The following is a 55128-nucleotide window of genomic DNA, read 5'->3' on the forward strand; positions in this document are numbered from 1 at the left end:
TAATGCCCCCAAAGTTATCCCCAAGACAAAAGTCCAACGAAGCCCCAAGAAGAAAAAGAAAAAGACCAGGTCCCCAAGAAGAATAACTTCTCCAGTGGCAGGACCCTCCTCTTACCAGACACCACCCCGAAAAAAGAAAAGAAGCCCCCAGAAAAAGAAACAGAGAAAAAGTCCCCAGAAAAAGAAAAGTCCACAGAAGAAAACTAGTCGCAAGAGAGGCACTTCGGCCAGGACGCAACCTTACACTCGCAAACCACGACCTGCCACCACGGCAGTGACTGCGTCTCCGGCATCCTCACGTTCATCCACTTCTCCGTTGATGACACCCAGAACTGAAGAGTACTTGGAGACGTTGATCACACCAAGAACATCTCCGTTGATGACCCCCAAAAGAACTTCCCCAGTGGCAGGACCCTCCAATTTAGTGGCAGTGGCTGCTGCTCACAAAGTACCTTCTCCCAAAATCAAAGTCCAAGAAAGATCGGGCATGTTACAAAGTTTACTGGATTTGTCCAAGCAAGAACTGGCTCGATTTAGTCCGTTGCGTACCCCTGCACGACGTGTCATGCCTGTCCTCAAACTGATAAAACGTAAAGACAATCAGTGGCGACGCGTTCCAGTATAAAAAGAGCCTGTGACCAAGTCGGGGTATCAGTGAACTTGTAAAAAAGATGTCACCTCCAAGAAGCCACAAAAGAAAGAGACAAAGGCAGACGCGTCATCCGACAAAGCGCTTAGCCAAGCATCGACATTACCCTAAGAAAAGACACAGTCGTTCCAAGAAAAAGAGGCGTCAACAAAGGGGAGGATTCCTTGGCGATTTTGGGAAAAACATTGTCACCTTTATGACAAAGCGATAGTCCCAAAAAAAAGATAAAAGGGTGTGCGTTAAGTCATCGACGTTAGTGTCTGTTCGGTGAATGTCCCGGAACCCACAAGCAAAAATGTCACCCTCCAGAAAACCCCAAGGAAAGAAAAGGAAAGGACTGCCACCACGTTTAGCTAAACATGGGGACATGTTATCTGTCCTGTCCAAAGCTTCTTCGCCCCTACGAAAAAAACTCATTCAAACGGCCTCCAAAGAGGTCATCGATACCGTGTGCGAATGTTGTTTGAACGTTTTGAAAGGCACGATCCCTTTGTCCAAACACCAGAAACAATGCTTAGGCAAACATCGTCACGTTCTTCGCCAAATGGTTCAAAAGAAAATTCCCATTCGTCAAAAAAAGAAGATGTTGGTTCAACGTGGAGGCATTTTGCCTCTCTTGCTAGGCCCCATACTGAAAGGAGTCTTGGGAACCATGTTGGGAGGACTGATGGGAGCAAGATAAAAAGGCCTTCGGAAGTCCCAAGATCTCAGAATTCACCCCTGACAACCCCATGGAAGGACGAAAACTAGCTTTAGTGCCTTACAAACGATGGATGGAATACCATCGGTGGCAAGAACAACACACCCCGCATTTACCTCCCAATCCCAATTTGAGCGAGATGTCCCAGTTACAACACGAATTGCAGTCCTTGATGGATCGCCAAGATTTGTCCGAAACAGAAAAATCGCAAAAGTACGGTCAACTCTTGCAAAGACTGCAACTCTTTCACCAGAAAGCTTTAGACGAAACAGCTTTACCCACTCTAAAAGATTTTAAGACCTTGATGAAAAGTCCAGCACCATCATCATCATTACCACCACTACCATCCCCAAGGGTCACCAGAGATGCTACCCCACAAAGACCTGAGGAAGAAGAGATGCGCGAAGTGTTTCAAACACCGTCAGCAGCTCCCATTTCGAGTAAGATTGCAGCATCCTTATTGACCCCGTCCCCTACACCCCAACGAGAAGAAATGAAAGCTTGGGTTAAAAAGATGATGTCCACGCCTCCTTCGACAGAAGTGAAAAAGAAAGAAGGGAAACCAGAAGCGAAAAAAGAAAAGAAGACCAAAGCCATTCCATTGCCACCACCACCACCACTACCTTCGACTTCTACTCCCGTAGCCCATCGGACACGTAAATCCGTTTCCAAACCACCCTTTCGACCCACCCAAAGTAGCATCACCGAAGAGTGGGTGACTTATTAACACGCCAACACAAAAATGGAAAAAGTCTTAGCCAGCATTTACTACGATCCCTCACATCCTGCAGGTTACGCAGGAGTTCAAAAATTGTATCGTGCTGCCAAAACTCGACTGAAAAGTCTCCGTTTACCTCAAGTGCAACGATGGTTACAAGAACAAGCTACCTACACTTTACACAAACCCATTCGACGCAAGTTTGCCAGAAGTCGCACCCGAGTGGAAGGCATCGATCATCAATGGCAAGCCGATTTAGCCGATGTCTCTCATTTGGCCAGCTACAATCGTGGTTACAAATATTTGTTTTGTGTCATCGACGTCTTTTCCAAATTTGCCTGGGTCGTACCCTTGACTTCCAAATCCAGCAGCGAGTTAGTGCGAGCCCTGCAACGGGTGTTGAAAGAAAGTGGTCGTCGCCCTCTTCGATGGCAAACGGACAAAGGCACCGAATTTCTGAACCAAGCTTTCCAAAAAGAATTAAAGAAACGTGACATTCATTTTTTTACCACCGAGAATCCCGAAACCAAAGCCAGCATCGTGGAACGTTTTCAACGCACTTTGAAAGAACGCATGTGGAAATATTTTACGCATCACCACACTCTGAAGTACATCGACATCTTACCGCACCTGGTGCAAGCGTACAACCAATCTTACCATCGAAGCATCGGACGTGCCCCGCAAGACGTGACTCCCGACAACGAAGTGCTGGTGTTCGAGCGCCTGTTCGGTACGTCCCCGACGAGGGCTGTCCCCAAGAAAAGTGGAGAGTTGACCGTAGGAGATTGGGTGCGCATTGGCAAAACCAAACGCACTTTCGACAAAGGTTACTTACCTAACTGGACGACCGAATTGTTTCGCGTCACTGGACGAGTGCATGGCCGTCATCCTGCCGTCTATAAATTGGAAGACATGAACGGAGAAGTACTCAAAGGAACGTTTTATTTGCCCGAGTTACAACGTGTCACCAAAAAAGAAGACGACGTGTACGACATCGAAAGCATTCTCGAACGCAGAACCCGTAAAGTGGGCAAACGACGTGTCAAAGAAGTCAAAGTACGTTGGAAAGGATATCCACCCAGTTTCGATTCTTGGATCGACGCTTCGCAAGTCATCGACTATAAAAAGAAGAAGTGACCATCATGCCCTTTCACACATCAGACGCAGCTACGTCGACCAGTCCTTCTTCCCCTAGTTCTTCTGTGCAAGATTTACAAAAACAACCTTTGTGGGTGTGGTGTGGAGAACGTGTGCCTAAAACGCAAATCGTCTTTTTCTGCCAAATCTTCGTGGTGTATTGTGTCATCGGGGCAGCCATCGCCAATTTGAGTTTGCAACAAGGAGACAAACAATTGTGGACCATTTTATTGAGCAGTTGCATCGGTTACCTACTTCCCAATCCCTCCCTGAAATTCTCCTCGAACGGGAACGTTGTGTCCAGTGCCAGTGCCAGTCACCACTCCAACAACCACAACCAGAACCCCATTTTGGGCGGAGACACGCCTCTGACATCCACTAACCCCTTGGACAGCCACAGAACTCTGGAATTATGAGTCACCAAAACCAATTTTACTTAACTTTACCCAGTGACAGTTCCATGGAGGTGTTTCCCAACAACACGTTGTGCTGTTACACGGCCAAATTACCTCAGGCCATCCCCTTAGATCACGAAGCCCATTGGGAAGTGGCTTTAGTAGAAATGATTCACCCGACCCAAGTCCTCAATGTCGTTGCCAATCAAAATACTTTTACGGTGGAAGTTCATGACGAGCAATTGCAACAGGAGTTGGATAAGAGAACCATATCTGACATTAAAACCTATGATGAGAAAACTAAAACGTGGACCTACCACTTGTCCATTCTCCCAGGCTATTATTTCAGTGGTCATCATTTGGTCAGCGCCATAGCCTCCAGGTTTAATGGCGTGTTTGGGAAAGCTTTTGAGATTGTCAAGAACAAAAGTGTCACCATGGAGTACCACAAAGTAGCTCGTCGCTTCTTGATGAAATTTGAGCGAAGTAAAATCGTCTCCATTATATTTTGTCCTGAATTGTTTGACATGTTGGGCGGGGACATGGAACTGAGGAAGAAATTAGAACAAAAAACACCACCCGAATTACCAGTCATTTACGACAACGTGACTTTTGGCCAGTATTTTCGTACCCCGGTAGAACTGAACCAAGGACTGAATTTGATCTTTGTGTACTCCGATGTGGTGGAATACAACGTGGTGGGACACACCTCCGTACCGTTACTGCGTGTCATTCCTTTCAAAGTGGATTCTGCCACGAACGCTGACGAGGAAGGTGGAAACACTTACCACGTCCACCGCGAATTTGTCCATCCTCACTATTTGCCGGTCAGCAAGTCGTATTTGGACACGGTCAACATTACTATAAAAGGAGATTTGGGACAAAATATTCCATTCACCAAAGGAAAAGTCACGGTGAAACTCCATTTTCGAAAACGGTTCTCTCACGACTCGTAAGTCATGTATCCAGTGTACCAAGGGGTGGCTCGACAGCGAGGACACGGTTTAGGAGACATGTTAAAATCGGCCTTTCGTTCGGTGGCCCCGGTGTTGAAACCGATGGTGACACGCGGATTGCACGCCTTGAAAGATGCGGCACTGACACAAGGCAAAGAATTTCTCCAAAATGTCATCATCGACAAACAAAACCCTAAAGAAGCCTTCATGAGGGCAGGTAAAAATGTCTTGCTGCAAACGGGCAAAGACATTTTGGGCCGACGAGACACACCTATAAATGCCCTGCACGCTACCGAGTCAAGCATTCAGCAAGGACAAGGCAGAAAGAGACGACGAAGAAGAAAACACCCTTTCACCAGACTTCAAGCGAGAAAGGCCAAGAAAAGAAGAACCGTTCGAGACTTAGACGTTTTCGATTATTGAAACACAGCAACAACAAAAATGATGCACCGAGAGTCTTGCGCCTGTTCCAAGACGGAACTGGATCTGTTTGCCATGCCCCCCACCATGATGACCATGCAAGAATCCCAATGGGTGGAATTTAATCCCATCTCCTCATTGACCGATTCCGCTCCCATCGAGTTTGAAATCAAGGGGCAGCCCGAAGATTACATCGATCTGAATAGCAGTTACTTGTACTTGAAAGTCCAAGTTCTAGAAAAAGATGATAGTGGAGTAGATGACGCTGACGAAATAGCTCCCGTCAACAATTTCATGCATTCCTTGTTCAGCTCAGTGGATTTGTACTTGAATAACAAACTAGTCAGCAGCAGCATGGATACTTACCCTTACCGTGCCTACTTGGAAAATCTCTTGACGTACGGAATAGATGCCAAGGATAGTCATCTCAATGCCTGCGTGCTGTGGGTAGCTGACGAAGCGAAGAAGTTCGAAAAAACAGATGGAAGCAATCCCGGCTTTGAGGCAAGAGAAGAGAAAATCTTAAACAAGAGGAGTTTAGAACTGATGGATCGTTTGCATTTGGACATGTGGTTGCAAGAGAAATATTTGCTGAACGGGGTGAATGTCCGCTTGAGACTGAATCGCAGCAGTGCCGCTTTCCATTTGATGGCTGCTGATTCTGCTAAGGCTCCTAAAAGCATAATCCAAGAAGCCAAACTCTACGTACGACGCGTAGAAGTGTTACCTAAAGTGGCAAACGAAATCAGTCAGACGTTGAGCAGAACAACCGCCAAGTATCCCATACGACGTGTGGAAGTGAAAACGTTCACCATTCCCGCTAACCTGCAATCCATAACCGAAGATCATCTGTTCCAAGGACAGCTACCCAAGCGTTTAATCCTTGGTATGGTCTGGAATTCAGCCTTCAACGGAGCCTTCCATCAAAATCCTTTCAACTTTCAACACTTTTTAGTGAAGAAAATCGAAGTCAGTCGTGATGGCAAGACCTTGTGTACCAGACCTTTCGAACCCGACTTTGCCAACAAAAATTACTTGAGATCGTACTTGTCCCTGTACGAAGCCACCGGTCAGTTAGGAACCAACACCAGTCACGGCATTGAGTATGACGATTATGCAGAAGGCTATGCTTTGTGGGCTTTCGATTTCACTCCAGACCAAGGCAGCGACGAAGGACATTTCCACCCTATAAAATCTGGCCAGATTCGTGTGGAACTTCAGTTTGCAGAAACACTGAAACAGACAGTGAACGTCATCCTGTATGCAGAATTCGATAATACCATAGAAATCAACAGTTTGAGAGAAGTCATTCTAGATTATTAGAAAGCCATGGAAGACTGTTATCCCTCTTTACCTAGTGGAGAAACTTTGGAGATAGAATGTAAGGAGACCGTGGAAGGAGAAGAATCTCAAGACAAAGACGAAGAAGATATCATGATGAAGTCGAGATGGCCAGAACAAGAAGCCCATTTAGTCTCCTGTTTTGCCAAACACTTGGTTGACAAAATGACAGAATTGATCAAGAAAAATTGCTATGGATGTCAAAACGATCATCCCAGTCAAATTCAACACGATAAATGCCTGATGTTAAGTCAAGAAGAAAAATTGGACGAGTATCTGGACGAAGCTTGGAGTCTCATCTCGAACAAAGACGTGTTGCACCAGTGGTATAAAGACTTGCGTGAACATTCTTGTCCACCATTAACCACTCAAGAGATCCATCGTATCGAAGCTCTCCTGAATCAGAGTGAGGAAACAGAACGAATAACCGTTTATTCGTCAGACATTTTCAAGCAAAAAGTCAGGATCGAATTGACGACTTATTATTACCTGTGAAGAAGAAAACAAACACAAAAAACAATGGATACCTGGGAACTTTATTACCTTTTGAACCACAGTTCGTATACGTCTTCTTGGAATCCCGTCGTCTGTGCTAAAGATGAACTCCCTCATCGCAAACCTAAAGACCATCAAGCTTACGTGATCAACACGGACGACAGTCATCTCCCAGGAACCCACTGGGTAGCCGTCTACTTTCCTCAAGAAGGCTGTGTGGAATATTTCGATTCGTACGGATTGCCCCCTTTGGAAGACGATATCATCGACTTTATGAGAAGAAATGCTCAAACCACCCGATTCAATAACGTGAAATTACAAGGCACAGATTCCTTGGTGTGTGGACAATATTGTGTGTATTTTCTGCATCATCGCAGCCTGGGCTATTCCTTAGAACATTTAGTGACTCATTTCGATCCTCGTTCTTCTGCTAGAAACGATGTGAAAGTAGATCGATGGTTTTGTGACCATTATGCTTATCTTTTGTCTCAAGCTAGGAAACGTAGTGTCCATCAATGGCCTAATGATTTCCAACAGTGGAAATCACAATTTCATTCACAACGTTGTCAGCCTTGTTTGAAGTAGATTGTATTTGAAGAAAAAAATGTTTGTGATTTGAAAAAAAATTGTTTGATGTTATAGTGTTGGATTATTGTTAAAAATGTTGTTGTTTAGTGTTAAGTGATTTTTGAATAAAAAATGTTGTGTTTAGAAAAAATGACTTTGTCTTTTGTTTAGCTAGAAAAATGTTGGATTGATGCTCTTTCATTTCTTACTATCCCTCTCATGAACGTTGCGGCTCGAAAACCATGTGGGGATGTTTTCCTTCACGTCCGCGCTTTAACTTTAAGAACCGGGTTGTTCCCAGTCTAGCCATCCATTGTCGACTCATCCTCCTAAGAAGATGTGCTCCAAACTAGCTAAGCTCAACGAAGCCTACGTGAATCTGCATAGGGTCAGACACAGTCTGATACCGAAACCAGAAGAAATAGAGAATGTGAGAATGTTAAAAATCACTGAAGACCTGATAGAAGAGCTCTTCAGAGAAGAAATGAACAGGGAGAAAGAAGAATGGACAGAGAAGTACAGACTTCAGAGACAGCAGCAACAGCAGCAACAACAGCAGCAGCAGCAGCAACCTGAAGCTGACAGAGGCTTTGTCGATTGTCGTATCGACACCAAAGAATTCTTCTTCTCTTTCCGAAGAAGCAGACCTATCGCCAGAAAGTCTATCCTCAGAGGACATCGCATTCTTAGAAACTAAAAAAGAATGCCATAGCAAAACAAAAAAACAGCCCTTTTCAGGGCTACCCAATACTCTAGAAAAGAAATAACTATTAATTTGCCAATGTGTGAAGGTAGAGTAGTGTGAAAATAAACACTAACTCTTTCTTAAAAATTTTGAGGGTATGTGTTTGTGTGATTGTGTTTGTAAGTGATAAAGTAGGTTGGTGTGGATAGTAGATTAAAATGATGTTTGTTTTTTGGGCTGTTTGAGGTGTATATTTGGGGTTAGATTGGATTGCTTTGCGTATGTGGATAGTCTATTGAAGTGATGGGTAGCATAAAAAAGTGAGCGAGTGTTTCTTTTAGGTCCGCGCGTTGTTGTTTTTTTTGGTCATGATCTAGGTAAGATGAATTTTATGTTTTTAGGGGGATGTTTTCCTTCACGTCCGCGCTTTCAGTATAAATTGAAACTCGTTCGGCAGTCCAGCTACCCTTGTTGATTGATCAACACAGCCAGAAGAATGACTAGCAGAATAGTGAAACTGTTAGAACTCCAGATGCACCTGGAATATGCCAGGCGGATAGTAAACGAACTATCAGCGGAGGCTATAGTAGAAGAAGCAAGAATAAAGAAGGAAGAAGAGGAGAGAAGACAGAGGGAAGAGGAGGAAAAGAAAAGAGAAGAGATGATGTCGTTTAATATTCCTGAAACAGAGGATTGGGGTGCTGAAGCGAATCATCCTCCCTCTGCGCTCCCCAGAAGAAAGGTGAAAGAAGACTGGGGAAGAAGATGCGTGTGCGGCGCCAGGCCAGGAAGGTGCAACCATTAGATAGGTGCATCTGGAGTTTAAAAAAAACAGCCTTTTTCAGGGCTACCCAATAGTCTAGAAAAGAAATAACGATCGATTTGCCAATGTGTGTAGGTAGAGTAGTGTGAAAATAAACACTAACTCTTTATTAAGATATTGTGAGGGTATGTGTTAGTGTGTTTGGGTGTTTGTAAGAGCTAAGGTATGTTTGTGTGAATAGTAGATTATGGGTTTATTAGCAAATATGGAGAGTATAGTTAGGGTTATATTATATGAAATAAGAAAGTAGGGGGATGTTTTCCTTCATGGCCGCGCGATGTTGGGTCATCATCTAGGTAAGATCCATTTTATGTTTTAGGGGGATGTTTTCCTTCACGTTCGCGCTTTTCGTATAAGAACCCACAGTGTTAGTTGTTCAAACCATTCTGCAAAGAATACAAAGAAGATGGCGTCAAACCAAATGGACAAATTACAAACCTTGCAAGACGTTTTAGACAACTTAGGAATAATGGAACAGATGCTATTAAGACTGGTTGAAGACCATTATTCCTATAGTCCCCATCGTGTGAAGATGGAAATTAATAACTTAAGGAAAGCAAAGGACAAGATTAGTGGTGTTATGAAAGAGATCAAGGAGGAGAAGGAGGATGAAGAGGAAAGAATAAGAATACGCAATTGGAACGAAAAAATTGAAAAAGAAGAAGAAAATGAAAAGAAGAAGAAAGAAGAGGAGGAAGAGAAGAAAGAAGAGGAGAAGAAAAAAAAGAAAGAGAAGAAGAGTGTAGGAGATAAAATAAGAACTTGGTGGAGGAAAAGAAGAAATTAGAAGCAGAAGAAAACCCAAAGGCCCTTTTCAGGGCCAGCCATATTTCTCGAAAAGAGATAGTCTTTGAATTGCCTACCCCTTTTTTAAAAAAAATTTTTTAAAATTTAAAAAAAAAAAATCCCATGTTAAATTCCCCTTGTCCGTAGAGTGTCCCACGATTTATTCCCATGTTAAATTCCCCTTGTCCGTAAAGTGTCCCACGATTTATTCCCATGTTAATTCCCCTTGTCCGTATATGTTCCCACGATTTTTCGCCATGTTAAATTTCCATTGTCCGTAAAGTGTCCCAGGGGTGTTTTGACTGGAATTTCCATTGTCCGTAAAGTATCCCACCTTACTACTTATATACAGGAAAGATGTACGCCTACCAGATATGGTGTAACTGTCTTGGGTGACTGTAAGATAAAAACAATAAATACCATCGACCATATACAACTGAAGCTCTTTTCTTCCTATGATCAACTCTAAATGGAGGTTGGACATATAAGGGAGATTACGATTTACATTCCTAAAATCATAACAAATTCAAATTTATGTAACCAAACGAAATCTATGACAGCAGTTGGCATCGTTCTCACTACTGGACTGTATCCCATAGCCTTCAAGACACTTTCAAATCTCTCAAATCTCGAATGAAATCGTTTCCTTTCTCTTGTGGATGCGTGTTTCAACGCCAAGCTTTATATGTGACAGTTCAAGCATTCCCTCATGACAGGATGTGGGACATTAGTTCCAACTGTCTTGTGGAACCAAGTCAAATATTTCTTCAGCATTCCTATATGATCTGTTGCAGCAATGCAAAGAGAGCAGGTGTCATGGCTATAATTGTTATCATGTAATTTGACAAAATGCGGTACCTCTCAGGATTTACCATCAATGCATCTTCAGGTCAATGAACATGAATGATATTTGACGTGAAACGTGTTCACCCTGTCAAGATGAAATTGTGTTGGGTTGTTTATATTTGTGGATTATTTGATCACAGTTTCAAACTATACATACATACATAACGCATAAAGCGTTTTCATCTGAAAATATAACTGAATACAAAAATATAAAAATACGTTAATCTCAACATTTGCAATAAATCATGACTTAATCGGTGTAACATACTATCAGCATTATAACACTTTGAAGAAATGACTTCATTGTCTGCTAACGATCAAAAGTTTCGCCTGGATATTACAGGAGCGCGTGGAATTAAACATCAAAGTTCTTCTCGGGTAGTTCTGGAGTGTACGACAATAATGTCACATCCATTTACTTTCATTTAAACATAGCAGTCGTAAACGTCCCGGAGGAGGGGGATTTCTTGCTACACTACCTAGGTAACATACTCTCCATTATAATTTATCTGCATGGTTCAGTCTTTACAAATGTGAGTTTTTCTTTAAATTAAAAATAATAGCAATTATCAGATTTATGATAATTGGCAAAATTTACAAGATAGCGTTGCACATTCTGTGGGAGAACTCGTTGTTTTTGGTTGTGTACCATTTAATAAGGGAGGCAACTCAGTCATATTGTATAGTGTGGTCCGTTGAAGTTGTAGCCTGTTCCGTCGTGGCTTCCAACAACTTCGACCAATTTCATGGATGGCTTCTGTGAAAGCACGTACGAATTTCTCGCTCTCCCAATAACACAATAAGCTGTCCGTTGCTTGTTTCTATTTACTATTTCTGCCAACTCTCATACTAAGCTTCTAGTTATAGAAAGCTATTGTGCTGTCTGGGCTAATTTCACATCGTCTAATCCATGCAAATATGGTGAATGTACATAAACATACAGTCCCAAATCAACTCTTGCGCGTTTTCTAAAAGCTCAAAACAAACAATAAATATCTGTCAGCAGAAATGATTTGTCTGATGTTAATCGTATACAGCTCGAAGCATTTAGACTTTATATTAAAATGTTGACATACTGACTTTTATAACTTTAGTCAGAAAGGTTAGCATCTTGAACACGCATCGTTTTAATTTTGACATTTTTTTAAAAATTACTTATGATAATGAATAATTTGCTGCTGCTCTGGGGACCTTGATGTGAAAGGTGTAAACTATTAGATTAGTCTGAGCCAGGGAGACGACATTAAATTATGGAACTAAAATGAATCGTGCCTGCATATTACATTTCCTGGTGTACATTATCACTTAGACCATCATTTTTCGTTTAGAAATGATAGAAAAAGAATCCGTCATTATGTTTTCAGTATAGGCTAGGAAAATATACATGAACACACAGTTCTGTGTTTTTACGCGTCAAAAAAGAAAACAAAAGTTTCTTTAGAATTGCTTTTACTGGTGATAAAGACATGCAGCTCAAAGCATTTAGACTTTGTATTATACGTTGGCCTTGACTTCTAGAATTTTAGAGTCTGAAAAGTCAGCAGTTTTAACACACATAGTTTTAATTCCAAAGTTTACGTTAACACCGATGTTAATAAACAATTTGCTGCAGTTTTGGGGACCCGGATGGTGATGGGTGCAAACCTACTGGATTGGTTTGATCCGGGAGACGACTTTAGATTATGGAACTCAACTGACTTGTGCCTGCATACAACCCTTCCTAGTGTGCATTAAGAGGGAAGGAGTGGTATGGAAAAACGAGTTGAGTCCTTGTCGCTAGAAGGATCCACTCTGCTTATGGTACCAGAGTGGAGTTACACTACTTATGTAAGTATGAAGAAAGATTAACCAAGGTGGGTAAGTTTGAGAGGGAATGAGTAATGAGTTGCAGAACCCATATCTGCTCATTCTGAGATGGGTCACCTTTGTCACCAAAAGGAATCTGGCTTGCCCAATTATTGTGTAATGTAGACGTGTCAGCAGTTTGTCTCGGGTATCGATGGTATTAAACTATCCTTTCCTTCACATGCGATTTAGGTTTGCCGTTAAATTTCAGTAGTAAGGATTTGGCAATTGCAGATATGAAAGTGTGATTTCGCTTCATTATCCACCAGTGGGGACTTCACGTTTAGTATCAGTTTGAGTCCACCCCTATCCTCAACTCCCACACACACCGAGACCCACCATAGTGGACCCAAAGTGTAAGAAGCTTAAAGGTCACCACTAAAATATTCGGCTCAGACTGCATTATTTATTTAAATGAATATGGGCTTGAGGATGTTGTTCATTAGCTAATACAGCCGCGTCTGCACTGCAGGATGGCAAGGCTGTCCCACTGCCAGTTCCACCCCACGGCCAGTTCCAACCCGTTGGCGCAGGGTTACACCTCCAGTTTCGGCTTCTAATCGCAGGGTTGAGCTTCCTATCCTGCTCGCATCCTGCGACTCTAGCGCATGGTAGATCGTACTACCCAAGTCGCACTGACTGGTACTAAGAACTTGATAAACATACTGTTTAAAGGATTTACTCCGCAGAATGAGCCGCCGCTCTTTACAAATCATCAGGGCAGAGTAGGCGCGATTGTGATAGACAAGAGTACCCTTAAAGCACAGGCCCGAAGCTGACGCCTTGTCATGGCGTCTCGTGCGCAGGATGTCGTCGATAGGAAGCTTGAAAGACTTGTCAGCCTGATGTTTAGCCTCGTGTTGACGGTCAAAGTTGGCATTGCCTGAGACTAAAGGCCGTGCCAACCTTCATGCAGGCAAACTTCATTCAGTTCTTCCCTGATTCAACTTGCCGTCTCGACTGTAACGTGAGTGGCAAATCGTGGCCATTGGATCACGCATTCGTCTCTTGAGAAACGAGCAGCGGCGGTAGGAAGCCTTATCAGAAGATGCATCACAAATTTCATACACAAGACAGGCAGCCTTTCTGCACTTGTGGGATCCAACCTTGGGGGGGGGGGGGGGGTACGCGACCACAGCGTCAGCAACCTACAGTGGTGCTCATACGTGACCTCCTATCTCGATCATCCAGGTCGCATCGAGCTATAAGTGTAGGACACCTCAAGCTTCTTTCTTCCATCCAAAGCTTTTGCCGAGAGTTTTAGCTCACAATGGCAGACTGGACCGAGTAAGCAGCGACGGATAATGTGGTGTTTATTGCCAACGGCGTGATGACGCTGTTCGACATGCCAGCTATGTACCTAAAACCTAATGACCAAAAGGAATCAACCGAGGAAGTTCGTTTGACTATGCCAACAATGATATGACACGCGCTTGCTTCGACTTTCGGGTTATATGGGTTGGGGCCGTAGAATGGACTCGGGCCTACAGATCAGTCGGAAGGACTTTAACTGCCTCTGCACAATTTCTTACTTCAACCTGCAGACCCTCGACGCAGTCAGGCAGACTATTGTGCACAATTTACAACACTTGTTAAAATGGACGTCATAGCCAACTATTAGGCTTTCGTTGTGATCATCGCAGACACAGTGCTGCTGAACGGTAGTATCATCGTGCACATGAAGGTCGTCCACAAACCAATTTGAAACACCATTTTAACTCCGCGGTCAATCCCATAGGCTCGCATGCGCAATGCATTACGAAAACAATTAGTGTTCCTCTCCAAAGGCCAGCTTGAAACGATTACCGACTTCATAAAGGGCCTTCCGCGGGGTCTCGATATTGCTATCTCTGGCAGCCTTTATGGGCGAGTTATAATCATGTTCCAGGTAACCCATGTCAACTATCTTCAAGTCACCCTCGCAACAAGCCATGCCATCGACTTTAGCCCTGAAAGCCTTGCACACAACGAAAGCATCGAGCCCATGCTGGTCCTGCTACTTCGATTCTGGTGGCCGCCAGCAATGCAGAAGTGCCCAGTGTGGTTTGTACGAATTTTGGCTAAAACATTTCAGAAATATTTTTTTTTTTAAAAATTTAAATTCTCCTAGTTTCTGAATTTTATATCCCATGTATTATTTCAAAGTTTAGAAATCTTTAGTGAAATCAACATGCTTTTCTACAATGTCATCAAAAGTAGAGAATTTTTAAAATTCTACACAGGAGTGGTTCAAAATTTTGAAAATGGAAGTACAGCTAAAAATGATGGATTTAGAGTTAAGACAGGTTCAGTTTCAGATAGAAATGATAGAAATGGAAAGAGTAAGGGAAGTAAGATGAATGCAGTTTGAGAACGAAAAAGGAGATAGGCTAATGCAAATGCAAATGCAAAGAGAAAAGGAAGAAAGTGAATTTCACTTAGATTGAAAGAATTAGAGCTGCCAAATAGAAAACACTCTTCTTCTTTTGATATTTTAAGAAGTATCTTGTCACTACCCCCTTTTCTGGAAAAAGAAGTAGATCAATATTTTGTTCATTTTGAGAAAATTGCTGAAAATTTAAGTGGCCAAGAGAGTACTGGAATCTAATATTGCAAGGTGTACTTACTTGTAAAGCTCATGATAATAACATTTCACTGTCACTACAACATAGTACTGATTATGATGTGGTTAAGGACTATATCTTAAAGGGTTATGAGTTGGTACCCGAGGCTTATCGAAAAGGGTTTTAGGAATTCTAGAAAATCAACTGACCACACCTACGTAGAATTTGCTTGCGAAAAAGCACGACAATTTGAGAGGTGATGTTCCTCTAAAAAAAGTTAAGAAAGATTACGAAAATCTAAGACAATTCGTATTACTTAAAGAGTTCAAGAACTGTGTCCTTAGTGACATTAAGACTTATCTTGATGAGCATAAGGTCAAAAACCTGGAAAATGCAGCTCGTACAGCTGATGAGCATTCCTTTGATCATAAAGTTTCTTTGTAAGTAAGTCTTCCACTCAGCAGTCTTCTGGTAGAAAAGTAGTACAGCCTAATACAAGTTACTAGAGATATGACAAAGAAAGCTCTTGAGAATGATGTTGATCAGGAAAGTATTCCTTAAGCTGACACGTGTATTGGTCAGGCTTTTGATGAGGTCATTTTCACTCCTTGTTTGGACCAACCAAAATATATTTATCACAGTGATCATCTTTTAACTACTCATTTTCGTTATTCTAATCAGGGAGACAAACGACAATCACTTGTCGTTGAACAGGAAAAATATGAGATCTCTTGTTTGTTTCAGAACGCCATTAGTGAAACTGAAGCTGTAGAAGTACCTAATTGGCATTTCCTTAAAATTGGGATTCTTATGAGAAAATGGAGACCTCCCGAGGTACCTGCTGCTGACGAGTGGTCAGTGGAATATGAAATTGTAGTTCCAAAATCGTACAGACAGGAAATACTTAGTTTGGCCCACGAAACTCCTTTGGCTGGTCATTTAGGGATTAATTAGACTGATCTCAATATCTTGAATCACTTTTATTGGCCAAAAATTAAAAGTGATGTTTGCAAATGCTGCATATCTTGTCATACATGTCGAATGGTAGGAAAACCAAATCAGAAAATGCCCAAGGCCCAGCTGCCACCTATTCCTACATTGGACGAACCCTTTAGCAGAATAATGGTAGACTATGTCGGGAGACAATTTGCTTGAGGAATATTAAAACTAAAAACAATAGTAAAAGCTTTGATAAAGTTGTTTTTAAACTCAATTTAGCCTTCCCAAATCTGTCCAGTCTGATCAAGGGTCAAATTTTATATCTGGAATTTTCCAGCTAATTATGCTTGAATTTGGCATTCAGCAATTCAAGTCAAAAGTGAAATTATGGTTTGACAGAACTACAATGGAGAGACCTTTTGAGTCTGGTAATACAGTTCTGTCTCTCTTGCTCATTCACCAATTTTTTTTTTCTTCAGATTATATATTGCTGCCCTTACAAAGTTAAGAAGAAAATGAATGGGTTAAATTATAATAATAGTACTCCTGGGATGTAAATAAATTAAAGGAGTACCAGTATGTTGAGAGAGATAGCCAGGTTAATCATGCAATTAATTTAGTTGTACATGTCCCACTCAGTGAGAATTTAAGCGAAGAAATGCAATCGAAACGTATTGATTTTGGAGTGACAAATCTTTGGAATTCAGAAATTATGAATGATCTGGACCAGAAACTTTCACATTTGCAACAGCAGGAAAGGAATGAACTTAAACAGTTATTACTTGAATATAGGCGCTTATTTCCAGATGTTCCTACAAGAAAAAACAAAATCTTCCAGGACGTTGAAATTGTAAATTCCACGTCTGTGAAACAACACCCGTACAGGATGAAGCCTCTCAAACAGGAATGCTTGAAAAAAGAAATTCAATATTTGCTGGTAAATGATTTCATAGAACCGTGTAAAAGTGACTGGAGTTCACCACATATACTTGTTCCGAAAGCAGATATAACTTTCCGCATCTTCACTGATTATAGAAAGTGAACAGTGTGAATAAAACAGATTCATTTCTATTACCAAGAATTGATGATTGCATTGATAAAATTGGAAATGCACAGTATGTCACAAAATTTGACCTCCTGAAGGGATTTTGGCAAATTCAACTGACGAAAAGGGCAAAGGAAATTGCGGCATTCGTGACTGCAGTTGGACCTTATCAAAATAAAGTGATGCCGTTTTTTATGAAGGGTTCGCCAAGTACTTTTCAACGTTTAATGAACATGATTATCTCTAGTCTAGATAATTGCGATGCTTATATCGATTATGTCATCATCATCTACAACCACACCTGGAAAGAACATGTAGCAACAATGCAGAAATTCTTTGCCAGACTCACTGATGAAAGTTTGACAACCAATTTATGGAAAAGTGAGTTTTGCTGTGCTTATTTAACATTTCTAGGACATATTGTAGAACATGGACAAGTTAAGCTTATATCTGCTAAGATCAAGGCTATCTCTGACTTCCCTGTACGTGTTAGCAAAAAGCAACTGATGCAATTTTTGGGTGTGGCTGCATACTATCGGAAATTTTGTTCTCATTTTTCCATAACTGATGAACCCCTGACAAATTTATTGAGTAAGAAAACCAAATTGCATTGGTCTGAAAAATGTCAGAAGGCTTTTGATAAGTTAAAAGCCATACTTAAGAATGCACAAGTTCTTTCAGCTCCAAACTTCAGTCAATCATTTAAACTGTCTGTTGATGCAAGTGATGTTGGGGTTGGAGCAGTATTGATTCAAGAAGATAAAAATGGTGTTGACCATCCAGTGTGCTACTTTTCTAAGAAATTAAATAGGAACAAGAGTAATTATTCTATAACTGAGAATGAATGTTTGGCTTTGATATTGGCATTACAACACTTTGATGTTTACATTAGTTCAGCTCCTTCTCCGAGTAGTGTGTTTAGTGATCACGACCCCCTTACTTTCATCGGCAAGATGGAGAACAAAATTCAGAAATTATTAAGGAGGATTTCGTTGTTACAGGAATATAATCTGGATATCAGGCACATTTCACGTGTATAAAAAATATATTATTACATGTATACTTTGTATCATTCATAATATTTCTTCTTATGCTATTTTTTTATATAAACCTTATGTATAATTGACCTATGGTAAAAAGACAGCTTTATCATGTAAAGCTTTCTTTTTCTTTTATGGGGGGAAGTGTAATGCCTATTTCAGTTAATTCTTTGTTTGTTTGTTTTAATTATTTTTATTCCGTTACATGCTATCGTAAGGTAACATTGTTTACTGGATTTGACATTGTCCAGAATAGAAATATTGTATCTAGTTTCTGACCTTGTTCCAAAATCAGTGATAGTTTTTAAACAACTTTTTTATATTTGTATCAGAGTAAGAATCATTAAGTTGTGTCAAGGTCATACCTGGACTACGTGATATTTGTCATGCAACAAACTTCTATTATTTCCAGAAGAATGAACTCTTGACCCCCATCTGGGAATTTGTTTTGCGTTTTAGTTAGTCTTATAACTTATGTTATAATAAAGGATTGCCAGTCGGGCATAAAATATTTGACACGTTAAATTGTACTATGTTGTGACCAGTTTTTGCTGAATATTATTTTCTTCAAATTATTGAATTCAAGTGATTATTTTCTCTGGAAATACAAAAGTGCTCTTATAAGTCTTTGACAAAGACATTTACTGGAATTTATACGGAATTCAAAACTGGAATAATATTGTCTGTGATTCAACAAAAGACTGTTGACATGTCTGCACTTCGTAGATTATTACAGAGGTTATCGACTTTCATCTTGGATTTTCATAGGGATTAGAACTGTGATTCACTTAGAACTTTTCATTGATAGAAGTTGTGTTTTAATTCTTGGATTACAATTTGGAATTAATTCGCAATACCGTAAGTTCTTTTTTCTCACTTTTCACTTTCTATTCTAGGGAATTCAATTATTTGTTAAATTTTTACAAAGTTTGTTGTCTTCACTTTTTTCTGTTAGTTATTGTAAGAGCATAGACTAGTAACAAACATTTTATTTTAATCCAGTGCGATTATAATTGTCAGAGACATATTCGCATACGAACTTAGTGTTTATAATAATAATCTCGTACAATCGTTCTTATGAAAGAATTTAAGTAGTAAACCAGTGCACGTGGAAGACGATGAGTAGCAAAAAATGAGGTGATCCCTTGGGTTGGGGGATGGCATTTTAAGGTGCCTAACGTGAGGCACCCACCACCCGTGTGCTGAAGCAAATTCAGCCTTTCATATGTAATCCAACTGATGTACATTGTTGTACACTGTAATCATTTGATTAATATTTACTTGTTGAACTGTTTGAATATTCCTCATTCTCTTTTGGAGATAGCTGCTAAATAAGTAATTTTATTCAGAAATATGATAACATTCAACTTTATTTTGATCTCCAAATTACCTAAAACCAACTAAAGATTTGACGTATAGGTTGGAAAAGTCAGTGTCATAACAAGATGCATTAAAATGTATAAAGTAATTTATTAAATAATGTAAAATTTGAAGGTAAATTGTATGAAACAACAGAAAGGTAACACATTTAATAATATTAGTGAAGTTCAGATGCCAAAAGTCGGCAGTTTTTGATGTAAAAGCTAATCGTACTCAATTGAGCACCAAAATATTTACAAAATAGCTTTTGCTCACGCCATCTTTATCATATACTTCACTCTTTTGTAGGGTGGGTCGGCTTACAACGCATAAGACAGAAGAATGGTTCCGAAATGTAAAGAAATGCGCATGAAAACAGAGTGTTTATCCTACTGATGTTTTAGGTATGGTTACATCTTTTTACAAGTGCAATTTCAAAGTGTAAACACTCTGATTTTTTATGTGAATTGATAATCCCGGCCATTTCCTGCATTCATAGTTCTGTTTTAGAATCACAAATCCAGCTCCGTCTAATTATTGTACAAGGAAGGGAAATTCTGATGAAAATTGAGTTCTGCATTTTGTATTTGTATCCAACATGCTGTCATGAAAAGCTGGATGCTAAACTCCCTTAGATTTGCTTTACGGTATAGCAACACGTGAAGGTTATTTAATGCCGAGGCAATTTTAGTAATGTGCCTTGCCCAACTACACACCACGGTAGCATTACCAGCCTGGTCTGACGGTAGGATTCGAAACCGCAACCTTTCGATCAAAGTTTTACATGCTAACCACTGAGCCACCGCAGCTCTCCATTTTGATTAAATACTATTACAAATACTTACCTCCAAACACACACAGATAGTTAGATTGTTGCTGTGGGTTTAAAGACATTTTTTCAGCACAAGGTAGGCTTTACATGGCGGCCAGTATAAATGGTGGAGGAAGAACCTGGGAAAACCCCAGAAAGAACCATCGACCCACGAGAAGCTACTGTCAAGCTATCTCACATACCCACATACCCCGATTCCAAGACTCGAATCCACGTAGACAGAGGTGAGATGACAGTGATCCCTAACGGTAAGCGCTTTAGACTACTCGGCCACTCGGGGTCCCGATAGATAGATAGCTAGATAGGTAGATAGATAGCTTTTGCCGTACTACACAGGGAGTTAACAATGATTTGCATGTAGAGAAGGATTAGATGATTTGCAAGAGGAAACAAACAGTCGGATTAAAATCGAGTTTTCCGACATAACTACGATATAACGGGCAGCGATGTAGGAACGAATTCCAGTTAAATGACAGCTTTCGCATTTATGAAAGGTAAAAACTTCATTCACAACAAATTGTGACAATGAACTGCTGTTGTTCCTAATACGAAATGCACGCATCATCTGATAGGCTACTAAAAACATGGAGATTATCGGTACTTATCGGATCTAAGTAGATCATGACTTGAATTAGTTTAATACAGCATTACGGCACTGTCTAATGTGATACATAGATACCCTACCACACAACATGGGCGGAGCGTCCGCACATAGTCTATATACATGTCTCGGCTTACATCCATAAAACTGAATAGCCGACCGCTGTATGTTTGCCCCCTCCCCGATAATTATGCGGGTGCCCCTGACACTCAATCATAGAGCAAGACAGTTAGATACCTTACTACACAATCATACGGGATATACCTACCATGCGACACATATATATGGCAGGATACATATATACATACACCATACAATTATATGGCAAGACACCTTGATACCCTACCACACAATGATCACACCATTATATGGCAAGATTCATAATATACCATACCACACAATTATATGGCAAGACACCTTGATACCCTACCACACGATGATCACATCATTATATGGCAAGATTCATAATATACCATACCACAAAATTATATGGCAAGACACCTTGATACCCTACCACACGATGGTCACATCATTATATGGCAAGATTCATAATATACCATACCACACAATTATATGGCAAGACACCTTGATACCCTACCACACAATGATCACACCATTATATGGCAAGATTCATAATATACCATACCACAAAATTATATGGCAAGACACCTTGATACCCTACCACACGATGGTCACATCATTATATGGCAAGATTCATAATATACCATACCACACAATTATATGGCAAGACACCTTGATACCCTACCACACAAAGATCACACCATTATATGGCAAGATTCATAATATACCATACCACACAATTATATGGCAAGACACCTTGATACCCTACCACACAAAGATCACACCATTATATGGCAAGATTCATAATATACCATACCACACAATTATATGGCAAGACACCTTGATACCCTACCACACAATGATCACACCATTATATGGCAAGATTCATAATATACCATACCACACAATTATATGGCAAGACACCTTGATACCCTACCACATAATGATCACACCATTATATGGCAAGATTCATAATATACCATACCACACAATTATATGGCAAGGCACCTTGATACTCTACCATATTGTTATAGGGCGATACCCTGCCACGCAATTATATAGCAAGACGCATATGACAAGAAACATCAATACCCTACCACACAATTATATAGCAAGACACACAGATACCCTACCACACAATTATATAACAAGACACAGAGATACCCTTCCACACAATTATATAGCAAAACACATAGACTGCCTACTGTACAGTTATAGAGCAGGACATATGGATACTCTACAAGACAATTATATGGCAAAATATTGATGTTATACAAACAAACGAAATGTCGGTCTTTGATATATTGTTATGTCAGTGAGCGTAGTTAAAAAGGAACAAGTTTTGCCTCCAGTATATAATCATCTGATGCAACTTGATGCTGCCACAGACCAAACTTCAGCCGTATCATGTCAAAAATATGTTGATATTAGACAACCCTTTGTGCTTTGTTAGGGGTTTCTAACACTCTCATATTGTTTTGCGTTTCAAATCAAACAGAAGTTACTTTACTAACTCGGCGGGCGTATTTGCATGGACGAGTCGAATTTTTCAGACAACACGAGTGATTTTGTTCAAATATTGGATACAGTCGTCACAAATGAACGTCTCCAGGCAACGAAAAAGGACAGCAAGCAGACTCATAGTTTCTCTGAAAACGCAAACAAGATGGCAGTTTTAGGACCCCGCCCCCACCCCGGTACAAAACTAACACCGCTGTTGTTCGAGGATTACATCGGTGCAATCTCGTACACAAGTTTCAATTAATGATAAATCGAGTTCTAAATATAGGCAGGTTACATCAGGTTATTGTGAAGAAAAAAATAAATTAGATAAACCAGTCTTTTCAGATTTTATTTTCATATACGTACACATCATAATATTATATACTATCAGATCTATTTTACATATATAAATAGTTGTATTCTTTCATGCTTTGTTCATATCCTTACATTACTCAGTGACGTCACTACTAGACATTGCTAAATGTTACAAAAATGTATGGCGAACAACGTTTGAAGATATGATGGCATTGTGTTAATAAAGAGTTATGAGATAAAATATAAATCTTCTAAATATTAAAATATTAGTAGACGTACACTCTTAAACAAGGCTAATAAAATTAAATGTTTACATATTAAATTGAAGAATATTTATTTAAATATATCATGCAATACCTAGACCTTGAAATTTCGTTGAATTTCAAATAAAATCATTCCCTCTGTCCTGCTCTCAATGCAACCTAACAAAGGTAGATAAGTTGGTTCTACAGTTACAACTAAATTTACATGGTGCAAAAAAAAAAGGGGGGGGGGCAGGGCAGAACCGTATTAATAAAATGTGAGTAATATTTTTTTTTAACAATAATGTCATTTTTTAAATTTATATTTTTTTCAGGCTTGTATAGCACATACTGCTACTTTCTCCACAATGAAACATTTAGCGCAACTTGTGGGTACCATTGGTCAGTTACCTTTTAATTAGTGACATCTTTCATTTACGCGTTCCGCGATCTGTGACGTACGGCACCTGCACGTACGGCACCTGCATTGCAAATATGTGACGTCACCTGTGAAGTAAAGGCATGCATAAAATGTCTAGGGACATGGGTTATCATGTATGAGGTTAGAAAGTAACTGGTCAGCAACGATATATGGATCATATAAAACTTGAGAAGAACACACATTTGCCCGGATGGATAGGAAGATTCTGAAATCATTGGCGATGACTATGACTGATGGTTCAACCTTTTCTCAAGGGTTCCGACAACACTTGAATTTTACAAGCTTGCAGAATGTGATCAATGTCATAAATATCCTTACATAATTAATATCGTTGTCATAAAATATTAAAAGAAAAACCTCCTAAAGCTGATTTACTTTGCACTTTTGGATCTCTGGTATAAACTAGATGACGTTAGTCTAAACAAGAAAGAGCGCCACCAGTCGAGTAGTTTAGACCTGTGATGGTCATACAGAGTCATTGGTCAGGGCTAGAGATGGTATTGTGAACGTGTATCTAGGGATTGTCTTGCCTCCATCTTTACCATTTGCGCGGCAGTATCCAAAATGATCTCGTGTTAAGCAACTACTGTTTGACGTTAAATTCAAACCTTTTAAAACAATTTCAAAAACAATTCACAGCACAAAATAATACTCTCCAAGCCAGCTGGAACCAGACTGATTTTTTAAAGAATGATAAATGATATCTTTAATCAATCATGCGATGTCCAGAACAAAGAAGAAAAGGGAAGAGCCTAAAGATATGGCATCATAGAGAAACAAAATTAGTAAGGCTTGGTCAGAATTTATACTTGTAACGTTAAAGACTTTTTTATGAAAAGATTAACATTTACATGTTTTTTAATGACAAACTAAGTGGAAATAAAATATCTCATACAAGTTATGCATGTGTCCTATTTATGATCGGTATAGAGGTGAGAATAGGCAAGGCGATGGATACCATAAACTTTCGGACGCAGTGGTCGCTTACTCGAGGCTCAAGGTAGTGGTGCCATAGCTTGTTAACCACGGTTCGATTCCCAACAGGGGATTATTTACAAATCTTTCATCTATATGAGAATATTTTTCTCCATATATAGTTTGCATAAACTGATTCTACATATATCGCAAACCTCATTGAATTCTACGGAGGCATACTCATTCAAGTGTACTAAGTCATACTCGTTCAAGTGTACTAAGTCATACTCGTTCAAGTGTACTAAGTCATACTCATTCATGTGTGCCAAGTCATATTCATTCAAGTGTACTAAGTCATACTAACTCTTAACAATTACAGGTAATAAGTTTCACTACTACACTGTTAATTATTTCAGGTTTTTTCCTTCTAGATTCAAGGTGCTATGGAATTCCTTTAGTTTATACGTGCAGTTAAGGACTGCTCCAGACATTCAAGTCTAAATTTATATTTTAGAAATTGGGGTACACAAAATATAATATTACAAATTAAAAACTAAATTAAAAGTACAACCTAAGTAGATATGATGACACATTGTTTAACAGCATGAGCGAGTTCAAGTAAATATCAATAGGTAACTCGTATTGAAAACATAATGCAAACATACGAATTCAACAATTCATGACCGCCACGGGTGCATTACACTTGTTACTGACTGCATAGTAACTTACTCGCTATACATACCACCGGGAATTGCTGATAAGTACCCGGTTGGGACATGCTGATTGCCCTGTTTATAGACCGACCCATTTTTCTTTACTAAATATATTCATTTGTGTGAAACTCATATGTAGCATCATATCTGCGCTTCCTTGTGGATACCGATATAGACTCATATTCTGTGACATTGTCGTTCATGTCCAATACTATGCAGCTTTAAAATATTATTTTAAAAAAACACAAACATCATTGGTACAATATTATCACAGAAAAAGACTGGTGAAAATCTCAATATTTACCAAGGCTGCCAGATTTTGAATCCTTTAATGCATCGACTGCAATCATTAAGTCATCAGGTGACAGGACAAGAGCTTGCCCAACCAAGTTGGGTACCTGGATCAATAGGCGTCCACACAAACAATTATGGGGGTCGGGAGCAAAGCCAAAATCAAAAGGGGACGGGCTTGCGTATATATTTTTTGAGCGGTCAAGTGTGGATATGGTAGAGATCTCCTTTTTCTGAGAGATCAATCGTGGCCATGCAAAAATACTTTCAGATGTTTTGTACGCAGACATTAGCAATGACGCCAGACATGTAGGTGTACACCTGTGAGCGAATAAGAGGGGTTTTAAATAAATAGTAGAAAGAAAAAAAACATATTTCCTTGTTAGTGCTGTAAAGAAGATAATGAAGCTAATGATGGGATATGGTTGCTACGATACAATGCTAATGATGGGATGTGGTGGCTACGATGCAATGCTAATGATGGGATGTGGTGGCTACCATGCAATGCTAATGTTGGGATGTGGTGGTTACGATACAATGCTAATGATGGGATGTGGTGGTTACGATACAATGCTAATGATGGGATGTGGTGGCTACGATACATTGCATATGATGGGATGTGGTGGCTACGATACAATGCTAATGATGGGATGTGGTGGCTACGATGCAATGCTAATAATGGGATGTGGTGGCTACGATACAATGCTAATGAAGGGATGTGGTGGTTACGATACAATCCTAAGATTAGAGCTACTGATCTTACGCTTCGTGGCAAAGGCAGATATTTTTTTCAGATAGTTTTTATTTAACAAGTTTACAATCAACACCTATATTACTGTAAGAGGTAAAAGCTTACTTTTCCTGGGGGGTCACAGCATGAATATCGGGGTTTTGGAACCAGATGATTTGCTACGGTCTCTAAAATAACAAAATACTGGATTTTTAATTCCCATCTGTTCTAAATCATTGTCCGTAAAATTTGCAAATTTTTTTCCATTAATGTTTTTCATGCGAAGTCTTTTTACAGTACTCTCATCCACGTGCAGCATTCGGAAAACAGTTGTCATCTGCTCTTTGGAAAAAGCGCGTAGTGATCCATCCTTCGGAATGTATAACACCTCACCGGCAGAAACCGTGGATGATTCTAAAAAATATGAAACAAATGGTTTATATATTACGATACCTAAAAACATCCATAGAAATACAGAAACATATCACCGAGCAGTTTTTAATTCTTTTCTTTTCATCACACCGACTCTTGCTAAGCCCATGGGGCTGGATCAAAATTCTAAGAATGGTGTCCATACATACAATTTTCCTCTAACCATGTTACATGATATTTTGGAAAAACAATCAAATTGATTTTTTTTTTTTATAAAAAGAACGATGTATAATATCAGCTTCGAATTGGTGAATATCAGATAAACTTCCCATAAAAGTACGTCCCTCTACAAAACTGATATCTTAGACTTGTCAAGATCTGTTTGAACATGCAGGTATTTAAACCGCAATAATCCAAGTGGCACTGATATTAAATCAACCGTGATTTCGTTAATGGTGATTCTTCAATGCACGAAATGGAATTTATCCTTGTGAAGACTACAACAAATCAGCATTACTAATCCATTAACTATTTTCTTGTGACAGACTATTTTTTGTGACAGACTATTTTCTTGTGACAGACTATTTTTTGTGACAGACTATTTTCTTGTGACAGACAATTTTTTGCTCAAAGCTCTTTTTGTTCTTATTCTCGAGCGAGAATGGGTTCAAAGAACATATTTCCTATGTGTACCACAGAACCAGGTACAGTATAACCTCATTTATCGGAATCTACTTAATCCAATATCTCGGTTTATCTGAACCACACGTATAGCACACCAACATATGAAAATAAGGTATAACCTGGACTGTCTTGTCCAAATTCCAGTCCTTAAAGCTTTTAGTAGGTTCTCTAAACATTCCACTCCGTTCGTACTAAACAAAAAATGAGGATAAATATCCCCTCTAATGAGATCAAAACGTTTTCTTAAGTGAACAGTGATAAACAATTTCCTACCTTTACATATTACAATGTTTTTTTTTCTCTCTCTCTCTCTCTCTCTCCAAAATAACATTCAGGGTAGGCAAGAGCAGATAATTCATAACCATAACACGCAAATTTCGCAAGGGGCACAATCGACTTATTTTTGTAAAATAAAATATGTCCCCAAATCATTATAATTATCTAATACAAGTGTAAATTTCCCCTGTGCCACGGACCATTATACTATTTATTTGGAAAATTAAAAGTTATGTATGAGACGTGCATACTTGACGTCTAATGTCTACATATAGATTAAAATATTGGTACAGTTGGAGCTTGCGACCCTCAGTTATTTTGGGCGAGAAATTTTATTCATTCCATACTCCATTTTATCCAAAATAATATTGTATTTTAAATATTTTTCACAAATGTAAAGTGAATAGATATATGCTTGAAGAGAAATCTTGTTCTCTTTCTTTTTCTGCTTCTTGCTGAATTGTGCATACGTACTTTATATGACGAAGTACTTCAACGTAGTTTGCATCATGATATACATAATGTGACGTCATGTCGCGCATCACAACAAATGTGCTGGTTTCTACGTGGGCTTAACAGCGCTCAGTAAGTGCTTGATAGTATCTGATAAATGTAACATTTATTGTATCGTCCCACGCAAAAAGCTGAGAGCTGAGTAGATACTAATTGTGTGTACTAAATCCAACAAAAATAAATACATTAAAATAGGATATAATCGCTAAGTATTTTCTATTCAGTGGTTATTAAGGTACAGAACGGTGATAATCAAGAACGTGCGTGGGTAAATGTCTTTCTTTTCTAAATTCTTCGATACCTTAATTCGATCCAACTTGGAAAGAGTTCCTTTTGCACCGTCAAAAACCAAAACGTATTAGGCGCTAACCTTAACAGGTGTTTTCATATGTTTCAGATAATTTGCCTTCATCAGCAGATTCTAAATGTGAACAACTAGTTGGTGACGTTAGATAAACAATCTGAAGTCAAAATATAAATTTACGCTACATATGACTTGGGCTTGAAATTTGAATACAATTCAAGTTGAAAACGAATTGCAATTTGGAAACAATGTTATAGCTTTTTGATCCAGAATATGATTCATTGCCTTGTAGATTTTCTAAGTGAATATCACTAAATACATGGTTCCCACTTTCCCACGCTTTTCCCAATATAAATTTCCAGGTGTTTTCCAGGATGAAATTAATTTTTTCAAGGTTAACATATAACCATTACTGAATGGAGTTAATGAACATTTTGGATTATAAAACATGCATTTTCCAAATTTGAAGATGTTTCTCTTACAAGACTCTCCAAAACATATGTCAGAAAAGATGAGCATGTACAAAACCACAGAATGAGTCACACGAAACAAATCTGACTCTATTCCAATAAATTGGCATCTAAAGCCATTTAAATGTACAGAATACAAATTCTAACTTTACTTTGCTGACCTGCATTATGTCGCTACATGGAAACAACATACTGATCATACATTATTTTGTTTCCTTTCAAACCTTTAATTCTAAAGAATTCTTGAGCAATATATGTGCATGTTATACAAAGTAAACATTCCCTATCACAGTATGAATATAACCCAATAAATGCAAAAGTATTAGACTCTTATCTTGTAACAAAAAGAGTTTAACCCTGAATGTATGTGTGCCAATAAAATCTCAAACAAGATTTTTCAACCAATCTAAACTCCTTAAGACGATTTGGTTAAAAATTCCATCATGTAAAGACATTTACAAAAGTGTTGATTTAAATTTTGACAAAAGACCTTCAAAATTATATATTGTTGTATAAACAAGGACTGAATTTTCTGTAAAATCAACTTGTCTTCTTGTAGTTCAATAAACCAGTCACAAAACCTGTATTGATACATGGGCTCTTATTGTTTCTTAATATATAATAAAAGGGACAATTTCGCATTTCTCCTGCGTTCTATTTAAGATCTTAAACCAATGCTTCAAGCTACATATCACTGTGCAATAGGTTCGCACCAATATCTTCAGCTCAGAGATTCGAAATTTTCTAATCGGTGTTTCCTCCGAATATTCCAACCCCATTGTTCACATTTGGACATTTAGGATGGAGTGTGGGTTCAGGGCAATTAGATATAAAAAATTTGGAATCTGCCGCCACCGTAAGATAGCTTACCAGCGGGCCTAGCAAGTTTAAACAAGTTATATCGACTTAAACCTGCATGAAATCGATAGGAAAATTATTTATTTTCTCAAAAATGGCAAGTATTATCGTTATGTGTTTAATCCGATGACAGACTAGACGAAACTCAGCATAGATGAAACCTGACCCGGTATGACAGCCACTTGATTCCGGGGTAAACTAATCATGTGTACACTCACCAATTAACACGTTAATTGGTGAGTGTACACATGATTAGTTTACTCCGGAATCGTGTGCCTGTGCCCGATACTCGCCATTTGCGTTAATAGTCACAACTCTCACACAACGACATCGGAAGTTCAATAATCACGTGATATCAACAACAAACCCCTTTTTTAACGTCGTTGTACAGAATTTAAATTATATTAAATGAAAGTCTGTAAAAACCAGATAAAACATATAATTCTCAACATATTTATTTCGAGAACAACTACAAGAAACTTGGCCAGTCTGATTCATCAAACGGAGTAGTCTGGCTCCCTGCTTCGTATGCTCCCTGCGTAAGAGAGCACATATCAACGTAGTAGTCACGTGATACAACAAAACTCCGGTAGTTGGTCTAGGAAAAAATAAAGAGAATTTTGTGCTCTTTCGCTCTTGTATTTTTATTACAAGCAGTACACGACTTTCATGTAATATTTTTTTCTACAATATTTGAAAATGACGGTTGTGAGTTTATGTGTGCTCGTGCGACTAGCAATCGAAATCACTTGTACCAGCTCAAATTTCATCAACGCATTAGTTTTTCAGCAGATTAAACATAATGATTTTAATACTCGCAATTTCTGAGAAAACAAAATTTCATATCGATTTCATGCAGGTATAACTTGATTTAACAACGTTTAAGTTTGCTTAGCCCATCCCTAAAGATGATTTGCTTTAACGCCACCATGTTGGCCTCTTGTGATTCTAGACTGGTTTTCATACCTTCTATAACAAATATAAAAAGATGCGGATATCGAACTGTCTGTAAAACAAAAAGTGTATCAGGCGTATCTGATCTACTAAGCGTTTGGATTGTCTCAACAAATATATTTATGGCAAGCACCCAAATAATCCATACTGCAACCTCCTAATATTCTGGTTAGAACTCGATAAATTTAACTCACGATCAGTTCAGTTACGGCTCAACTGCGTAATTGTTTCGGGCGTCAAGTTGTGGAGGAAAATTCCCGGGTTTTTCTCGACTTTTGTTAATATTTGCAAAATTCAAAAACTTTGCACGGTCGGGAATTTTTAAAATCGTTTTTCCCGACTTTTCCCCGATTTTCCGGTAGCGTGGAAACCCTGTAAATAGTTGTTTTAAAATGCTTTGCAACGGGGTCGTCAACTTTTCTCTTTATATATGCATATGCATGTAATGACACCAATATAATCAAACAGATTAAACAGTTACTATTCATTCCACGTAGCAATCGAACTCACACCGCGAGTAACGGCAGCAATAGCCCATCACTCATGCACCAGCTCCTAAAGCAGAGGTCTCAAACTCATACCACCCTGAGGGCCGCATTAGAGCATTTTCGATACCCAAGGGCCGTACCACCTTTGTTATTTCTCATGACACCTTATGACGATAATCATTTCAGCCAAATGCACAAACCCTATGAATTCCTCGTTAGAAATGTGTGTGTGTGTGTGTGTGTGTGAGAGAGAGAGAGAGACACGGGGGGGGGGGGGGGGGGGCCGGGGAGCGAGGAGAGTTGATTTTCCCGCACAAAATGATTTAAGATTGTGGTTCCATGAATTCTATATATGGAAAGCCAAAGGCAGACATTTGATACGGGACACAAACTACATTTCAGCTGAATGCACGCATTCTACAGTTTTGAAAAAGGACTGTCAACAAATCAGACAATTAGAAAAATTACACTTTTGGTGATAATAGATCAAATAATTAATAGAATTACAATGTTGATACTATAAACTGCATAAGTATGTGCAAGGTTCCTTTCTTGGAGGTGCTTTTTACTTTAAAAACTAGAAGAAGATGCCTATGACAAACTTGAACTTATCAGAAAAGTTATATTTGTATAAAGCGTAAGATAACAAAGGTGACCAAATTTAATTTATACAATTTTACACGCTGAGAAAATAACGCTTAGCCATTCATGCAAAGTACTCAAGTCCTTCTTTAGTACCAGAAACACAGTCCGACTTCGTCTATTCATGATAGAGTGGACTATAAGGTCTGCACTGCTCCCTTTTCATTGTATTAGTTTTGTAAATATGTCCCAAAATACATCAATATACCTAACCATACCAAAATTGTACTCGGTGACGCATGTACCTGTACATAATGTTTTTCCTGTGAGGGTCACTGCTTTGAGAGGTGTGCGATTTGATTTATTATGGCCAACTTACTATCTTTTCCATATATATATATATATATATATATATATATATATATATATATATATATATATATATATATATATATATATATATATATATAAATTCCCATTCAAGAATAAACATTAAATGTCTCACCTGAGTCTACTGATTTCATAGATGTGCGCGACCTGAAAAAAAAAAGATATCAAGTAATAATGATTAGTAGGCCTAATGCGATTTCGATGACATTGACAATTGATGGAATAATAATATATGTTCAAGAACCTAGGAACAATCCATCCATCCATCCATCCGTACATACGTACGTACTTACGCACGTAAGCACCCACCCACCCAAATTAAATTCATATAACCGCACATACATACATACATACATACATACATACATACATACATACTGCAATCGTAGACATTTTAGTTTACAGGCTCGAATGCAATTTACTTATCGGAATTAATCGCGCGATCTATAAAACGTGTCTTTAAAACGATTATATTGCACTGACCTTATTGTTACAAAGCTTTTTTAACATAAGTGTGCGTATGTATATATATATATATATATATATATATATATATATATATATATATATGATTCGATGTTGACACCTGTAAATATATATATATATATATATATATATATATATATATATATATATATATATATATATATATCCTTCTAGTCCAAAAGACGACACTTTTTAGAGTGACAGAGGAACGAAATTATTACTAAACACATTTTTTCTGAGTTTTTGGTACTTTGAAAATGTATTCACAGTATCCAATCTTCTACTGCAACATTTGAATCCATTGCTCATTCAGAGATGACTTGTGTTTAACCTTTGTGGTCTTTACATTTTAAGGAGAATAATATCTGCACAGACTGGTACTTTTGTTACAGTGCGAAACGTTCACAGCAAAGGAAATGTCAACATTTATTTATAAACTTTGCCAAAATTAGTTTTGATAAATTATACTATTTTAGGACTTGAACCTATAACGAAGGCTGCATCATTATACACGAGCAAACCGGAAACTGGGAAGCAACCCGTAGTTTAACCTCATCGTGGAACTTTACTTTCGACTTTACAGTTTATGCGCTTGTGACCGATTTCGAGCAGTCAATATTCTTAGCGATTTCGAACAGTCAATATTCTTAGCCTGATCTTTATGAGTAATGACTTAGCTGGTATATTAACTTGAGACTAGAAATTTGTCCATGCATACGACACAGATGCACCTGTCAATATGGTGAAACTGAAGAACAATCGGTTCAATGTGGAAGTGCCGATTTCCAAGTCAAAGGTAATCCCTCATTCAGATTTAGTCACAAAATGTTCAGAATTGAACTTGTTCTTTATTTTTATATATAGAGCATCATATCAAAGTTGGTTTCCAACCATAAAGTTTTTAAAAACGTTATTGACGTTATGAAAGGTTTAGTGATTATAGGTTACTGCATTTGTATGGGAAAATATGAACGAGTTTTTCGGATGTAAATATTGCACGACCTTGATAGTGCAGTATATCCATCCGACAAAATGAGTTCATATTTTCCCATACAAATGCAGTAACCTTTTTATTATATGCTCATTTTTATTTTCTATCTAATACTTAATTATATTAACAAAATACACTACAAGAAAGAATGTAACTGAATGTATGCCGTATTCTAAACTAAATACACAAGCACAGACTCATCATTGCACAACAGGGGCCCCGATTTGCCGAGTGGTCTAAAGCGCTCTCCGTTACGGATCACTGCCACCTCACCTCTGTCTGCGTGGTTTCTAGTATTGGATTCGGCCAATGTTGGTATGTGAGAAAGCTTGCCAGTAGCTTCTCGTGGGTCGGTGGTTCTTTCCGGGCTTTTCCCTGGTTCTTCCTCCACCATTAATACTGGCCGCCATGTATAGCCTATCATGTGCTGAAAAATGGCGTTAAACCCCACAACAACAACAACATTGCACAACAACATTATTACTGCGCACATAACTCTGCCCAGATAAATTTGAACTTTGTCGCGCGCTCGACATAACTTTCGAAAACAAAATGGCGTGTCAAGTTAAAATTGAAATTTGGAGTCATATTATGAATGAATGCGCATTGCAACAACTTTTTCAACTGATCTGGAATAAATAGATTTTGGTATTTCTTTTCGATTCTACCAAATATTGTTATTATGGACTGGATTTATATGTGACATTGGATTGAAGAAGCGAGGAAGAAGCGTGTTTATATCTGCAAATATGTTTCTGTTTCTGTCATTGAATGTTTGAAATCGTAATGTGGGACAAATATGAAGTTTTTCAATTGCAATTATCAGAAAGACGCTATGGAATTTAAAGCTTATTTCATTTTGAGTGCAGCAAGGAAGATGTAATTGCACTTATATTCGAAATTGCAGTACAGTATCAGATAAAGTATATCCAACTGTAAAATACACTTATCAGACAGAGTATATCCAACTGCCAAATGCACTTATAAGATAGAGTATATCCAACTGTCACATACACTTATCAAAGCATATCAAACTGAAAAATACATTTATCAGACAGAGTATATGCAACTGTAAAATACATTTATCAGAGTATATCCAACTGTAAAATATACTTATCAGATAGATTATATACAACTGTAAAATACACCTTTCAGAGCATATCCAACTGTAAAATACACTTATCAGACAGAGTATGTCCAACTGTAAGAGACACTTATCGGACATAGTATATCCAAATGTAAAATACACTTATCAGACAGAGTATATCCAACTGTAAGAGACACTTATCAGACAGAGTATATCCAACTGTAAAATACACCTTTCAGAGCATATCCGACTGTAAAATACACTTATCAGACAGAGTATGTCTAACTGTAAATTACACATCAGAAAGAGTACAGTATATCCAACTTTAAAATACATTTATTACACAGATTATAACCAACTGTAAAATACACTTATCAGACATAGTATATCCAACTTTAAAATACATTTATCAGGCAGAGTATATCCAACTGTAAGAGACGCTTATCAGAGTATATCCAAATATAAAATACACTTATCAGACAGTGTATATCCAGCTGTAAGAGAAACTTATCAGAGTATATCCAACTGTAAAATATCCTTATGAAATAGAGTATATCCAACTGAAAAATACACTTATCAGAGTATATCCAACTGTAAGAGACACTTATCAGACCGAGTATATCTAAATGAAAAATAGACCTACCAGACAGAGTATATTCAACTGTAAAATACACTTATCAAAAATAGTATATCCAACTGTAAGAGACGATTATCAGACAGAGTATATCCAAATGTAAAATAGACTTACCAGACAGAGTATATCCTATTGTAACAGACGCTTATCAGACAGAGTATATCCAAATGTAAATTACATTTATCAGACAGAGTATATCCAACTATAAAATATACTTATCAAATAGAATACATCCAACTGTAAAATACATTTATCAGATAGAGTATATCCAACTGTAAAATTCACTTATCAGACTGAGTATATTCAACTGTTAAATACATTTATCAGAGTATATCCAACTGTAAGAGACACTTATCAGACAGAGTATATCGAACTGTAAAATATACTTATCAAATAGAATACATCCAACTGTAAAATACATTTATCAGACAGAGTATATCCAACTGTAACATACATTTATCAGACTGAGTATATTCAACTGTTAAATACACTTGTCAGACAGAGTATATCCAACTGTAACATACATTTATAAGACAGAGTATATCTAACTGAAAAATAAACTCATCAGACACAGTACAATATATCCAACTGAAAAATACACTTGTTAGACATTATGTTTAACTGTAAAATACACATCAGAGAGAGAGAGAGAGAGAGAGAGAGAGAGAGAGTTCAGTATATCCAACTGTAAACTACACCTATTACATAGATTATATCCAACTGTAAAATACACTTATCAGACAGATTATATCCAACTGTAAAATACACTTATCAGAGCATATCCTACCGTAAAATACACAGAGTATATCCAACTGTAAAATATACTTATCAAATAGAGTATATCCAACTGTAAACTACACTTATCAGACAGAGTATATCCAACTGTAAACTACACTTATCAGACAGAGTATATCCAACTGTAAACTACACTTATCAGACATAGTATGCCCAGTTGTAAACTACACTTATCAGACAGAGTATATCCAACTGTAAACTACACTTATCAGACATAGTATGCCCAGTTGTAAAATACACGTTTCAGATAGAGTATATCCAACTGTAAGAGACACTTATAAGACAGAGTATAATTAACCGTAAACTACAATTATCAAACAGAGTATATCCAACTGTAAACTACACTTATCAGACGGAGTATACTTACCTGTAAACTACACTTATTAGACAGAGTGTATCAACCGTAAAATACACTTATGAGACAGAGTATATCCAACTGCAAAATACACTTATCAGACAGAATATAATGGAAATTTGGAATTCATAAACTATTATGCCTTTAAAAGCACGATCTTCAGACAAATCAACAACACACACACACACACACACACACACACACACACACACACACATATATATATATATATATATATATATATATATATATATATATATATATATATATATATATGTACGCTGTATCAATGATATACCACGCGATATATAAATTTTTCATTAAAAGGAAACGAGGTTTGTCTCGTTTCCTTTAAAAATGAAACAATTATATAACGAGTGGTATATCTTTGATACAGAATACTTACTGTACATATATTTTATTTATATCACATACAAATACAAATATTTGCTCTTTGAATGGAGTTAAGATTTACTACAGACAGCCGTGAATTGACAGAGTGAATGAATTCCTCACATTCCTGAGTGTCTCCACTACAAAATGTAGTTCTCTGCGTGTTTTGACTATTCACAATCACCTTTGCATATTGATAAGTTGATTGTTTTTATTCTTTTAGTTCCTATTCTTCTTCACATTGATTGAATCAATATAATACACACTTATGATTAAAACATGGAAGATGGTTTTAATGATAAAAGTAGAGCAGTAAAAACACATGGTTAGCTACGCCATTCACATGGAAGCTTAGCCATTCACGTACCGGCGCATGGAAATTAGTGTGGAATAGAAACTAAGTGACATGACGAACCAACAAGAGGTAATTAAATTATTTTAATTTATGTACAGGTGATCTAAGTAATTTTTCTGCTGTTGTAACAGTACCACCGACCATAAACTCTCTCTCTCTCCCTCCCTCTCTCTCTCTGGTCGGTTGACTTTAAAACTCTCTCTCTCTCTCTTTCATCCTTTGGTCAGTTTGACAAATTTTACCATCATTCATAAGTCTAGAGCCCGTATCTTGCTACGACGATGGTCCAGAGAGAGAGAGAGAGAGAGAGAGGCCTTTGGACATTTTCATATTTAATTAATAATAATCAATTTTTTTAGAACATTATAGTATGTTTAAGAAACAACAACAACAACAAAACGTTAAATACATCACAGTATGTGTACCACGTAACCGAGAAATTTACCGTATACTGTTTGCAGCTTAAATCCCAAAGAAAGTGCACACATATCGTTACGACGAACCATATTCTTGTAGGTTAATTGGTTTAATTTCTATCTCTGGCTCCACATTTCTGCCTAGTTTATCCGTAATGCATGAGAGGGGAGGGGGAAACAGAAAGCAGAAATGATTGTGATGAAAATGTGTACCATAATAAATCAATTTAGAAAACGGGGATTATTAATACCTTTTTATCGTTTTTTTTTCCAGCGTCACCAATGATTAATGTGTGGAAATTGATCATTGATCTAGAATCCACTGCAGACGCACGCGAAAATGTTTATATATTCGTTATATTTCTCCAGGGAAAATCACACTTATATATATATATATATATATATATATATATATATATATATATATATATATATATATATATATATATATATACACACACACACACACTGAGGCTAACTTACCCGCCAAACCTTGATTTAGCAGGATGGTTGAAATTTGACTTCTCATAAATATGCTCATTTGAACCTCTTGTAAGCTTTTCGTAATGTCCACCAGACACCGGTCGAGAATCCATAATTTCTGTTTTCTGCACTTGTAGTTTTTTTCCGCTATCAGAACTTCTGTCACTTCCGGACAGATGTCCGTTTGAAAGAGAATTTCCGCTTTCTTGATGCTGACTGCTTGACTGAGGTTGTCCAGAAGAACTTGACGATGTATACGGTTTTGGGCCACTTATTTTGTCTGTATCATTCTTTTGGTCGGAATTTGAGACAGCTTTGATACTTTCGGTCCTTAGCAGGTATTGTTGAAACTTTCTGTTTACTATCTGTTGGTCCATTCGGAATGATTCCCTCGTTTTCATTTTGGTTTCTTGGAAATCCTCATTCCTTGTTTCTATCTCATACAACTTGCTCCTGCTGGCAGTGGTGGAATCGTCCTGACTGATCCGAAAGGTGACATAATCATCCATTTTTATACTTGCATAATGGTCTTACACCTACTAAAGAAGCAATTACACTAGGAACATTCCATGAGGACACAAGATGAAAAAAAAAACAGCCGTTTGCTGGTGTTCTCTTTTACTCCTTTACCATGTACGGTAAACGAAATGTATAAATTTACATTAGCGAGATCGATCCAGACGATGACAAGTGTGCATTCAAGATGATTCTGTACACAAGGTATTGCTGTCCACAAGATGACTCTGTACACAAGGTAAAAACTACACACAGATCTGTTTTGGTAATCCTGCTCCGTTATTCTGTTAATCCTACTCTGTTATTCTTATCTATTCGATTCTCAATCATACTCTAACTCAGGTGTTATTGAGAAGCGTAATGTAGTGGCGATCCGTTTCATGTGCCTGTGGATAGATATTGTGTCAAATCGCTTATTCAATAAGCACAATAGCCAGGTATGGAACAAAGATTATCTCAAATACTGTCTAATTTCACTAAACACTTTCACTGGGAATATCACAAACATAACACAATGTATTGTTCGCCCTGGGGCTAGGTCCATTGATCTTATCCTTTTTCAAAATCGGGACATTCTTTACCTGTCAAACACACAAACTACTATCGTATTGTCTCGTAATATAGCTTCCTATCCAGTTGAATTGCTAACACGCATATGACCAGGTATTTAGAAAATAAATACTCCGGTTAAAAGGGATTGCCGACTGAATTATGTAGCACGTAGATGTGTTATAGATATATTAGTGCGTAAGATATGTGGTTCATTGGTATTCAGATCTTGTTTAAAGAAGCATATCGTTCAGACATGTTGAATGATAGTGTCACTACGCTGTGTTGATTTCCTGTGTTCGATTTACCCCACAATTATGTACGCAGCTCTGTGGGAACCCAGAGCGCATTAGGGCAAAACGTGTACGTACTTGTTTAATGTTCAATACCTATGGAAGCACTGACCATTAACAAACAATCTGATAAACAAGATGGAGACCATATTTTTGTAAGCTGCTTTAAACATTGTATCTTGTTTTACATTGATGCGAAACACATTGGTAGAACTGTATTGACCAGAGACGAAGAACACGTAATAGCAACAACAGTTTAAATAATTAATAATTTAGTGATTGATACAGCTAAGATCTAATTTGAATAATTGATCAAGACAGGATATAGTCTAATAATCAATTTATAACGTGCAATTTGTGAATCTGGCACTGATGTTAAAAATTTTTTTGTAGTCCACGAAATATTTAACAGCATTGTAATATGCTTGCCAGAAACAATCTAGTTTCTCCTCTCTATGATTTTCTTTTACTGCGCTTTTTTTTGCTTTCCAGAGGAATGGAGTAAAAGACAGTAAATGAAATATATTTCGTCTTTCTACCGCAGCTTAGTAATGTTGCGAAACACGCCTGAAGACTCATTGGAGTGCCTTTACAGATCACTCCCATCTCTCCTCTGTCCACCTGGGTTTGAGTCTCGGAATCAGATAACGTTGGTATATAAGAAAGCTTGCCAGTAGCTCGTGGGTCGTTATTTCATCCCAGGGTTTTTCCATGATTCGTCCTCAACCAGATATACTGGCCGCGATGAATAGCCTATCATACGCAGAAAAATGGCGTTAAATCTACAACAAAAACAACGGTAGAAAAGTGAATAGTTCTCTGCGTTTAAAAATTATCGTAATGATATTCCCATTCACGTTGTGTGACGGTTCTCCTATCTTATATTGTTAACATTAAACCCAATGGCTCGTAGGTCTCTTTATGAACATAGCGTGTTCAAACGTCTTACAACAATTGTATATTGCTGAGAAGGAAACCCCCAGTGCGTGATGTAATCATATGAAACAATCCAGACTTTTCTGAAGTCCATTTAGAAATAACAAAATTATCGAAAAATCATGGAACCACTGGATGTCAATTAGTTCCCATTATCGAGAAAAAGTGCAATGTTTCGAGACACCAATCTCTATACTATTCACTATCGCAATATCATTGGATTTATGCCCCTGTACAAAGCACGCATATCCACGGTACGGGTACCAAGCCGATTGTATCACGATAATGAATCCCACAAGACGCTCATATGAGAGAAAAGCATATCGTAAATTGAGAATTTAAAATGTGGTCATCCATAAACAATACAAATAAATTAAGACGTGGCTCCCATTTCAGTATTATTCTTGCTACCATAGGCCTGATTTTCCGCACTGGGATACGTTTCTCAGGCACAAGTGTTAAACTGAGCCTAGCTCGTATATGTATCACACAAGACATTCGTTTATGAGGAAATCATAATAAATATGTCAACAGTCTTTAGAATTTGCATCCTTAGGGGGATTCCAACATTTTAGTCTCTAGCATTCGTAACATAAACTTTATAAAGGTTTCTTCCTCATCAATTATTTTGGCCATCATGTATGGACTATCACGTGCTCCAAATAGCGTTAAAAACATAAAACCAAACCACCAGCACCCTACCACGCTCCCCCATACATTTTCTCTTGCTCAAGTGAAAGCATATTTCCAAGAAAAATACAATTCATACAGCTTCTTTTCTTTTTTTCTGTTCACATGGTGATAGGCAAAATAAAATAATCCTCATTACCTCTGCATATGTAAGTACGTCGGACTATCTAATATACAACTGAAGTTGTATGGAAGTCTTTGGAAAGTTGGGGTAAAGTTATGACTTCTAGCGGGAATCGCACCAGGGTTTTGACACCGATCGGTCAAGTAAAGACCCATGGCTTGTAACAATTTTTATATGGCAAAGTTGATTCTTTTCTTCTTCCCAGGAGTGTTAATGATGCAATTTAAGTCACTTTCTTTTCAATTGTATAAGGACCATAATACTTAGCCTGAAGGGGAGACTGAGGTAAGAACAAGAGAGCCAGAGTTCTATCACCATCCTGAAAACTCACTTGTTTTGTATTTCTGACATATGTTAATTTCGTTTCTTAGAAGAGTGAAGATTAGTTCTTCCTATTTTAGAAGCCTTTGACAACATATATTTGAAATCAGAGATATAATGACGAAGTTTAATGTCAGAATTTTCGGTTTGAAAGAAGATTCTTTTTTAACAACTTCAATGGTTTGCTGACATAATATCCAAAACCAAAAGTAGTGAAGGGGGATACTAGAGCGACAATGGGAATTAGCATTACAGGACCCCTTGGGAACATATAGCGACAATGGAAATTTAACATGGAGAAAAATCGTGGGAACATATAGCGACAAGGGAAATTTAACATGGAGAAAAATCGTGGGAACATATAGCAACAAGGGAAATGAACATGGAGAAAAATCGTGGGAACATATAGCGACAAGGGGATTTGAACATGGAGAAAAATCGTGGGAACATATAGCGACAAAGGAAATTAACATAGGATTTTTTTTTAAAAAAAAAAAATAAAAAATAAAAAAGGGGTAGGCAATGGAAAGGCTATCTCTTTTCGAGAAATATGGCTGGCCCTGAAAAGGGCCTTTGGGTTTATGTTAATATTAATATTAACATAGATGGCATCTGTCACATCTTCTTCTTCTTCTTAAACTCCTTCTAACTGCCGGTCCATACACAAGTACCCTCTTGAGACATCCTTGCCTTTCTATATAAACTCTCCTCATCCATAGACTAGTATCTGTCCTATCAACAACAGTCCACTTGGACCGGACATACATGAGCATGTCCGTCCTGAACATCATTGTTGACACAAGGGTTGAAGATTGAACGTCGGTCCACATCTTGAGGCTCCGAGAACAGGTGAATCAATGCAGTGAACGGCGCTTATTTATAGGCAGAGGTAGGATTGAAACGGATTGAGTTCATTTACCAATCCGAACACGCGTTACAAAATTCAGTCAGCCCACATCCAATCCGAAGAGAGCAGTCTGTGACGTCTGTTGGTCTATATAGATTCGCTAGCGCTTGTGTGCAGTCAATCTATGCGACAGTGATTCAACATGACGGAAACTCAGAAAACGATCCATTGGGCTGCACCAACAGGGGAGATTGCCCAAGGGAACCCGGACTTACTTTCAGAAGAGGTGAATTGGGATTTTGTGGATTTTCTCTCCTCGCAAGAATTTGTTCCGGAACCTGCGTTACCTTCTTCATTACCGCAAGTGGAGAATTTTAGACAGAGACAGAAAGAAGAATTGGAGAAATTTATACAACGACAAAAGGAAGCGGAACAAGCTTTTCTCCTACAGCAACAGCAGCAAGAAGAAGAGGTAAGAAAAAAACAACAGCAGCAACAGCAAGAAGAAGTAGCAGCAAAGAAACAAGAGGGTGAAAATCAAACGGTCACGGTACTGTTGGACATTTTAGCGGAGTTAAGAAGTCTGAAACAAATGTATCAGACTTCTTTATTACGACCGAAGAGAATACGACCTTCCCGAGCTAAACACGTCAACCCTGTGACTAAGCCTACCGTACCACCCTTAGTGATTTCAACCCAATCATTATCATCATCATCAACATTACGCAGTCCAGAAGTAGGTCTTGGCCGTGGCAAAGGCTTAAGACAGTTAAAGTTGATTGCTTAAACTCACCCCTACACCATAAAGAAAAAGGCCCTTTTCAGGGCCACCCACATTTCTCGAAAAGAAATACAATTTCAATTTGCCAATAACTCGAGAAAAAAACCCACCCATTTTACCCTTATAGTACGTGTCTGTGTATGAGTGCGTGAGTGTAGCTTCTTATTTTAAAATCAAAACTCAAAGACACTTACCTTATATCATTCATTTATTCTTTTCTCCATTTTTTTACAATCCAATTCACAATTCACAACACAACACTTTAATAAAAAGTTCATTGACTTCTTCTTTCTCCTTGTTTAGTCTCTCTGTTTTTTAAATTTCTTCACCGTCTTTTCCTCATTTTCTTCCCTTCTTCTTTTCTTCTTCTCCTGTTTCTTTGCCTCTTGTAAATAGAATTGTCTTCTTTCTTCCTCTTCTTCCTCTGAAGAATCCCTCTCTTCTTCCGAAGAATCCCTCTCTTCTTCTGAAGAATCCCTCTTTTCTTCTGACTCCTCTTGTTTCTTTTTTGGGCAATCTGGAGACCAATGTCCTTTTTCTTTACAATAATAACAGGTATCTTGACTTTTGTCTTTTTTAGTCCCTGTTTTTGTTCTTTTTTGACGGTCTGGACACTCTGAAGACCAATGCCCTTTCTTCTGACAGATATAGCAAGTATCTTGACTTTTATCTCGAAAGGAAGGAGAGTAGTCCGTAGGCTGGTCTGAAGAGAATTTTCTAATGACCCCTCGCAAAGCTCTGACGAAACGTTCCATCTGGTTAGTCTCTTCCATCGTTGTGCTCGGCTTGAGAGTGAAATGAATAGTGAAAGGACAAGACACACACCCTTTTTATATACGCTGGTCTGCTATGACTATAAAGTAGCTCATGGTGTTTGAACTTGAGTCATTTGACTTTTTGCTTTCAAGATGAAACGATCTAATTCATTTGAGAAGAAAGAAGAAGAAAGTAAGAGGCAGAAACGTGATCTATCGCCTCGTACCAGAGCTGAAATCTTGGCACAAATTCATGCCAGTGATTTTGAAGAGGACATGAGTGAACCAGAATCAGAACCCTCTAAAACAAGTTCACCACCCTTAGTCAACCCTGAAAAATACTATTCCATTCGAGAGACGGAAAAGCGCTCCTCTAGAAAATTTAGAACCACGGCTTACAAATACACGGTGAAGTTTAAAGATTTCAAGGCTGAAGTGCCGTTAGAGAAAGCAGAAGTGTTCATCACTGAGGTGTGGGATTCTTTGCTCACTGCACTCAAGCAACAATGTCAACCCAAAGAAGATGATCGCTTGAGACTTTCCATACAACACGACGGTTTGAAATCCCCTGTTTGGATCGAGTTTAGCACCCCTGCAGAATTGACCGCTTCCAAAGTCATGGACAAGATTCAACACGTGCAACAATCTAATGACCAGTTTGACATCACCGATGGAAAAGCCACATTGGACATGACCCACGTCTCTCCTCCTCAAGGGACCGGACGCAAAAAGATGTTATTGGTGAACGACCTTCGCAGCATTAAGCGTAGCCTTGTCCAAATTCACAATCCTCATGACCAGATGTGTTTAGCCCGTGCCATCGTGGTGGGACGAACCTATGCCAACAAGAACGACACGGTAGAATGGAAAAGAACCTGGAAAACTATTCAACGATCCGATCGAGCCAAACAACGAAACGAAGCAGAACTCCTGTTGCAACAAGCTGGCCTGTCCAAAGACACACCCTGTGGCATTCCTGAGATGCAAAAATTGCAAGATGCCCTAGCTCCACGATACACCTTGAAAGTGCACCCTCAAGAAGTGCGCGGGCCTTTGTTGTTTCGAGGGCAAGACTTTAAGGACGGAAAATACATTCATGTCTATTATCACGATGAACATTTCGATACCATTACCGCCATCACCGGATTCCTGGGATACGGTTATTACTGTGAGAAATGTGACCATGGTTATAATAATCGAGAGCAACACAAGCATTGTGGATCGAAATGCTCAGGATGTTTGGCCTCTTCACACTGTCTGAGCGAAGAACCAGTGCCTTGTTCAACTTGTCTGCGCACGTTTGTTAGCCCTACCTGTTACCAACAACATCTGAAAACGCAAAGTTCACAGAAGAAATGTGCTTGTCAACTCCTGAGATTGTGCCCCACGTGTGAACAAGTCATACGTACCAATAATACCAAGGCACACGTATGTTCAGGAAAAAAGAAATGTCACATTTGTCACCACATCGTGGACTTGGAACACCAATGCTACGTGCAAAAATACCAGCCCCCACCAGAGAAAGAGGACGGTCACAAGAAGAAAGGCAATTTCATCTTTTTCGATTTCGAATGCATGCAAGAGACCGGCATTCACATTCCTAATTTCTGCGTGGCTCATCGAGCGTGCGAGAAGTGCATTCAAGAACCTATCTTCAGTCATTGCCCTCACTGCAGCAAGATTCCTGGAGGGCGTGAAAAAATCTTTCGGGGACCGAACACGTTAGCCGATTTTGCCCAATGGGTCTTAGACCCCGTCGACAAGACGTGGAGCCAAGAGGACATCGAACTTTACGGAGATTGTCATCGTCATGCCACGGTGATGGCTCACAATTTATCCGGATACGATGGACAGTTTCTTTTGAGGTACTATACGGAACAAGGCACCGAGCGTCCTAAAGTTACTTTGAACGGAGCCAAAATCATTTTCATGCAAGTGGGACAAGTACAGTTTAAAGATTCGATGAGCTATTTGGCCATGCCTTTGAGTCGAATGCCTAAAACGTTTGGAATGACAGAAATGGCTAAAGGGTACTTTCCACACTTTTTCAATACGGAAGCCAATCAACACGCCGTTCTACCCCATTTGCCTGAGGCTCACTATTACGACCCCGACAACATGCGTACCGAACAACGAGAAGCTTTCTACGCTTGGTACCAGATTCACGCCTCGGACCCTTTCGACTTTCAGGAAGAAATGCTAAAGTATTGTCGTTCCGACGTGGACATTTTACGGCGTTGCTGTGGAAAATTTCGAGAACTGTTCATGGAACACGGAGGGGTCGATCCTTTGAAAGAAGCTTGCACCATTGCCAAAGCGTGTTCCCTAGTGTATCGACAACGATTCATGCCTGAAAACACAGTGGCTGTCATCAGCCCTCAAACGACCCACTTTGTCAAGCGTCAATACTCGGTCAAAGCCCTACGTTGGTTACATTACTTGTGCGACAAGGAAGACAAGTGGATTCAGCATGCCCGCAACGGAGGGGGTGAAAAGACCATCGGAACGTATTCGGTCGATGGCTGAGACTTAGAAAACCCCAAGATCGTGTACGAGTTTAACGGTTGCTTATTTCACGGATGTCCTGTTTGTTACCCTGACCGTGGTACTAAAAATCAGTTTTTGCAACGAACCATGGAAGACTTGTACCAGGACACTTGTCAGCGACGCCTAAAGTTAGAACAGCAAGGATACCAAGTGGTGGAAATGTGGGAACACGAGTACGATCACCGTATGAAAACCGATCCCGAGTTTAAACGCCTCGTGGAAAGTTACCAGTTCATGGACCCGCTGAACCCGAGGGATAGTTTGTACGGAGGAAGGACCAATGCCACCTGTTTGCTGTACCAAGCCGACGAAGAGAAAGGAGAAGAAATCAAATACTTGGACGTGTGTTCGCTGTATCCCTACGTGTGCAAATATTGTCGCTTTCCTGTAGGGCACCCGCAATTGCTGACGGAACACATCGACCTGAAAAACATTCGACAATAAGAAGGCTTGATCAAGTGCAAAGTTTTGCCTCCCACGGACTTGTACCATCCCGTCTTACCTCACCATTGTCAAGGCAAGCTGATGTTTCCCTTGTGCCGTACTTGTGCCGAAACGTGCAACCAAGACCAACCTTGTCAGCACAGCCAGGAAGAACGGGCCTTGACGGGAACGTGGGTCAGCGTAGAATTGTTCAAAGCTCTGGACATGGGATACCAACTGTTAGAAGTGTACGAAATTTGCCACTTTCCCAAGACACAACAATACCGCAAGGGTGACCCTACTCAGAAAGGCAGTTTCGCAGACTACGTGGATGCCTTTTTGAAACTGAAGCAAGAAGCCAGCGGCTATCCTTCCTGGTGTCACACTCCCGAAGACCAAATACAATTCAAAGAGAAATACTACGAACAAAAAGGCATCACTTTAGACCACATCGAGAAAAACGAAGGCAGGCGATCGTTTGCCAAAGTGATGTTAAATTGCTTGTGGGGTAAAATGGCACAACGACCGTGTTTACCCAAGACGGAATATTTGACAGAACCTTCCCGCTACTTCCAGATGATTCACGACAAAACCAAATACATGAAACACGTGGACGTCGTTCGAGAGAATTTGATCTTGGTCAATTACGAAGAAGATCTGGACTTTGTACAAGACGACCCTTTTGGAAATGTCATCATTGCGGCTTACGTGACAGCCCATGCTCGCTTAAAATTGTACGAAGCTTTAGAACTGTTAGAAGAACGCGTCCTGTACTTTGACACGGACAGTTGCATTTACATCCATCACCCGATTCAACATCACCCTAACATCGAAGGAGACCGTTTAGGAGCCTGGACAGACGAGCATCCCGACGACAAGATTCTAAGTTTCGTCAGTGGCGGTCCCAAAAATTACGGCTACGAATACCGGGACAAACAAGGAGAAGTGCACACGACGTGCAAAGTGAAAGGACTGACTCTGAATTATCGTACCAGTCGAGTGGTCAACTTTGGGGTATTGAAAGAAGCCTTGCAATCGAGAGAGGATGGAAACTTTAAAGTGACCACTTACCAACCGAACAAGATTGTACGTTTACCCACTCGCCACATCGTCAGTCGGCCCTTGGAAAAAGTCTATCAAATCGTGTACCAGAAGCGAGTGCGACTTCCCAATCACTTTACGTTGCCGTACGGTCACGTCGGTATTGGTCTGTATATAAAAAAGGAACCCTAGGGAAGATCGATAGTTCATTGTGACTACCAAGACCGAGCGAACAAGATGAATACATTCAGAGAAACACAGAACAAGTTGTTTAGAAGGGCACAATTCAAGTGTGAGGCTTCGGAAGTGGAATGCGATTGTGAGTCTTGCGATGGGTACGATGCTGTACCTTGTGACCTGAGCGATGCCGTAAAGCATCATGGGAACTTTAGTGCCCCTACCCCTATCATGGAAAGTGATGCTGTGCGTGTCAAACCTGAGGGATGCGAAAGTGATGCCGCTCGTCCTCTTGGACATTTTACTGGGTTTCGTTTTAAAGGGGAATGTTCACCTTCACGTCTACCCCCCTACGGATGTCATCCAGCCCTGAGCAAACTCCTACCCATGTCACTCAACCCTCATCGAAACGAACCTGTGAAAGACGAATATTCGTTCCCTGTGCGTTTGTCGGAATACTGCGACTTTGAAAATCGTCTTCAATCGTTCAAAGGAAAATGGCCTAAGTATCTGGGAGGACCGACCCCCGAAGAATTAGCCAGAGCCGGATTTTTCTACTTGGGCGAAGGAGATAAAGTCAAGTGCTTCAGTTGCGGTGTGTCACTTCACCACTGGGAACCGCAAGATTCGGCCTACGTTGAACATGCTCGATGGTCACCGAATTGTCATTACTTACCTTTAGTGGGACCGAGACATTGAAGTAACTTCTTACCATAATAATCTGTTCATGGATACTTTACAAGAGAACATTCGTGCTTTGCCTGTGGAGTTGAGAGAACGCATTTACCGAGAGCTGGTCAAAATACAAGTGAAACGTAAAGAACAATTGCATCCGTTACGTCACCGGTGTTTGAACCACTGGTACCTTCAGGCTATACAAGGACTGATTGAGTTGAAAGTGTTCCATTGGACAGACATTGATCAACGATCTCCTGGTTATAAAAAGGAATGGTTTGGTATGGACGATTCTATCTACTACATTGTAAACGTACTGCATCGAATTCCAGAGGAAGAGTTAACTAATTACCAACATCTTTCACGCGATGTCAACTTGGTGAAAGAGGAAACTTCTGAACGAATTGTAATGTGTAAATTAGTGGTGAAACGATTTAGATTCGACAATGAATTAAAACCATGTTTGTGCAAACAGTACATTTCTTGTGTCAGACCAAAGAGGATTTAGTATGACCTATTCATGGATACTTTGCTAGAGAACATTCGTGCTTTGCCTGTGGAGTTGAGAGAACGCATTTACCGAGAACTGATCAAAATACAAGTGAAACGCAAACTCAAAGTGATTCGTCCGTTTTTAAATTATGCTATGTTTCAAAGTACAAGAAGACTGATTATGAGTGGATATTACATCAGGCACAAAGTTAAACGAGGCTATTGGCCACCACCCAACGATTCCAAAAACAGTGTATATACTTATGGATACTTTACAAGAGAACATTTTGGGCTTGCCTGAGGAGTTGAGAGAAAGGATTTATCGAGAGCTGGTCCAAATACAAGTGAAACGTAAAGAACAATTGCATCCGTTACGTCACCAGATGTTTAACCACTGGTACCTGAATGGTATAAGAGGACTGATTCGTCAGAAATTTTTTCACTGGTCAGACCTTGTTGAATACTTTCAGTATATGAATGAGGATGGGCCAGACGTTCGTAATTTTGGTTACTTGGAGATTCACTTACTGCAACGTATTGAGGAAGACGAGTTAAAGGATTACCAACATTTGTTACATGGAATCTGCTTAGAAAAAGACGAAACATCTAGACAAACTCTGACGTTTCAGTTACAGTATGTAACATTTAAATTCCCTACTGGAGAACGAACGTGTTTGGTTAGAAATTACCTTTATTGCTTCCGAAACAAAGACACTATAAAATCAAGTTGCCATGCCACGGATTATGTCACATATCATTCAACAGATTCCGTGGAAGGAACTCAATGACCATATTCAAACCGTGGATCATTACCATCAATTATTACAAGAACTGTATCCATTCAATTTGGGACGACAAGTGGTGTGTGTCTTAGTGACTTGTTTTTTGGGATTTCGTTTACCAGCCGATTCTTTGTGGACTCTTTACGATCAGTACTTACTACCTCAATGGCCTTAAATGGTCACGAAAAACTCCTTTTGCTCAAAGCCTTGCGTTTTCATCTGGATACTTCTCGACCTCAACAGGAAAAAAGATTCGTCAACTTTTAGCTACCCAAGACGTGTATGACGATGTGTGTGTAGCTTGTGACTTACATCCCCATTGGACAGATGTCCGTGCCTGGAAAGAATGGGGTTTTGAGGCTTGGACCCAAGAAGTGGCCCAGTATGCACGAGAGTTGTTCAAGGAAAAAAGTTACTTTTCAACCCGTGTTAGTGACGGTGCCAGAAGAACCCGTCACCCAGGACAGGACTGTCGTGGACAGGCCTGAAAGACCCTTTCGGGAGGACACTTGTGTGACCTTACCCCCTACTATAGAACTGGTTAGAACATTACCCAAAACATGTGGTTGTTGTACAGACACTTGTGTTTATTCCACATTCATCGTTATCATGTGCCTTTTATTGTTGTACTTAAGCCTTTGGCTTTTATGTATTTTTGTCTTTCGTATTCATGTTTGAAAAAAAACATTCAATAAACGTGTTCTGAAAAAGTATATAAACTCTTGTCTTGTTTGTTTTAGTGTCACAAGTGACATTTCTCACACCATGACTACCTCTGCTGTCTCTACTCCCTCTTCCTCTGCTGTCAAAGTCATCGACGAACACTTAGATCGTGCCAGTTGGGAGGCTTTGTATATTCGCCATCCCTTTAACATGCTCATTGCTGGACCTAGCGGTTCAGGCAAAACCGAATTCGTCAAACGTTTGATCGAACATAAACATCATTTGATCGATCGGCCACCTCAACTGATCGTGTGGTGTTACAAAGAGTGGCAATCGGCGTACAGCCTCTTGCGAGAAAGTCAAGGCGATTCCATCGTGTTTGTGGAAGGTATTCCTAAAGAAGACGACGGCATCATCTCTGACTCCCGTCAAACCCATTTGGTCATTTTCGACGACATGTTAGGAGAAGAGGAAGAAGAAATTAAATTGTGGTTCACGCGCAAAGGGCATCATCGTAATGCCAGTGTCGTTTACATCACCCAAAATTTGTTTCAACAAAGTAAAGCCCATCGCACCATCAGTCTCAATGCACATTACGTGGTCTTGTTTAAAAGCCCTCGAGATAAATCGCAAGTGCAAGTCTTAGCCAAACAGTTAGGAACGCCTTGGCTGACTCAGGCGTACGACGATGCCACTCAAACTCCACACGCCTATTTACTCGTCGATTTGAAACCTACGACTCCCGAGGACTTGCGATTTCGTACCCACTTGTTTCACCACTGGTGCCAAGACGGAGGGCCTGTCCTGTACACGTCTCCGTCCTCGACTTCATTTCACTCCCCATCAAAAAATCTATAAAAACCTCAGACCCTTTTTCGTCTGTCTCACACAGTGTGAACATGACGTCCCTTCAGTCGCATCTTCCCGTCAAATTGATTCGTGCTTTGTATGGGATCAGTCGAGAAAAAGATCCACAAACACGAGCTCGTGTCTTAGAAGCTAGTCTCAAAGAAGTCTTACGATGGTTCACGGTGACGGCACGTCAATTACTCCAAGGAATCATTCAGATTCCTCATCAAACCAAACGCTTTTTCGATCGAAACAAAGTCGCTTTGGTCCAACTGGCCGATCCCCGCATCGACACTCAAACCAAAAAACAAATCATTTTGAAACCTGGAGGGAGCGGTACTCTAGGAGGGGTCATCATTCGTTCACTCTTAAGATGGGATCCTAATGCCCCCAAAGTTATCCCCAAGACAAAAGTCCAACGAAGCCCCAAGAAGAAAAAGAAAAAGACCAGGTCCCCAAAGAGAAGAACTTCTCCAGTGGCGGGACCCTCCTCTTACCAGACACCACCCCGGAAAAAGAAAAGAAGCCCCAAGAAAAAGAAAAGTCCACAGAAGAAAACTAGTCGCAAGAGAGGCACTTCGGCCAGGACGCAACCTTACACTCGCAAACCACGACCTGCCACAGCGGTGACTACGTCCCCGGCATCCTCACGTTTGTCCACTTCTCCGTTGATGACACCAGGAACTGAAGAGTACTTGGAGACGTTGATCACACCAAGAACATCTCCGTTGATGACCCCCAAAAGAACTTCCCCAGTGGCAGGACCCTCCAATTTAGTGGCAGTGGCTGCTGCTCACAAAGTACCTTCTCCCAAAATCAAAGTCCATGAAAGATCGGGCATGTTACAAAGTTTACTGGATTTGTCCAAGCAAGAACTGGCTCGATTTAGTCCGTTACGTACCCCTGCACGACGTGTCATGCCTGTCATGAAGTTGATACTACGTAAAGACAATCAGTGGCGACGCGTTCCAGTATAAAAAGGCCTGTGACCAAGTAGGGTATCAGTGTTTTTTTGGTGCTCCTGAAGACTCAAAGATGTCACCCTCCAGAAAACCCCAAGGAAAGAAAAGGAAAGGACTGCCACCACGTTTAGCCAAACATGGGGACATGTTATCTGTCCTGTCCAAAGCTTCTCCACCCCTACGAAAAAAACTCATTCAAACAGCCTCCAAAGAGGTCATCGATACCGTGTGCGAATGTTGTTTGAACGTTTTGAAAGGCACGATCCCTTTGTCCAAACACCAGAAACAATGCTTAAGCAAACATCGTCACGTTCTTCGCCAAATGGTTCGAAAGAAAATTCCCATTCGTCAAAAAAAGAAGATGTTAGTGCAACGTGGAGGCATTTTGCCCCTCTTGTTAGGCCCCATACTGAAAGGAGTCTTGGGAACCATGTTGGGAGGACTAGTGGGAGCAAGATAAAAAGGCCCTCGAAAGTCCCAAGATCTCAGAATTCACCCCTGACAACCCCATGGAAGGACGAAAACTAGCTTTAGTGCCTTACAAACGATGGATGGAATACCATCGGTGGCAAGAACAACGCACCCCGCATTTACCTCCCAATCCCAATTTGAGCGAGATGTCCCAGTTACAACACGAATTGCAATCCTTGATGGATCGCCAAGATTTGTCCGAAACAGAAAAATCGCAAAAGTACGGTCAACTCTTGCAACGACTGCAACTCTTTCACCAGAAAGCTTTAGACGAAACAGCTCTACCCACTTTGAAAGATTTTAAGACCTTGATGAAAAGTCCAGCACCATCACCAGTACCAGTACCAGTACCGGTACCAGTGGTCAAGAAAGAAAAAGGAAAAGAAGAAGAAGGGTTTCAAACTCCACCAGAAAAAGTACGCAAGTTAACAACACCACCTACCTCCAGAATTGGATGGATTAAAAAGATGATGGCCACCCCTTCTTCATCACAAGAGAAAAAGAAAGTGAAGACAGAAGTGAAACAAGAACCGATATCCCCTGCTCAGACATCCTCCTCTTCGACACCTATTGCCGGTCGCACACGCAAAGCCTTGCAATCCAAGAAAATACCCCAAGAGAAAAAGAGTAGCCTCTTCCAAGAGTGGGTGCCTTATTAACACACAAACACAAAAAAAATGGAAAAAGTCTTAGCCAGCATTTACTACGATCCCTCGCATCCTGCAGGTTACGCAAGAGTTCAAAAATTGTATCGTGCTGCCAAAACTCGACTGAAAAGTCTCCGTTTACCTCAAGTGCAACGATGGTTACAAGAACAAGCTACCTACACTTTACACAAACCCATTCGACGTAAGTTTGCCAGAAGTCGCACCCGAGTGGAAGGCATCGATCATCAATGGCAAGCCGATTTAGCCGATGTCTCTCATTTGGCCAGCTACAATCGCGGCTACAAATATTTGTTTTGTGTCATCGACGTCTTTTCCAAATTTGCCTGGGTCGTGCCCTTGACTTCCAAATCCAGCAGCGAGTTAGTGCGAGCCCTGCAACGAGTGTTGAAACAAAGCGGTCGTCACCCTCTTCGATGGCAAACGGACAAAGGCACCGAATTTCTGAACCAAGCTTTCCAAAAAGAATTAAAGAAACGTGACATTCATTTTTTTACCACCGAGAATCCCGAAACCAAAGCCAGCATCGTGGAACGTTTTCAACGCACTTTGAAAGAACGCATGTGGAAATATTTTACGCATCACCACACTCTGAAGTACATCGACATCTTACCGCACCTGGTGCAAGCGTACAACCAATCTTACCATCGAAGCATCGGACGTGCCCCGCAAGACGTGACTCCCGACAACGAAGTGCTGGTGTTTGAGCGCCTGTTTGGTACGTCCCCGACGAGGGCTGTCCCCAAGAAAAGTGGAGAGTTGACCGTAGGAGATTGGGTGCGCATTGGCAAAACCAAACGCACTTTCGACAAAGGTTACTTACCTAACTGGACGACCGAATTGTTTCGCGTCACTGGACGAGTGCATGGCCGTCATCCTGCCGTCTATAAATTGGAAGACATGAACGGAGAAGTGCTCAAAGGAACGTTTTATTTGCCCGAGTTACAACGTGTGACCAAAAAAGAAGACGACGTGTACGACATCGAAAGCATTCTCGAACGCAGAACCCGTAAAGTGGGCAAACGACGTGTCAAAGAAGTCAAAGTACGTTGGAAAGGATATCCACCCAGTTTCGATTCTTGGATCGACGCTTCGCAAGTCATCGACTATAAAAAGAAGAAGTGACCATCATGCCCTTTCACACATCAGACGCAGCTACGTCGACCACTCCTTCTTCCCCTAGTTCTTCTGTGCAAGATTTACAAAAACAACCCTTGTGGGTGTGGTGTGGAGAACGTGTGCCTAAAACGCAAATCGTCTTTTTCTGCCAAATCTTCGTGGTGTATTGTGTCATCGGGGCAGCCATCGCCAATTTGAGTTTGCAACAAGGAGACAAACAATTGTGGACCATTTTATTGAGCAGTTGCATCGGTTACCTGCTTCCCAATCCCTCCCTGAAATTCTCCTCGAACGGGAACCCCGGGAACCTTGTGTCCAGTGCCAGTGTCAGTCACAACCACAACCAGAACCCCATTTTGGGTGGAGACACGCCTCTGACGTCCAGTAATATCCCCTCGGACAGCCACAGAACTCTAGAATTATGAGTCACGAAAACCAATTTTACTTGACCTTACCCAGTGACAGTTCCATGGAGGTGTTTCCCAATAACACGTTGTGCTGTTACACGGCCAAATTACCTCAAGCCATCCCCTTAGATCACGAAGCCCATTGGGAAGTGGCTTTAGTGGAAATGATTCACCCGACCCAAGTCCTCAATGTCCTTCCCAAT

General features: G+C 39.6%; 1 protein-coding gene across 1 annotated transcript; it reads right to left on the reverse strand.

The window, feature by feature from the left end:
* Window positions 1-22641: 22641 nt before the first annotated feature.
* Window positions 22642-39497, reverse strand: LOC149806696 (uncharacterized). Its single transcript, XM_089956696.1, has 3 exons — window positions 37841-39497; window positions 31961-31992; window positions 22642-26368 (listed from the first exon to the last, which is right to left on the reverse strand). The coding sequence occupies exons 1-3, from the start codon at window positions 38347-38349 to the stop codon at window positions 26094-26096; spliced, it is 816 nt and encodes a 271-aa protein (XP_089812822.1). The 5' UTR covers window positions 38350-39497; the 3' UTR covers window positions 22642-26093.
* Between the last annotated feature and the right edge of the window lie 15631 nt (window positions 39498-55128).

Source organism: Sinohyriopsis cumingii, chromosome 1 (assembly GCF_028554795.1).
Source record: "Sinohyriopsis cumingii isolate HCF-2022 chromosome 1, ASM2855479v2, whole genome shotgun sequence".
NCBI lineage: Eukaryota > Metazoa > Mollusca > Bivalvia > Unionida > Unionidae > Sinohyriopsis > Sinohyriopsis cumingii.

Bases quoted from the DNA above. Each gene is read 5' to 3' on its own strand.
- LOC149806696 (XM_089956696.1), bottom strand. From the start codon at position 38,349: ATGGATGATTATGTCACCTTTCGGATCAGTCAGGACGATTCCACCACT. The intron at 31,993-37,840 runs GTAAGTTAGCCT...TTTTTTTTTCAG, and splicing joins GCTAAATCAAGGTTTGGCGG to GTCGCGCACATCTATGAAAT. The intron at 26,369-31,960 runs GTGAGACATTTA...CATATTTTTTAG, and splicing joins TATGAAATCAGTAGACTCAG to AATCATCCACGGTTTCTGCC.